Source organism: Phocoena phocoena, chromosome 21 (assembly GCF_963924675.1).
Source record: "Phocoena phocoena chromosome 21, mPhoPho1.1, whole genome shotgun sequence".
Classification (NCBI taxonomy): Eukaryota; Metazoa; Chordata; class Mammalia; order Artiodactyla; family Phocoenidae; genus Phocoena; species Phocoena phocoena.
The window spans coordinates 14,990,134-15,061,781 of NC_089239.1; the positions used below are offsets into that span (position 1 = coordinate 14,990,134).

The following is a 71,648-nucleotide window of genomic DNA, read 5'->3' on the forward strand; positions in this document are numbered from 1 at the left end:
CGGCCACAATTATTATATGTCAGCACCAGTCAGGAGTGTGCTGATCATCCCGACCCCACAAAGTGCCGCACTGGTGACACTGCACATGCGACACTACCTGGGAGTTTTATACAGAGGATCTGGAAGACCAAATTAATCCTGTGTTTTTCCCTCCAATCTTCTACACTTGATTATTAACTGGTCTGCCTAGGCAAGTCCTCCCCCTACTACTTGACAGAGATGCAAAACGAGACTGTTAACTCTGTGATATTATGACTTGGGAAGAGGTCATTTACTAAAAAGAGTCAGTGTTTGTAGAAGGTGCAGGGGTTGGCATAGATAGATACTCTGTGTCAATGATGTACTGTGGACCTGAAATTGAAGGAGGCTACAGGGTACCAGAGGTCCTACAGGGGAGGTTTATTTGCTCCCCCATGTCACCCCACCCCACCCCATGCAGAAACCAAGCAACATATGTCTCTGGACTGAGTGCATGCACTCAGAAACCTGAAAGAAGGAAGCAAGTTAAAGTCTTTTTTTTGGTTTCACCATGTGGTATACCGCAGAGAGAAATAAGACCTCTCTCCAGCGTCCCTTGTGCTGTATTAAAATGGGATTTTACTCCTGCAAAGGGCCAAGACTGTTTATTGGTAAAATGCTCTGTGTCCAAAAATTGTCTTGAGATCCTTTTGTGGTATATTTTCTATGAAAAGCTAAGAAGGGCTTCCCCTGGTGGCGCAGTGGTTGTGAGTCCGCCTGCCAATGCAGGGGACACGGGTTCGTGCCCTGGTCCAGGAAGATCCCACATGCCCCGGAGCGACAGGGCCTGTGAGCCATGGCCGCTGAGGCTGTGTGTCTGGAGCCTGTGCTCCGCAGCGGGAGAGGCCACAACAGTGAGAGACCTGCGTACCGCAAAAAAAAAAAATTGAAAAAAAAGAGAAGCTAAGGAAAAAAAAAAGAAGAAGGAAAAGAGAAAAGGCCACCTCACTTCAAGGGTGACTAACCAAAGGAAACAGTTTTTCAACAGGTTTAGACAACTTTACAACAGATGGCAAATGACATGTTCTTTTTAGATAAATAGAAACCTTTTATTCTACCACTGAAAAAATCCTCAGGAAAACTTGATTTAGAGCACCAGCTTACCTTTGTAAGTGAAAACCTCTAAGATATGGTCCATGGAATGACATCCTTATGGCTGGGTTTTGGCAACTGATAACTAGGTCTCAGAGGTAAGGTTACACAAAAGGCTTCCTGTCAAAGTCAACAACAACACAGAGGTCAGGACACTCGGGAAGCCTACTGACCTAGTAAAACCAAAACCAAAGCTGCCTTGGGAAAGACGAGGGGGAAGCAACTGTTGAACCACAGTAAAGCATGTGATGTTTTCTCAACCCTGACCTGATTTATCAGGTAGCAATCAGCCTGGAGTTTCTGTGATGTTAAAGAATTATGGATCCACCTATCTGCTACAGGAGTTTAAACCCGATGGCCTTCTGAATGACTAAGGCTCATTGACCTAAAGATACATGAGATTTCTCAGACCTGCTTCATCTTTCACACTCAGGCAGTTCTCTCACAGAGACATGGGTGATCTCTCTAATTGTGATAAAATATATGTAACATAAAATTTACCGTTATAACTTTTTTTAAGTGTGCGATGCCATGGCATTAAGGACATGCACATTGTTGTACAACCATCACCACCATCCATCTCCAGAACTTCATCTTCCCAAACTGAAATTGTATCCATTAAACAATAATTCCCCACTCCCCCTTCCCAAAAGCCCTGGCAACCACCATTCTCCTTTCTGTCCCTATGACTTTGACTACTCTAGGTACCTAGGTGAAATCAAAGAGCAATTGTCCTCTTGGCTTACTTCATTTGGCCTAATGCCCTCGAGGTTTATCTGTGTTGTAGCATGTGTCAAAATTGCCTTCCTTTTTAAGGCTGAATACTATTCCATCTTTCTCTCTTTATAAACAACTTTACTGAGGTATAATTTATATACGATAAAGTGCAACAATTTTTAGCGTGCTACTCAATAATTTTTAGTAAACTTGTCAAGTTGTTCAATCATCATCACAATCTGGTTTTAGAACATTTTCATCATCTCAGTAAGATCCCCCCCACGGCCATTTACAGTTCATCCTCACTCCCCAACCCCTTTCCCACCTCCAGCTCTAGGCAACAACTGATCTACTTTCTGTCTCTGAAAAGTTGCCTTTTTTGGATATTTCTTTTTTTTTTTCTTTTTTTTCTTTTAGGCTGCATTGGGTCTTTGTTGCTGCGCGCAGGCTTTCTCTAGTTGCGGCGAGCAGGGGCCACTCCTCGTTGCGGTGTGCAGGCTTCTCATTGCAGTGGCTTCTCTTGTTGCGGAGCATGGGCTCTAGGCACGCAGGCTTCAGTAGCTGTGACACGTGGGCTCAGTAGTTGTGTCTCGCAGGCTCTACAGCACAGGCTCAGTAGTTGCAGCGCACGGGCTTAGTTGCTCCGCGGCACGTGGGATCTTCCCAGACTAGGGCTCAAACCCGTGTCCCCTGCATTGGTAGGTGGATGCTTAACCACTGTGCCACCAAGGAAGCCCCTGGATATTTCACAGAACTGGAATCATACATTAAGTTGTCTTTTGAGTCTGGCTTCTTTCACTTGGTACTTAGCATGTTTCTGAGGTCCATCTGTGTTGCCACATGTATCACTATTTCATTCTTTTTTATTACTGAATAGTATTACATTACACAGATATATCACATATTGCTTATCCATTGACCAGTTGATGGACATCTGGGTTGTTACCCTCTTTAACTATTATGAATAATGTTGTATGAACATTGGTATGCAAGTTGTAGTGTGGACATATTTTCATTTCTCTTGGGTAGATATCTGAGGGTGGAATTACTGGGCCATACGACAAGTTTACAGTTAACTTTTTTTTTTTTATGCTTTTTTTTTTTTTTAAACATCTTTATTGGGGTATAATTGCTTTACAATGGTGTGTTAGTTTCTGCTTTATAACAAAGTGAATCAGCTATACATATACATATGTTCCCATATGTCTTCCCTCTTGTACAGTTAACTTTTTAAGAAACTGTCAGACTGTCTTCCAAAGTGGCTGTGCCATCAGGAGGTTTGCTGAGGGTAAGTAAACACATCTTTCAAATGGGTTTGTTTTTCCTTTGTGACCTTCCCAATGTAAAATGTTCTGCTGCTTTTCAACTCTGACCCCAGCTCAGTCAGAAAGCCAAGCAGTGGGCGTGATGAATTAATTCTTCAAATAGTTCTCATTTTCACATCCTTAACTCACAGCTGAGTTCACACTAAAATCAAACAACCTTGAAAGCTCAGAAGAAGTATCATGAAATGTTCTATGAGACCTTGGGCAAGTCACATTGGTCATCTAGGGCCTCAGGGCCCCCATTTGTCAGTGAAGGATTAGGCCAAGATGACTTCTAATGTCCATTAAGGGCATCTCTGGATGTGTCTGTGGACCCAGAAAAATCCCTTGATGGGCTTCGAGATACTTAATGCACACTGCCTGGGTATGGAGGTAAAGAGTTTCTCAACCATGCAAATACAAACTCAATTAAGGAACCGGGACTTTCCCCTAACCATGGACCTTAAAACTGGAGAAAGAGGGAGCTACAGATGAAAGAATGACCTTTTTCTTCCTCGGGCAGGTTGAATGAAGGGACACTCTGACTTTCTTATTCTAGTGAACTGTCTGGCATTACATTCATGGTGGGCATTAATTAACATGCCTCTGTAGGTCATGTTCTTGATTTTTGAAAAATATCCATCATCTGTCTAGAAGCTGTAGTGTATATCACTCATTGGAACATTTTTATTTTAGGAACTATATTAGTTTCCTAGGGCTGCTCTAACAAAGTACAGTCGTCCCTAGGTATCCGTGGGGGATTGGTTCCAGGAGTGCCCCGCATACCCAAATCCACAGATGCTCAAGTCCCTTATATAAAATGAGGTAGTTCAATGAATACAGTCAGCCTCCTGTATCCTTGGGTTTCACATCCTTGGAGTCAACCAGCTGTGGATCTGAAGCCTTAGAAACAGAGGGCTGGCTATACCAAAAACTGGGTGGCTCAAAACAACAGAAATTAATGTCTCACGGTGCTGGAGGCTAGAGGTCCCAAATCAAGGTGTCACAGGGGCCAAGCTCTCTTTGACAGGTTCAGGGAAGAATCCTTCCTTGTGTCTTTCAGCTCCTGGGGTGCACTGGCAATCCTCGGCCTTCCTTGGCTAGTAAATGCATCACTTTACCCACATGGCCTTTCTCTCGTTTCGTCTTTACACTGTCCTCCCTCTGTGTGTCTGTCTCTGGGTCAAAATTTCCCCCTTTTATAAGGACACCAGTCATACTGGGTTAGGACCCACCCTAATGACCTTATTTAGACTTGGTTACATCTGTAAAGACCCTACTTCCAAATAAGGTCACATCTGACCTTATTGGGGGTACTGGGGGTTAAGACTTCAATATATCTTTTGGGGGGGAGGGGTGGTAGGGGAACACAAGTCAATCCATAACAGTAACATTTTGGAAAAAAATGAGGTTTGCAATAAGGTATCTGTCACTGAATACACATCTCACTCTAATTACATTATAAAAGGGGAGAAAAGTGTTTTCCTTCTTCAGCACCTGACATCTGAGTTCTATGGCACTTGGGCACAAAGAAACATCGTAACAATCCTGAACCCTAAGCTTTCAGTCCCATGTGGGTTGAGATTCTGACATCTGCAGTTATTTAAAATAATAGCTTTCAGTTTGGAGGGGGGAATCTATTCAGTGCTTGGGATAAAATAATGTAAATTATTTAACATGGCTTATCCTGGGTAGCACTGCCTGGGACTAAAGACAGGGAAGAACGGGATGTTGGGAATGGTTTAAAAAAAAAAAGTTGGGACACAAGGATGTGATGCCATAACCACAGGACCAGGATTAACTGATCAGATTGAGTTTCCACACCTTCGAGAAGGAAGAGAGAATTGAGGGTTGGCAACTTAAAGAGCTGATTATCACTTGGAAGGAAAAAGAAAGAGGAGTGGGGCCGTGTATGCCTAGGAACCTTTACTGGCTGGCTGAGAATACCATCTTCTCGCAGGACAGAAGGAACCCAGAAGGGCTCCTTACAGCAAATTTTCAGAAGACCTTTTTCCTTCTCTCCTTACCCTGGCAATCCCCTCCATGATGGCTCTGGGACTCCAGATGCCACCAAGGCAGCCCGGCATACACCCATGGCTTCCAGGAGTTTCATCCTCTCTCACCTGCCGTCACCCTCCTCCCCTTGCTAAATCCGCCTTTTCCCGACTTGCACCCCTGTCAAGCCGGCCTTTCCCATCCCATCTGTGCTCCCATTTGATATACTTCCATGGGGTCTGCTGGAAACACCTGCTGATATAAGCAAAGTAACTAAGAATTTAAGCTGCTCTTGAACACACCCCACCTCATGCAATTAGCAGAAACCTGGAATTCCCTTGACAATGCTTCCTCCATCCTCTCCAAGAGACCTCTCTTCACACTGCTCTGGATTACACAAGGTCTGGAAGAGAACTCCTGTTTCATGCATGGCCTGCTAGATCACCATGTCTCTCTTCGCCTCATCTTTGCTCCTTCCTCACCCACCCCTCCAAGCTCTTTCATTTTTCCTCTGGCTCCAGACACCACTCTGGCAGGAGAACTTCATTCACCAGATGGCTCCATACACTTCAGACTCCAGAGACCACAAACGAAATCCTCTGACTTCCTTATTTGTACTAATGACATCATCTTTCTACCAGTCTCTTGAAGCGGAAGTTCTGTCGGTTATCTTTGATTCCCTCCTCTCCCTCAGCAACAGCACTGACCTCAGAGTTCCTCTGCAGTTTAAGTGAAAGTACGTAAACCATGTAGCACACAGGGCCTGACACAGAGGAAGCACCCCATTCTGTAAGCCATGAGTAGTTAAGATCTCACTGCTCACAGTGATCAGGAAGCATCCAGTTCCCACATCTCCCTCTTGATGTCTTTCAAAGCCCTCCCTCCAACATCCATCCTTTCCATTGCCCCTGCTTATGTCCCTTATCAAGCCCTGACCTCCCATCTGGACCAGGGTTAGAAACTCTAAGCCAGTCTCCTTGTCTCCAATTTCTTCTCCCACTTCCTAATCCACCTGAGATATAAGATCCAGATAGAGCAAATGAAAAACTAACTTGGAGAGCATCGTTCGGCTGATCAGAAATGTCAATCCTCTCCCGTTCGCTCACTTAGAAAGCAAGCCTTTCCTGTCCAGTGACCCACGCCATTTCCAGGCTTGTCTCCAATAATCATGCTCCAGCCAGACTGGATAAGAAATCTCTCAAAAAGTCTTCTGCCTCGCCCACGTCCATTCCTTTGCGGATACCACTCTCTCCGTCTGGAAAGTCCCCACTGTCCACAAATTATAATCCTTCTCATCCTACAAAGCCCCTTCCTCCCTGAAACCACTTCTTGCGGTTTTATCTTTTCCTCCTTTGAATCCTCACTGCTCCTAGCTTATCTTCCTCTCATAAAGCTTTTATTCTGTCTTTTTTTCATCTTTCTTTTTTCCCCTATATTCCCTCATCCTGTGCTTCATAAGGAGAAGGCACTCGATAAATGTTTGTTGACTAAAATTGAACACCTCTCTATCATTTGAGGTCTCTTCTCCAGCTAGGGAGACACAGGCTTGGATTATTTTGGTCCAATCTTCATGCTAACTCCTCAAGTACCCCAGCTAGCATTATTTTCTCTGTATAATTTAATCCTACCTTTTTGCCTTTCTAATTCCAAATTACTTTACCCTATTTATCTCAAAGCACCACCTGCCCCAGACTTTGTCTTAATTTCCCCAAATTTAACTGCTCTCTTGTACAGAATGGTGCTCCAGGACTAAAACCCTGAAGGGAATCACTCTTCTTCGAGGTCTGATCTGTATCTGGGAAGCCAAGCCCTGCAGTTAAAAATGTTGTGAAAATGAACTGATAAGTGGGTAGACGCAGAATGCTGTGTATACGCTAATTGCACTGCATTGCAGGGTGAATTTTGGAAGTTCAAGCAAGAATTGTTTATTAAAATGCATGAGCCTACTGTAGCTTCACTGAGGAGATAACATACTTAACAGTCACTGGTGGAGCACTGCATAAGATAACAGGTATTTTGTGTGGATCTAAGCAACTCTTTTGAAGTATTTTTTTATTCTTTTCATTAGGCAAGATGAAGCCAGTTTTAAGGCCATGTCGCTGGCATTAAAAGATGCACTTTGTATGTCAGCAACTACAGTATATGCACTTACTTCGTGTGAGCGCAGCAAAACGCTTGAAAACACAGTTTATTTTGCAAGACTGAATTAACCATTCAATTGCTGTACCATGCCACAGAACCGCCAATCTTATACTATAGCCTTTGCTTCTTATAATTACGTTCTTTAGCCTGTTAATATATTAAAGACAAATTAAGTAAAGAGAAGGAACAATGTGAGAACGCGAATGCCTCCTGTATGCTCCATTCCGCGGGGTGGGTGTCCCCACCAGGCTTTACAGAGGAAGGACGGAGATATCCCACCTGAATCGTGGGAACTAGGAACTTGTCAAACACCTGGGTTTGCCCTCTTCCATTGTAACTGAATTGCATGCACCTCCTGATGTCATTTTTGGATTTCTCCAGCGACAACCACTTTGTCCCTACCTGCTTATCAACACCTTCCCCTCCTGGTCTCTCTGTAAATGAGTGGGATTGACCCTTCAGTTTTGTTGGATGATGATGGAGCCTAAACGGAGTTTTCCTTCCATGTTTGTTCAAATGGTTTCCCTTCACTTCGAGAAGAAAGAAAAATAGAGCTGGACAACCAGTACTAGCAGAGGGCAGAGTGGCAGAGTGGAAGTGCCCATCAGAGGAGTCAGACAGCTCTTGGTTCCAACCCCAGAACCACGACTTTTCAGCTGATGGGCCATGGCAAATGATGTGGCCCCCCTGTGCCCTGGTCATCTTCTCTGTGAAATGGGGATGATGTCCCTCGCATGGGGTTGTTTAGTACAGGGTAGGTATTTAACCTACCTTCCTCTCTCTAAACCTTCTCCCCAGTTCTACTCATACTCAGGAGAAATCAGTGACATTGGAGCACAGGAAGTTTTTTTTTTTTAATATCCTTTCTAACTTTCTCTTTTTCTCACACAGAAACCAAACCTCAAACACATGTCTTCTACCCACCCTTATCCCACCCCCCATTCCTGCTCTGTCACCGCCGGATCACTAAGAGAACGCAGGAATCTCAAGGAGAACCAGCTTTCCTGCTCTGAGCTGGGCGGAGGCTCACAGGCGCATCGTGGTGGGCTGCCTGGCGGAGGACTCCCGCTGGAGTTACTATACACTGCCTCTCTGGAGAGGAGGAAGGAGCAGAGAGAAGGCCACAGGTGTTTTTCTGGGGTCTTCGCGAATTCCCCCCAACCAGGCCGGCGCCAGGTGGTGACCTTGGTGCGGGCTCCTTGAGGAAACACCCAGGTCAAGGTGCAAGCCTGTTGCAGGCAGCAGGAGAAAGGGAGGGCACTGACTGGGTCGTAGGCTGTCATACTCTCGGTTAAAAGATTTTTAGCCCGAGGACTATCTCGAACTCATTCTATCTCAGTGAATGAGTCACTGGAAACTGTGTAAACACAGGTGTAATACTGGCCTGCGGAAGCCCTCACTTTCCCAGCGTGGAGGAAGACCAGCTCTTTCCACTCTAATCGTTGTATGCCTCTTTCAGAAAACTGAAGTTCAAGGGGGTTAAGCTATTTGCCTGAGGCCTCAGTCGAGGGACTGAGCAGGACCCAGAACCCGCTGTCAGGACGCCCAGTCCGGCTGGGTCGTGCGTCAGCCTCCTACTACCTGCAAAAGTCATGACAATCTCGGTGCCCACGCAGCTTTCGGAACGCGTCTCGGTCCTGACCTCATCACTCCCCTCCGGACCCCTCGCTTTCCTTCCCCCCTCGCCCGCCCCTCCAGCTCTGGGGCTGTACCCTCCACGCCTCTCTGGTCCTCTCAGGGTCTCTCAGAGCAGGCAGGATGAAGGGACGCAAGACAACTACATACCTATGCGCACATCATGGGAAAAGGAAGGCTTTAGACACCGAAACTCGCCCCTGCAGAACCCCTCGGGCCCTCCTTGGAGAGGGGTGGAAAAGGGCGCTCGCTCGGGGGTCGGACGCCTCCAAGTCTCGGGCTGGGGGCGGAGCCTCCGTCCGGAGCGTGAGGGAGGGGCGGGGCGTGGATCTCCGGGAGGAATCGGGGCCTGGGAGCGCGCCCGCCGGCGGGGGGCGCGGGGCGGTGGCAGGGACTCCGGAGGTGCGGCTGAGGCTGGGCGGGCGGCGCCACCGCAGGCGGAGGGGGCGGAGCCGCGCTCGCAGCTGCCACCCGGCCGCCGGGCCCAGGCAGACGACACCGCCCGCGGCCGGGCACGGACCGCGCGCACACACTCTCCAAACAATGCTCCGAGGCGCTCGGCGGGGCGGCGGGCGGCTCGGAGACCAGCGGCGAGGCCGGGGGAGCGCGGCCCCGAGGTGAGCCCGCGGCGCCTTCTCCAAAGCCTGCCTCTTTTTGTTTGGCAAACGTGGGCGCAGAGGGAAGCTCCGGGGGAGCGCGGCGGTTACCGAGCGGGCGACCCCAGTCGGCGTCCCCCGGAGTGACAGGCGGCCGCTGGGGGAGGGTGGAGCGTCCGGACCGCGTGCGCCCCGGGTTGCGCCCGAGGTGGAGGCGCCGATCCCGGAGGACCGGGGAGCCGGAGAGGTGTTTTCGATTCATTCGAGAATCGCGCTGTTTCGAACGGGGAAACTTTCCTCCGAGTTCAGGCAAGGGAACCGCCTGTTCTGCTGGTCTCGCTGGTCTGGCTGCTGGGTTTGGGGCAGGAGACCGGAGCGCTTTGGGGATTGCTATTGTGGAGACTGCCTTTCCGCGGCCGCAGGATTGTCAAAGGAGCAGAGAGGGAGAGACCGCCCGCGCGCCTCAGACCAGGCCCCCGGGGGTGATGCTTTGGGGCCCCAAGTTAGTAGTTGCCTCTTAGGCAGCCCCGAGTTGGATGCCAGCCTGGGGGTCTCAAAGGGGAACGAGACAATGCCTTCCTCTTGAGCCGTGGCAGAGCCTTCTGAAAGGCTACTGTGGGCACGTTGTTAACCTTTGCTTGTGCTGCCGCTTCCCCAGACACACACACACACACACACACACACACACACACACACACACACACACACACACACAGAAAATAGAACCTCTCCACTGAGAATGGAGGCAGGGCCGGCTCTGTATATTTCTCTCAGGTGAAGCTCAGCCAGCAAGCACATGGCTTTGCAGAGCCGATAGCAAAGCCCAAAGGTCTAGGAGGGAGGAGTTTTGCAAGGCGTCCAACCCAGAGTCAGGTTGGGAAGGCCCTATGGATCATTGGCCTGAACTGTCCTTAACAACCCCTTACCTTTTTGAGCCGGAAATTTGACAGGAAGCACTGGGAAATTGTGCGGTTATTTCGCTATCATGGGGTCTTGTGGAACGCGGGAATCTTCCTTACTGGTTTAGACTAATGGGTCTAACCCACAGAAACCACATTCCTACTGCTAAGATTAGATTACATTGCACTGGAGAAGGAAAAAAGAAAATTAAAAGTTGAGTGAATATCATGACTTACCCTCTGTGTGCGCGGGGGGAGGGGGGAGGTAAGGCCGTCACTTTCTCCTTTCTGCCGGGGCAACCTCTGTCAATGGAGTGTTGAAATCCAGACAAACACTTTCATAAATAGTTCTCTTTTCCGGTGTTGCATTCATCTAATTGTAATGTAGATAATTTTTTTAGATGAAAATTTTGTGGAATTCTGTCACTTCAGGGTAAGGTGTGAGCAACTTTCGATGCAAGTATGAGGGGCATTTGGAGCCCAAAGATTTCATTTTATGGATCTGGTCACCATTCTTCGGATTCTTTTTCCAGTGGGGTGGGTGTGTGTCTGACAGCTTCGATCTTGCACATTTTAGCCACAAACCTGGTGCAGAAGTTTGCAGAGGCAAAGATATTTTATCATGACTTGGATCAGAAAGAATGCTGAGATCTTTTTCTAATCTTACACCGCTGCCTCCCACTGAAATGGAGGAATTTGCATAATTCTGGGGGCTACCTCCCCTCGGAGGCAAGGAATGTGGGCTGGAAAGGTGCCATTCCCAGGCTGTGGAGAGCTGGCACCGGCAGGCAGGCAGGGCTCCTGCTTTGTGAGTGCCACTTGAGTTTTCCACCATCTTTTACTTAAAACAAATTGGATATAATTCCAAGCACAGAACCTCTCTAGACAGAGAATCCTTTCTGGCTTGATGTAGTGATAGATTCTGTTTGCTGTGACTGAGAAACCAGTTTTAACAGGATGTGTAGTGAGTCAGCGATGGAGAGGAGCTCAGGGCTTTATTCTGTTCTTGTCTTCATTCTTTTTTCCTGAAAAACCTCTCCAGTCTGTGGTAGAAGTTGTACTCACCGTCAGAGAATTTCAGAGCTGAGGATGGGAGCAAGGAGAGTGCTCATGAACTGGTGAGGGGTTCTGGAAGCTTCCCGAACGTTGGTAATCCAGAGCCTACCAAAAGTCCCAGGGCTGGAGTGGGCCATCTGCGGCACAGGAGGGGAACCTCCGGCACCAAGCAACCATGACAAGCGTGGGTCAGTTGCCTGTTGAGCAGGAGATGAGGCGTGGCTACCCCAAGCGGCTGCTTTGCGAAACTGTAGGATGCCCCCCCCCCACCCCCGTCCTCAGATAGCCCAGCCCTGTGAGGAGCTGCAGGAAGGAGATGAGCCCACACAGAACCGATTCCCAAGCTCTCTCCTTCCATCCCACCTGGGGCGTGGGAGCCTCTGCCTGCAGTAGAAGAGGGGGGCCAGGAACCCCAGGAAAGGACTTTCTCCTCACCTCGGGGCAGGGGTACGGAGATTTGCCTTACTGAACACCAGAGCACCTCCTCTGCTTTTTCCTCTTTCCACAGTCTAGCAGGAGAGCCTAGAGCTCTCCGTGGCCTGGGACTGTAGGAGAAAGAAAAATCCTTGCTCTCCTCTGCCTGTTGAAGCTTAGTGACCTCTTCTGGGAACTTGGCAGGGAATGAACCTGCAACTTGGGTGTAGCAGGAGGAGGAGAACCCAACTTGCAATCATCTTGATGCATGAATCCTAACAACGGTCACAAACTAAAAGACAAATACTTGTCTTTTATTTCAGAGAGTTCATTTAGCTTAAAGATGATGCGGTGGGCTTCCTGGTTAACTTTGGAGGGAAAAGAGGCCAATATAGCTTCAGCTCTTGTTGAATAGGCACCCCTCTCTGTGAGTGTGGGAGACCAGAAAGAGAGCTCTTCCCACAGAGATTCTGGAATGATCTTTGGGGCTCCTGGCTCATTCCACCTGGTTAGTCCTGTTGACGGTATAGAGAGCATCAACCTCAGAGCCAGGTCTCATGGGAGGAAAGTGGAAAGCAGATCCCAGGGCCAAACCCTCCCTGTTTAATGAGAGTGTGTTCACTGTAGATTCTTCAGGACGATTTTCTCCTGAACGCTCTCCTTTTGAGGAAGTCAGTTCATTTAAATGAGGAAAGAAGAGCAAAAGCAGCTAAAAGATAATGGCAGCAACTCAGTATAAAGAATGAGGTGATGAGTGAGGTGATAATGAAGAGCTGCCAGCAAAGTTGGCTTCTTTTTCTGGAACCCCCGAACTCTCTGTGTCTGTGGCCAAGTCTTAGTTGATGTCGCTGCCGTTCTTTTCCCATCTGTAAAATGGGGATGACAGCTACCTGATGGATGTTATTCAGGTTAACTGGTTAAAATCTGCAACCCTTCGAGTTCCCCCTCAATGGTGAATTTACCGAGTGAATTCTATGGTGCAAACTCTCAGTTTTTACTGTCAGAGGCAACAAACTCTTTCAGCAAGCTCACTGCCTCCCCTTCAGGGGCCTCGTAGGGAAAATAGCTGTGATCATCTCTTCCTTCTGTTGTAGCCTAACCAGCCCTAGACCACAGGGCTGTCGTGACCATGGATCTCTCTTTCGGTTTCCCCCTGGCCCTGCAGCTCTGGCTGTATTGATCTCACTGAGCCCTGGATTGAATGAGGCATACTAAGAAAGGGGGGCCGGGGAGGGCGAATTCCCAAGATGCCAGACCTTCTGACAAAGGTCCCTGGGGGGCAGCCGGCACCCCACCTCCCCCCTTGCTCACCACTTCTGTCTCCATATCCTCACAAGTATGGGTTACAGTGCTGATTTCAGAGCCCAGGCCTGCCTCCCCACACACATCATTCTTGGTTAAAAATTGTGGCTTGTCTTCCAGAAGCCACGATTTTTATCTGCTGTCCTACTTGGTAGTTCTTGTTTCTCTGGGGCAGAGTCCCAGGCTCGAGACCCCTAGCAGCAGGGGAGGCATGGGTCAGCCACAAGCTTCTCATCGCCAGCCCTGTGCGGTTTCTTCCCGTTAACTGCCCCAAACCTCCAAGCACTCAGGAGTTTAGGGGACTGAAGTGTCTTTTACGCTCTCTACTCAAGCAACAGAGCCGTGTTTAGCTTTTACGGCTTTTCTAAGGCCACACCACTAGAAAGGGATTAAGAGCCTCATGACAAATGGGTGAGGGTCTCAGAATAAATAGAATATTCATCTTTACCTCTTTCTCCTCCTTTCCCCCTGCTCCCCGCTCTGCTCCCCAGTCACATCGTCAGGCTCGAATTGATCACGCCCCCGTCCTCTGGCAGGGGAGATCTCTGATGAGGAGTGTTCTGCCTTTCCAGGAAGCCGCCCTGTGCGCCCCATCCGCCTCCCCTGAGACCACGGCAGGGAGCCAGGCGCAAGATGAACCAGCACCCCGCCTGCTGCTCAAGATGCACCAGACCATCCCAGTGAACCCCGAGAGCCCGAAAATGTCTGCGTGCAGCGACTTTGTGGAGCACATCTGGAAGCCCGGGTCCTGCAAAAACTGCTTCTGCCTGCGCACCGACCACCAGCCAGCACCTGGCCGCCCCCAGCCCCGAGCCGGCAGCCTGCCCCCTCCGCCTCGCCTGCCCCCCAGGCCCGAGAGCGGCCGCCCGGAAGATGAAGGCCTGAGCAGCTCGCCCTACTCCAAGCCCACCATTGCCGTGAAGCCCACCATGATGAGCTCCGATGCCTCCGATGGGTGGACGGAGGCTGGCGTGAGTGCCGAAGTTGCGCAGGTGAGGCTGACTCAGCCCCGTGGTATTTTTGTGGTATTTTTACGAGGCTGCTCCTGTTGTAACACCGGTGACTGGCGGGCGGCCAAGGAGGGCTGTCCCAGCAGGACTCCTGCAGGGTGGCTTCCTGTCGGCTCACCTCAAAACTGCTCCTTCCCAACTACCGCCCTCTCTTTTCTCTCTGCCCTCCTTTCTCTCTGTCCCTTTAGGCTGAGAACCATCAATGCAGTCCCCCCAAGTTCATTTGAAGACTGTATCAGGGCACACCAGAATGAAGCTTTTTCTAAAAAGTTAAAAAAATTTTTTTAATTTAATGGATCATTTTAAATATATACAAAAGTAGCAAGAAGTGCTTAACGAATCCCATGCATCCACCACCCTGCCGCGTGAGCTTGAACAATCATCAACTCATGACCAATCTTGTTCCGTCTCTACCCCTGCCCCGACCCTCCCTTCCCCACCTGGGGTTTTAAAGCAAACCCCACATACTGCATCATGTCAGTACGTCTTTAAAACATAAAGTCTTTATACAAAAATATCATTATCACACTTAAAAATGTCAGCAGTAATTCCATAATGTCATCCAACTCCCAGACAGTGTTCATATTTTCAATTTCGAAGCTTGGGTTTTTCCAGCTCTGATCTAGGATTACTAAAGACAATTACATCCTTAGAGATTAGACCATTCCACTCATCCCCCAGGTGACCCTGACCAAGGTTTAATTTTTTAAAGGGCACATGGAGCCTGCTGCCTCTAGACATGTCTTCTGGGAATCTGCATTCGTAGGGCATATTCTAAGAACTTAACTAGTTTTCCTTAAAATATCATAGTCAGTGGGTCAGGAAGGGGGTGTGAGCGTATGTGAAATCAGAGGTCAGTTTTAAATCGAGGGAGGCTTGACTAAGGTGAGCCATCTCCTGGGGCTGCATTCAGCTTCCTGTCCCCTTCAAAGCCGCTCCATTTTGCAGAAGCTGGTTACACCCATTCCCCAGGCCTTTCTCGATACCTTTGACCTTCACAGATGTAAACCAGGGACTCTTTCTGTTCTGAATCATCTTGGAAAGGAGCCAGAGGCCGACCCTGCCTTGAGACTGCTTTAAAAGTGGGGATAGGGGAGACTAGAGGGGAAGGAGGAGGGGACAGTGATTTCAGTGATGGGAATGACCACCCCACATCGCTGTCTCTAGCTCGACTAGTCCAGCCACTTATGCAGCCTCGGCTGAGGTCACTGCCTGTAACTGGGAGAAAGAGCACAGCTCAGAGCGAAGCAAGGAAGCCGGGACCCAGCTCGGAGACTGGCCCTCACCCTGCTGCCCTCTGACCCCACCACCACCCACCCAAAGTGTTTTTTTGGTTTTTTTTGGTTTTTTTTTTTGCTGTACCCGGGCCTCTCACAGTTGTGGCCTCTCCCGTAGTGGAGCACAGGCTCCAGACGCACAGACTGTGTGGCCATGGCTCACGGGCCCAGCCGCTCCGCGGCACGTGGGATCTTCCCGGACTGGGGCACGAACCCGTGTCCCCTGCATCGGCAGGCAGACTCTCAACCACTGCGCCACTAGGGAAGCCCCCCAAAGTGTTTTTAAAAGCTTTATGGCTTTGTTTTCTTTGTGCTGTGACAATGTTATCAAAACACTAATGGACACAAAGCAAAAATTGAACAAAACCCCAAACTCTATTTCGAAGCCCTTGGGAGAACTTATCTCGTCCAGCAGTTTCGAGGGAGAAGGCAAAACGTTATTCTTTGGCGTTTTTCCCCCCCTACCTCACAGACCTAAGCCAAAAGAATTACAGACAGGGCTGAGGAGTGCAGTGTACGGGAAGCCCAGTGGCTCCACGGGCCCCCAGTGATGACAAGAAGGCTGTGGGGAGGTTAGAGGGTAGGCACGCTGCCCGCCTGCTTCATGGTGGCTCGGAAGACAGTTTACAGTGTCATGGCCCTGCCCTCTCACTTTCTCTCTCTTCCTTTTTTCTCTGACAAGGTCTAATGTAAGTCTTTTAACCTTGGGGCTGTGTAGGTCATCTGGAGACGAGCCCCCGGCAAGCTCCCCACCCCGAAGCAGGAAGATGTGCCAGTAGTTTACCTGGGCAGCTTCCGAGGCGTCCAGAAGCCTGCTGGGCCCTTGGCCCCGGCAGACGGGGGGCACCCTCGCTGCCCCCCTGCCTATGCCATGGTCGGCCTGCACAGCCTAGAGTCCCGGGGGGAACGGAGTGTCGCCTTCCACCCAGTGAGCTTCCCCGATGAGAAGCTTGGACGAGAAGATAAACCCATGATTCCCTACCAAGAGCTGACCTCCCCTCAGGAGAGCTTCCGCCAGAAACTGGCTGCCTTTGCTGAGATGACCTCTGGCTGCCACAAGGGCCCCAGGCCCTACCCCTCTGCACAGCCCCTGCGGGAATCCCTGCCCTCGGAGGATGACAGCGATCAAAGGTGCTCGCCCTCAGGGGACAGCGAAGGGGGAGAATACTGCTCCATCCTGGACTGCTGCCCTGGGAGCCCAGGTGGTCAGGACGCCTCACAGGCTGAGGACTCCGGGCGCAGACAGGGCTGCAGGGACTGCTCGCCGGCCTGCTGGGAGCAGGGGATGTGCTCGAAGCCAACCGAGGAGGAGAGGCGGGCTTTGAGCTTCCCCGGGGAGTGCCGCAGCCAGGGCCTGACAGAGAACCCACCCCGCCTGGGCCCCAAGAAGCACTCCCTCACCTCAGAGGCCGCCAGCTCCTCGGATGGCCTCTCCTGCGGGAGTGCCAGTAGCCGCGCCAGCAGCCCCCTGGTCCCCCAGCACGAGAGCGATTCCTGCTCCCTCATGAAGGCACCTGGGCCGGGGAAGCAGCAGGACTCTGGCTGCCACGGGGTGGCCTCCAGCAGGTGCCTGGGGCTGACTGGGGAGCCCCAGGCCCCATCCCACCCCGGGGAGACTGCACAGCCTGAACCCATCTATGCTGAGAGCACCAAGAGGAAGAAGGCTGTTCCAGTTCCTTCCAGGCCACAGACCAAGGCAGAACAGGCAGCAGCTGCCCAGGGCCAGGGCCAGGGCCAGGTGAGGATGGCTAACACCTGGGCTCAGAAAACAGCGTCTGGCTGGGGCCAGGACAGGGAAGGCCCAGAGGTGGCACCCCAGGTGGCGGCCACCATCACAGTCATGGCGGCCCACCCAGAAGAAGACCACCGGACAATCTACCTGAGCAGCCCCGACTCTTCGGTGGGGGTGCAGTGGCCTCGCGGGCCCCTGAGCCAGGCCCCTGAGGCAGGCGAAGGGGAGCCTTCGGCTGGGCAGGGGCTCAGCTCGAGGGAGAGCCGCCATCACGGTGCCAGTGAGAGCACGCCCAAGGGGAGGCCTGCCATCCCTCCCAAGCTGTCCAAGAGTAGCCCCGGAGGGTCCCCAGTGTCCCCATCGGCCTCCCCCCAGCCCAACCTCAGCGAAGGCAACTCGGGTGTCACTGGGCCCCAGCCTCCATCCAGGGGCCCCGCTGACCCTGCTTCCTCCTGCCGGGCCAACGGTGTCCCTGCCAGCGACTCTGCCAGGGGCCCCCCGCCCGCCACTGCCACGTCAGCCTCGGACCAGAGGCGGCCCCGGTACCAGACCGGCGCCTGGAGCCGCCAGTGCCGGATAGAGGAAGAGGAGGAGGTGGAGCAGGACTTGCTGAGCCAAAGCTGGGGGAGAGGGGTGGACGGTGGCCCCACAGGCCCATGCAGCTCCTCCACCTGGCTCCGCTCCCGCCCCACAGACGGCGCCTCTGGGCCAAAGAGCAAAGCCGGGACCGGGATGAGCAAATCGGCCTCGTTTGCCTTTGAGTTCCCCAAGGACAAAAGTGGGATCGAGGCATTCTCGCCTCCCCCGCCGCCTCCGAAGTCACGGTGAGTACAGTTGTGTGTGTGCGCGCGACTCCGGGGCTCATCTGGCAGGACCGAGGCCTCTTCCAGAAACCTTGGTCTTTGCCACCTGTACCGAAGCCATCAGGCCCAGGCTCAGAGCCCTACCTCCAGGCACCAGTGTCGGCCCAAAGGCCCTCGTGCCTTTGTGTAAATTTCTGTGACTTGGTGCTCAGCACACAAACCTACAAGCAGTGCCCTGCTTGGGATTGGCTGTTCGGAAGGCATCTTCCCAAGAAGCGATGCCAAGCTGTCCCTCTTTCCTGGTGCCCGTCCTCTTATAATCTGGTACTCTTTTTTCTCTCCATCCCTCTGAAGTGTCTTCAGCAGGCTTTTCCCCCCAAATCCTGAAATTCCCCATTTCTTTAAACATGGAAAAGAAGGCTCCAGGAGGCTATGCTACAGAATCTCAAGAGGCAAAGAGATGGGGAGGCCAAGGAGCAAGGGCTCCTAAATTGTGACCATGATGGCGATTAGGCTTTGGAGCCAAAAGCAGAATAGTAGGAGGTGCTGCACATGGTTTGGAACCCTCAGATGTGGGTTTTTAAAGAAAAAAATATATATATAGTTTCATGGTGGCATGCTGAAACTGAAAGCTTTCTCTACTGCTTCACTGCTCTCAAAGGCCCGAGTTTAAAGTCCAGTTTAAAGTCCCTCTCAAAGGCCCAAGAAAAATAAATGCCTTTTTTAAGGTATTGAGTTGTGCATGGAATTCAAATTCTGGGGGGTAAAAATGGCCCTCTATCAGAGCAGAACTGATTCCTATCAGGGAAAGGGGCAACCTGCTGTTTTTCAAAAGCTGACAGCCTTTCCGAACAGACTTTCCTTCAGTCGGGTCATCTCTGTTGGTTCTGTTTTAGCTCATGTGCCTCCAGGTTGATGTCAGAAGCGGGGAACTGACCGCAGGGGGAAGCGGCTGTGACACTTGACTTTGAACATCAAAGCATCACGGGCTGTGATGCGTTCTAACATGGGCTTTTTCTGGGACCGCTACTTTATTCTGGTATTGAGTTGGGCACCTGCTATGCAGAGTAGACAGCCATCCTCCAGATCGTAGGGTGACCGCAGACTCTTGGGCTACAGTTTTCACTCCCTAAATGAATGAGGCAGCTCAGAAGAGCTCCCATTTATATGGCACTTACTATGGGCCAGGCAGGGAGCTAAGAGACTTAGACATGTTAACTCATTTGATGCTCAGAACAGCTCTAGGAAGTAGGAATTACCATCTACAGATGACGAAACAGATAGGAAGAGCTGAGTAACCTGCCAAGGTCACACGGCCATCCGTGGCAGTCTGCTTCCAAAGTCTGTGCTTCCAAACACCTAGGGCACATCAGCCGGCTTAGGGAGCAGGCAGGGCATGCGAGTAAAACGTGGGCATTGTATCTGTCTGCCTCAGGCCTGGGAAGGTTGGTGGAAAGCACTGGCTTTGGAGTCAGAAAATCGAGTTCATGCTGTGCCTGTCTCACCTACAGGTTAAGTGATCTTACGCAAGCCACTCGCTGTGAACGGGCCTCCAAGTTATTGTCCAAAATGGGCTAATAATAGTAATACATTTGCAGCACCCTGTTCTTGAAAGACTCGAGTGAGATGAGCAGAATCCAATGCAGAGATTAGTTATGTAGGCAAAAGCCACCCCAAGCTGTTGACAGTGGCAGGGACACACACACCCTGTAGGAATGGGCCTGGCCCAATCCCAGGAACACCACCTGAGCCTTGGGAAGGAACTAAAACTTTCTTGGTGAGAATCATAATGTTTGGAGAAACCCCGGTCACCCAGTGTAACAATGTGACTCAGGTAGAATGTTCGTTAGCATCTGGCTTGATTGAGATCAAGTTTGGGGGCCAGTTTTTTATGACAAAACCACTGGATTATATAAAACATAAACCAGGTGGGAATCTCAGAAGTTCTAGGTGCCAGCTCTTAAAAAACCGTTTTTATTTTCAGAACTTTGGGGAGAAAAATCTAGGAAATAAAATTAGCATAAGGGAACACAGAAAAAAGAAAAGAGCATCTGGTACCACTTAAAATAAATCAAACTAGTATATATATATTCATTTGAGGAAGATTTTTCAAGCATTACCAACATTCTCTTTTGAATCATCACATCTCTCCCATGAGGAGATAAGAGGGCAGGCTCAGGACCATAAATTGACTTTTATTTCTGGAACTCGGTACTGTACGTACTGAATTCCTTTGAGGAGGGTGTCAGGAACCCACAGCCTTCAAACCTAGCCATGTGATGGCACATCAGAGTATTGATGAGAATGCAGCCCACAGTTGATCCAGTACCGATACCAGCACCACATTGGTGACTATCGCAGGCTGATGTCAGTTTTCCAAGACGGAAAAATGCTGGAAGGTCATTGAGCGACATCCCAGGTTAATTTCTTCACATGGGTCATCTGTTCAGTGGGTCCTGTTTCTAAGGATCAAGCTCACCTGTGAACAAAGATAACTGCTGTCACGATGTGTATTATGTACCCTCACAGCTCTAGAGAAGGGGGCTGCTGCATGCAAGGTGGTGTTACTCTTTACTAACACTTACTTAAGCAGATCCACCTACTTTCTTGGGCCATTATGGAAGAAGAAAGAATCGTGCTCCTACGGTCCTGTTTTACAAAACTGACTCACTTGGAGGGAAGAAAAAAAAGATGTTGAGAGTGGCTTGGCTTTCCTGTGGTCTTGTTTTGAATGGCTGGCAGTAGCTTATCTGTTTTGAGATATCATCCTCTGTAAACTCCCATTAGGGTTCCTGAGGAAACTCTTGCTGTAATGCCATGTAGGACGAAGGCTCTCAATACTCATTTAATGCCTGAAAGCCATTTAGAGGTGTTTAAGTATATGCCCACCCCTCCTCCCGGGCAGGTAAGGGCCCTGGGTCCTTCTTTACCTGCTGCTGCCAAGGCAACCTCCTACCTGTACAAGCTCACACCTACTCAGCCTAACTGACCCCACTGAGTCTGGGTCACCCCTGCTCCACTTTAGAGCAGAGTTGGAAGGTGAGGGTCAACAAATATTGCTGGTTAGAAAATGAAAACCTGCAGGAAGGAAGTGTGGACTTCTTAGTTTAAATGTCACGTTCAAGACTTAAGGCAGTTTAATGAGAGCAGCCAGTGCCTGGGGGAGTAATTAAGATGCGAAAAAATCAAATTTATTTCTGCCTTTTATTTCCTTGTGGATGCAAACTGCGTTTTAAATGACTTATGGCTTTTGAATGACAAGGTCAGTTGAGGGAAAATCATCTGATTAATGCAGAACAGGCATTTCACAAAGAAACCCCAAATTAGGCTGGTAGACCTGAACTCGGAGGTGGAATTGGAGGACAACAGCTGACTGAGAAATAAGACAGGTTTATAGGGTTTTAGTTTCCACATGGTCTGGCCCCAGGTGAGACTAATCAAAAGAAAGAAACGTTTCCCCAAGAAAGTGAGGGATGACTTTGTTTTCAAGTTATCACTCATGCTTATTGTAATTTTAACCCAAGAGTACTAAGTTCTCCTCCTCCTCTGCAGGGATTCTGGGGGCAGAGACTGAGTCTTTCCTGGACTTCCGTTCATTCCTAATTTCCCTCCCTCCCTCCCTTCCACATGGCTTCTCAGCAGACAGGTGGTGATGGTGTCAAAGATGGAGGTCTTTTCTGCACACAGAAGTGGCCACGTTGCTATCCAGAGGAACCAAAACGACTTCATGGTGTGGTCTCTCAATCACATGATCTCTTAGCATGACCTTGAGGATGGGAGTCAGATGAGTGAGATGGGTCATTGTCTCCAGACCCCATATCCAATCTGATGAAACCTCCAAATGCTTTATTCTTGAAGCCCTTTCTACTGTAGTGGATTACAATGGGATGGCAACAATTTACTAAGAAATCCCACACTCTTCATGTACAACAGGTTTTTCTGGGTGGCATTCTGAAGATCACAGTTTGTATTGGAAAGCACTGTATGTGCTTCAAGAATCTTCTCTATGTTTAGCCTTTTTGACAAAACTAAGTCAGCTGGAGGTCGAGTCGGTCCAGGGGAGACTGAATACTGGGCATACTTCAGGGGGAGAAATTGCCTTCCACACCCCGCCCCCCTCAACACACACACAAAGTTTGGCAAACAGAACAAAGCACAAGTATCAACAATACAAGTTTATATCCTGCTCTGTGCCAGAGGGAAATTACTAGCTGGCCTCTTCCCATGAGTTTGTGGGTAGAACCTGACATGGGATATCTAGTGATGCTGAAGCAGGGAGAAATCAAATTGATTCCTCTCTTCCTATTCTGTAATTTTTTTAAAAACCACTGATTTTCATATATATGAAATATTTACAATATTCTCTCCATTTTTGAGCAGGCATCCATGGTGAAGGTTAGGGATTAGAGATTCTTTATTTTATTCATCAGATATCTACTAATTGCCTACTTTCTGTTACACTTTGTGCAAGGTGCTAAAAAGCCAGTGACTGGGGTTCTGCCCCTTAAGGCCCCTGAGGGTTGAGTTGGTATGAATTAAATCGGCAGATGTGCAAAATGACCACGAAAGGTTCACTCCTGCTTTGATTGCTTTTGATGAGACTGTTTACCATAGCATCTGGACTCTCACCAGATTCCTTGTTCTATTCAGTAAGGCCAAGGTAAGCTCGGCTTGGTGTCCAGGAGTAATGAAAAAATAGTCCTTCCTTTAAGGTCCTTTGACCTGATACAAGATCACACATAGTACGGCATATACATAACCATTTATTAAAAAAAAAAAAAATCCAGATGCTCCTTGAAGGTGAAAAGCATGCTTAACCATCTGTCATCCCAAAATATCCTGTTCGATGCCGGGCACGTGTAGATGCTCAAGAAATTTTTATCCACTAGACAGTAGTAGGCAGAGACCATACCCTGTTTATTTCATCATGGCCCAAAGCACCTAACTTTATGTTTTGCGCATGAAGAAATATTGGAAAAGGAACAAGTAGCATCATTAAATACTTGTATCAAAGTATCTTTCTGACACCCAGGTTTCGGGTGGCCCCAGTGCTCTTTTCTTGCCTCTGTTTTGGCAGCTAATGTAGCGTCTTGAACTAAACTGGATTCATATTCATATCTCTCTGAAAGCTTGTAAACTCTTGGGAGTACAAGAACCATGTTTTATACATTTTCCTTTGACTTTCCCATAGGATACCTTGGGACATAGTAGGTATTCAATAAAAGATTATTGAATTGGGGGAAGAAAGGCCAGAGGGAACTACAGATCTTGGCCTTATTTTTTACTGGACACCCCATTATAATTCTGTGGCCAGCCTTGCTCAATAGAACATTGTCGCCTTGAGTTAAAGAAACTGAAGTTAATAATTATTAATGCTTCAAGGTGGGCAAACACCATGAGGGCACAATGCATCCTTTCATGGATTAATTACTCTCCAACGATTGTACATTTGCTCTTTTTTTTTAAAGCTGAGCAGGTGTGTGGAGCCCAGCCCTCTCTTGCCGCAAGAATGTTCCTTTCAGGCAGTAATCACCTAAGGACTTTTTCCCCCCACCCATGAATTGCAAGGAATTCTAGGGTGTGGTTTAATTTCTCTGAGAATAGATTTTCTGTGCTTTCCGAGGTGGGTTGGGAAACACAAGCATGGGCCATATGATCAAGCCCCCTCTGCCCATCAAGTGATCAAAGGGACTTTGTTCCTAGAATAGCCAGCCTACCTTTGAGGTGTGGAACTCACACCTCTATTCTCTATTTGTAGTGCAAGAAATTTGTTGTTTGGCGATCATGAAAAGGCTTGCGTTTCCCTCTATCAGGGTAGATAGACCAACTACAAAGAATCCTCAGCAGCCATTTCTGTAGCTAATACTTTTCAGAGTTTAAGATGAGAGTCTTCATCCTCTGTGCTAAAATCGCTCATTATTTCTTTCTATTGGCTTTTGAGCAGATCCCTAAAAATGCTGGGTATTAAGGGTGTTCGTGCAGTTCCCATACAGCTCTGTAAAATCCCCTGATTCCACTTTTGTCTGATGCCCTGGACAGTTTATTCTCTGTACTTTTTTAACAGGCAGACTTATATAAACAAGTGTTCTCCATTGGGGGCAAAGGGGAAGTTCCAGATTAAAGACTACTTTAAAAAAATCCTTCCCTTTTTACTCAGATATTTTACTCTCCAGTTAATTTTAGTATCTGTCACTGTCAAATGATCCCCCTGACTTCCTGTCAGTTTGGTTTTTAGCCGTTTCGTGCCCATTTATGCACGTGCTATAAAAATTTTCCCTAGAGTTTAAAACTTGTGTTTTAGGCCCATAATTGGCGGTGTGTGCACCGTATGTCCCTGAGTTGTAGAAACCCTCCAGAATGGCTCCTGACTTCAGGAGCTCTGTAGACAGTCAAAATGAATGAAAATCCAGCCACCTTGGATAAAACCATGAATGGTTGAGATAAATAGACACATTAATTAGTAATAAGACCTTGAAGATCAGGAAAAAGGGAAGAAGAGTCCTTGGAATTTTAAAATCAGTCGTAGTGAGGAGGTCACTTAAAATAATCCTTATGAATGTGTGCAGATCAAAAGGAGGGTTTTGTGACTGCATATTCTCGCACCACAAGTTAGGTTGCATCCTCCACACCAGCTGCAATCCGTTGGAGTACCAGTCTGGAGCTCTTCATGGAAAACAGTGAGGCCACGTGCCCACCCTGCAGGAGAGCTTGCCATCGTCCATCAGTACTGTCTGCACGTTATACGAGGGGGGAGTGCAGACATGTGTGCCACCTGCTTGCCAATCCAGCTTTGGAATCTAAAGTTCACCATCGGTGATGCAAAATCATTGGTAGTCAATAACTGTTTTGTATACTAATTTAAAAGTTCATACCTGGGAGGGGTGTGTGGTCTGTCCAGCCCACATGGCCCAAAGCAAAGAGTTTGCAAAAGATGGTCTTCCTCTCTGATTACAGCCTCAATCTCAGACTATTGTGCCAAAATGGTTGGTTTTCTCTTAATGAGTGAACTGTGAATATTCTGTGAAGTTTAATGAGTGATTATGAACATTCCATGCATTTTGGGAACTCTGTTTTAGTAAAAAACAGTTACCATTAAGTCTAGTATCCAATATTTAAAGTATTATTTTCCTTATAGACCTTAAATTTACATTTTCGGTCCTTAAATCTCATTAAACAATGAATTTTCACTTAGCCTCACCCTCTTTGACTTATAGCACTGACTTTCTGTGTCCCAGATTGGGGGGTAAGGGGGTCGGGTTAGGAGGTATGTCAGAATCTTTTGGAGGAATAGTTTTTTAATTGGAAATTAAATATTATAATATAAATTTAAATTTTGGAAATTGAAGACAAATTATTGTTTTCATAATTCATATTACATATAATTTTTCCAAGTCTTTTTGACTGGTAGCAAGTTAGACCATCTTTTTTTTTTTTAATAAATTTATTTCTTTTATTTATTTCTTTTTGGCTGCGTTCGGTCTTTGTTGCTGTGCATGGGCTTCTCCCTAGTTGCAGCGAGCGGGGGCTACTCTTCATTGCCGTGGCTTCTTTTCTTGCGGAGCACGGGCTCTAGGCACGTGGGCTTCAGTAGTTGTGGCATGCGGGCTTAGTAGCTGTGGCTCACGGGCTCTAGAGCACAGGCTCAGTAGTTGTGGTGCACGGGCTTAGTTGCTCTGTGGCATGTGGGGTCTTCCCAGACCAGGGCTTGAACCCGTGTCCCTGCATTAGCAGGCGGATTCTTAACCACTACGCCACCAAGGAAGCCCAAGGCCATCTTTTTAATAAAAATGTTCAACGTGAGGACAAAACGCATCTCCCTAGGTAAGAAAGTAGAAGAAAACCAGGACAGGAATATTCACTGATCTGTTACGTTTACTTGGTGACCTCCCTTCAAATCTCTCAAAATGCCTTCTCTATATTTGTGTTCTCTTGAAACAGGGAATTGTCTGCAGTAAATCCTAAATCCAGCCCCTTGATCCAGCTTCTTGGCCTACCTTAAATACTGGTCTGCGCTTCCTGTGAAAGCAGGGAAAGCTAATGAAAGACTCTTCCAACAGTACAGAGTCTGAGACTTTCTTGATGTTGATAGTCATTTAATCACCAAGTATTGAGGACTTGGTGTAAGTGGAGCTAAAACGAATTACTCCGGACAATTAAGTAGGAGACCACACTGTGTCCCCATGGTCTTCATTCCTGAGCCATGCCTTAGGGTAACACACACAGACCAATTAGGGGCATATACAGTGAAGATCTTTTTTTTTTTTTTAATTTTTAAATTTTTAAAAAAAATTTTATTTATTTATTTTTGGCTGTGTTGGGTCTTCGTTTCTGTGCGTGGGCTTTCTCTAGTTGCGGTGAGTGGGGGCCACTCTTCATCGCGGTGCACGGGCCTCTCACTATCGCGGCCTCTCTTGTTGTGGAGCACAAGCTCCAGACGCGCAGGCTCAGTAGTTGTGGCTCACGGGCCTAGTTGCTCCGCGGCATGTGGGATCTTCCCAGACCAGGGCTCGAGCCCGTGTCCCCTGCATTGGCAGGCAGATTCTCAGCCGCTGCGCCACCAGGGAAGCCCCAGTGAAGATCTTAACAACATTGCTTACAGTAGCGGGGAGTTGGAGCAAACCCAGGTATTCATCTCTACGGAAACAGAAAAGTAAAATGTGTGTGCGATGAAATACTTAACAGCAGTCTTGCTTTGGAGAATGGGAGGTCCAGTGAAAGGATGGCCAGGGAGCCGCAAGAGCTAGATGGTCAGGAAGCATGCGTTAATTGTGGTCCCAGTCTGCACGGTTTTGTGCTTTCCTAGAGAAGCACTGGGCTGCCTAGTGAAGAGTGAGGATGTTTGGAGTTACCTAGTGTGACATTTTGATTTATAATAAGAAATCTACATTTGGTCTTCCTCCCCATTGCTGGCACAGAGCTCCTAAAACCCTTGGAATTTCTTAAGTGCCGAAAGCCATAAAGGTGTCTTTTATTATGTTAATGAGCTGACTTTTGGACCTCACCTAAGGATGAAGCCGGTTGCCAGGGGAACCAATCATGTGATTAGGGTCGGTATTTCAGTCTTACCCCCCACTACCACCTCCAGGGAGGGGAGAGGGACTGGTGGTTGAATCTGTCTCCAGTGGCCAATGATTTAAATTATTTAATCAGTCATGCATACGTAATGTAATGAAGCCTCCATAAAAACCCAAAAGGACAGGCTTCAGAGAGCTTCCAGGTTGGTGAAGCAAGTGGCACATGTGGCCTGTGGGGCACTGGGAGAGGGCGTGGCAGCTCCCTGCCCTTTCCCTATACCTTGCCCGAGGCATCTCTTCCATCTGGCTCTTCCTGAGTCTTGTGCTTTTAATTTTAAGTAAAATGTTTCTCTGTGAGCTTCTGCAGCCAATTTGGAACCTCCAACCTGTCTAACCCTAGCCGGTCGTCTGCAACAGAGGGCGGTCTTGTGGGACTGAGCCCTTAACCTTGTGGAACCTGATGCTGTCTCTGGGTAGATAGTGTCAGAATTGAGTTGAATGGTAGAACACCCAGCTGGTGTCCGAGAATTGATGGCGTGAGGAGCACACCATCCCATGTTGGAATTGGGTGACCAGAACCCTTACCTGGGGTGGGGAGGGTTCAGCTAAGTCTGTGGACAGGAGATGAAGCTGTTGGGGAGCAGGTAAGAGGGTGCTGACAAACTGACCCAGGAGTAGGAGGGGAACCTTATCCTTATTAGGCAACAGGCTGGACCAAAGTGGAGAGTAGAGAAGTAGATCATCCTAGGAGCTTAGTTACAAATAGCCTGAATCTCCCAAGTCAGGAGGGTAGGAATGAAATCTAACATAAATACATACAGATTTCTTAAGCCCAATAGCTGGGCTCAGAAGCTGGGCCAACAAAGTGGACTTGAAGCATTTGCTGAGTCAAGAGAAGGAGGGAAAGATCATTCTGAAAGCAGGGCTGCCAAAATCAGTAGTCTAGAAACAAAAAGATTCTGGCCAGGCAGAGATCATTGTGGTGGATTGATTCCAACAGGAATAGGTCAGGACTAGAACAGCGGCGATTCCCAGGTTGGTGAGCAACAACTCAGTACAGTTTTAGTTCAGTCCATCACTGGAAGTCTTCTGTGTGCTAGAGGGTGGGGAGGTGGTGTGAAGGGGGAAGGAATCATGGGAGGTTCTTTTTTTTACAGTGGGGAGGCAGGCTAATATAATAAAAGAGGTTCTTCTGTTTCTAAATTTTTGTGTAATGGAGCTAAGCTACCTGGTCATCTGAAGACTACGTCAGCCCCTGAACCTGGAGCTACACTACAGTTTATCAAGCTCTTGAATATGTAGATTCAAACTGAGGTCTGGATGACAGACAAGTCAACTCTTCCTAGTTATTTTAGAATAATGCATGTCCTCAGAGAATCACCCTGATGAACTTTCTTTTTTGGGTCTCTTCAAAGTACCAAGAGAGTGAAATCTCTAGCCCATCCATTTTCTGCTTCTATCCAGGTCGCAGAAAGAATTACTGGGTTTGCTGGAGGCTGCTGAAGTCTTCTCTCTGTCTCTCTCCCCATCTATCCATTCATCCACCCATCCACCCATCTTTCTGTATAACCAGTACCTTCTATGTACCTGGTGCTGTTTTTAGTGCTTTTTAAATATTAACTCATTGAACCTTCCTAACCACTCTCCTTCCCCACAATGAGGTAAGTAGTATTGTTATCTCCATTTTATGGATGGGAAGCTATAGCACAGAGAGATTAAGCGTCTTTTCCAAGACACCTAGCCAGTAAGCAGTGGAGCAAGGACCCCAAACCCAGGCAGCGGAGCCCCAGTGTTCATGCTCTTAACTACATCAGTGGCCTTCCTGGGTGACTCTGAAATCTGTCTGGGAAGCTATTCAAATGCTTACATTGCTGTTGTTCCCAAAGGCTCCAGAGGGTCCTTCCACGCTATGCTGGCCTGTGGGCAGGAGCAGCTGGTGGGAGGGGCCCCTCTGTGGATTGCAGTTGTTCAGTGCAGTTACTTCCAGTGGTTATTCATCATCTTCTTTCCCATCTGCCCCTGTGTGAACAGATGTAAGAGCTTCCACCTTGGCTTAACAGGCCAGGAGTTGAAGACTTATTGTTCTCAGGTGATGGGATTGGAGGTGTAAACGTAGTGGACCAGGTGATGGGGTCCAGCCGCTGTGTTCTTCCGTACTCTCTTACTTGCTCTCAACAGCTGGTCTCCCCATCCTCAGCCTTAGCTGAAACCTCCCCACGCTTGGTAGTTGCAAATATCTGCCCTTCTCACTCCTGCACCAGAACCTCCTTGGGGAAGGACACAGCCACGCAGACTTGCGGCCACAAATAAGAGACTGATTTTCCAAGACAGGAAAGGTCATCTTTTAAAACCATTTGTGTCTCTCAACGCCAAAGTATATCTCTGTATAGTCAGGGCAAATGGCTCCAAATTTCCATTTGACCAATTTAAGCATTTTTATCCATTTTTATACTAGCTAACTAGTAACCTAAAGATGTGTGTGTAGGTGCAGGCGTGCGTGCGTGCGTGCGTGCACAGGCGCACTTACCACTGTCTTTAAAAATAAGCGTGGCTTGGGCTTCCCTGGTGGCGCAGTGGTTGAGAGTCCGCCTGCCGATGCAGTGGGACACGGGTTCGTACCCCGGTCCGAGAAGATCCCACATACCACGGAGCGGCTGGGCCCATAAGCCATGGCCGCTGAGCCTGCACGTCCAGAGCCTGTGCTCCTCAACGGGAGAGGCCACAACAGTGAGAGGCCCGTGTACCGCAAGAAAGAAAAAAAAAAAAAAAAGGCTTTATTTCTATTTTTAAATGGTTTCCACTGAATGCAGAGCACATTCATTTTTGGGTTGAACCAAAGGCTTTTTCAGCTTGAAGAGCCCCAGCAGTCACCAGTGCATTAACTGCAAATGCAAATTAACAAGTCTGCACCGTGGGGACCGTAAAGGTCATCTGACCCAAAATGAAACTGATTTCCTATCTTTATACATGCTAATAAATCAGCGGGGAAACCTGCCCCAGAGCAGACTGGATCCTTTAGTTCCTTCATTTGGCACTTAGACACTTGCAAAATAACTCCCATAGCATCTTCATCAAAGAGCACTAAAGGTAAAAACAATAAGAACCTTTCTGGTGTAGCTATCTGCCTTTCTCATCCCATCTCTTGAAAAGAAAATTTTTTAACTGCAAGATTGTGTAAATTCAGGATATTTTGGGACTGTTATATTTTGTAGATATGAGAAAGGTCCAGCTTTGCTGAGGGCTGTTGTTTACTCAGTGTCCCTGCCTCTTGCAAGTTTTGCCCCTTTTGCAAGTTTTGCTGGGCAAGTGTAGCTGGGCAAGTGTAATTCTTTTCTTAAAGGAAACATTTATCCTCCTAGATGCCTCCCAGTTATTGAAACAGAGGCAGATAAACTTAATCAAGAAGTATTTAATAATTACTCTGTGTTCCAGCATGTCCTGACTATGACACAGCTCCTCAAACAGTTTATAATTGTGGTGGCAACAAGCCTATTTCACATGAAACAGAGTAATCTAACCAGGATTATAACCAAATGCTTAGTGATGTGAATCAGACTGTTTGGTGTGAGTTCCAGAGGGGAGAGACCAGTCAGAGAAGATTGAGGTGGTTTAGGAAGGGTTTTTAGGTGAGTGATCCTGCTGCTAGGTCTTGGGGATGGAAAAGGTTTGAAGGGGAGAGAGAATGTTTTCCTCTGTGCCAAGGTGGGGAAAGGACAGGAATGCAGGGTGCTTTGCGGCCAGTGGGAGGCTAGCCCCATTAGAGCAAAGTATATATGAGCATAAGTAATAGGTATTGATTAACCAAAATGGTGATAATTTTTTTCCAAACTAAAAACTAGGCATATGTTCTAATGTACAGACCGTGTGGGGAAATATTTGAAATAGGGAGTGTCAAAGAAAATCCAGGGTGTGTGTTTCTGTCACCATAGAGGACCAGAGCTGATCTAGTATGGCTGCCAAGGTCCAGAATACTTACAAGAGCTCCATGTAGGGCTCTTCAGGGTTGGTCATCATTATGAGAGTAGAATTTTGGAAAGATTTTCAGTCAGGATGATCTACCCCAAGGCTGCAGGTCTTTTTGGAAGATGTGGCTTGAACACTGTATATACTTTTTGAAAGGAGATTGATCAATATTTATCTACCAGGTTGTAGATAAATATGTTTTTAAATTTATTTATTTATTTATTTTGGGCCGCATTGGGTGTTCGTTGCTGCGCGCGGGCTTTTCTCTGGTTGTAGTGAGCAGGGGCTACTCTTCGTTGTGGTACGTGGGCTTCTCGTTGTGGTGGCTTCTCTTGTTGCGGAGCACGGTCTCTAGGCGTGCGGGCTCAGTAGTTGTGGCGCACGGGCTTAGTTGCTCCGTGGCATGTGGGATCTTCCCGGACCAGGGCTCGAACCCGTGTCCCCTGCATTGGCAGGTGGATTCTTAACCACTGTGCCACCAGGGAAGGGTTGTTGAAGCAGGGACGGTGTCACCTCTACTCACTATTGTATGCACAAGACCTGATACAGTGCCCGGCACGCAGCAGGCAGTCAATATTTATTCGTTGGAAAATCTGAGAGTCAGAAGAGACAGGATGGGGGATGCACTGCAGGTCTTACAGGCATAAGATAAATAAAAACGGGGTGCTCTTATTCACCAAGCAAACCCCATGTTTTAGCTCAAATCATTGAATGATTTTGACTTCAGGATGTGGCCAAATAGTAGAGAGTGAATGGGGTGAAACCGAGTGTATTTGAGAGGGTATTTGAATTGCTTCTAATGATGCAGCCCAACAGGACAATTGGAGATTGAAAGCTGCAGGTCACAGAGGCAAAGCCGTCCCTATTTTCCTGTGCTTTTGCAGGAAGTGCATTTTATAGAAAAGTCAGAGAGGAACTGAGGGGAAACGGAGAGCTCTGAGCTGGTGAATTCACAGCAGTCTGACAGGGCACTCTCAGCCGCCTCTGAAGCTGGCCCTTCATCCTCAGGGCTGCTCCACAGGACCCCACGGTCACTGGCACGGCCCATCCCCAGGCTCTGGGGGGCCATGCGGATGATCACAGCACTGCAGGCTGGAGTCCGGGATGGTAAGAGGCTCTCATTCTTTGATTTAGGCATGACTTGATTTATTCGCATCTAAACCAGTCTGTTTTCACTTCTTGGTAATGTAAACAAGGTATATAGAGTTTTCTAACGTGTTTGTGCTTTCAGAGCTACCCGCAAGGGCTTCTCCAAAAGGCTAAACTTAGCAGTGAACTTGCCCAATCCAAAGACTGGGTGGTGTGATTGTGTACCAGGGTCTGGAGAGCTAGTCTAAAACTGCATGCTGGCATTATGTGACTTTTCCTATCTTCTGCTCCAGAAGCAAAAAGTTTTCAACCAAATGGATGTGAACTAAACCAAAGTCGGCTGTGAGAATGAAACCGTGCCTGTGTCACACTTTAAGTTGTGTTGCCGCATGAGGATTCTAGTAGCCATGTGAAGTTCGAGATACAATCTCTGACCCACACTGGGGTCCAGTATCCGTTAAAAATTTTGGACATTCTGAAAACTCAGGGGGTATTTTTAGACTCGGCTTTTTTCCTACAAATGAGGAAGTCTGGCAGATGGCTCTTCCGGCTGGATTATTATTATTTTTTGCAGCTTTCTACTAATACAGTATGGAGAAAACTCTGGCAAGGCTTCTTTCTCCAAGGACAATGGGGGGAAAAGCCATTCTGCAAACACCGGGCAGCAGCTGCAGGGCTCAGGTCTCTAAGGACGCTGTGCCACTGGCTGTGTATTTCACGCTGCTCTCCTTGACTGTGTCTAATCAACGTGGGGAGGCAGGGAAGGAAGTCTGAACAAGAGCAAGTCATTTATCACAGCGCGGAGCAAAGACATCTGTGCGCCCGGCTCTCGCTGCAGCTGATAAGAGTGTTATTTGCCACCCAGAGAGGAAAGACTAGAGTATGTGGTTTGGGCCCATGAAGCCACTTCCTTAAACCACATGACATCAGTTCATCTTATAGATGGTTTGCACTGGTTTTATGAAAGGCAAATCAAACTGTCGTTAGTGAGGGAAAAGTGCCTTTAGAATAAGTGTAGTCTTGTTATGTGTTGCTGAGTACATTCGGATTGACCTTGGCCTTGCATCTGACAGAACAATCCATTAGGGCTCAGAAAAGTCACCTTCGGAATGTTAAGGCTTTTGCAGGGATTCTTAAGAAATCTATTGCACACACAGACTGGAGATACAAAGACAATGTGATTGTCAGTCTGCTTTGATGGCCAGCTTCCCCTTTCATTTTCAAATCTGGTGTGTTTTTGTTCATTCAATAATTAAAGTGGCAATTCTCTAAGACAGCAGATCATACAGGTTTCCAAGGTGGAAGATATTTGATGCAGTTCATATGACAGATTTAAGAGAAGGGGTCACCCCTTTCCTCCTTAGATTTACATCTAAGCATCCCAACTGCCTATTGGGTTTTTGTTACTGGGCGGGAACCTGGGCTTCCTGAGCTTTTTTGGTAGAGAAACAGTAGTAATATCCCCAAAAGCCATGGAAACATGAAAATTCCACTGTGGCTTGTACTAAGATTGACCAAAGTCTGCATTTGGAGACTTCCCACTTACACACACACACACACACACACACACACACACACACACACACACACACACAATTTATCCTGCAGCCACAGGAATCTGATTTTGTCTACATTCACTCGGTGGGCTTCACAGCTATGACTTCTCATAGTGACTAGAGGCAGAAAAACTAACACCCACAGTCTCAGGCGAGTTGTTAGGACTGAGAAATAACTTTTTCCATCCATGAGGCTATTCTGTGGTGGAACCAATCCTCATAGAGCCTGTCTGTCCCATGGGGACTGATGGAAATCTCACTGGGTCATCTCTGTGTTCCTTGCCTTTCAGAGGCTCAGCAACAGGTCAACAGGAATGGCCATCCTGGACTCATTCAGGCCCTAGTGATTTTCTTTCCTTCTTTCTAGAAATGAACATTTCTATGTTCATTTTCAACTTATCAAGTATTTCAAGCATACGATGAAGTTCAAAGAATAATTTAACTCACTTTCATGTGTCCCCCTAAGATTTTTCAAATATTAACATTTTGTTACCTGTTTTGGATTTTTTAAAATAAAATATTGCAGGTACAGTGGAAGATCCCTGTCCATCCAATTTCCATTTCAATTTCCCCTTGCTACCCAGAGTCATCACTATCTTGAAGTTGATGACGTTATTTCCATTTTACCACATATATGTAATATATAAAGAATACATAGCATCATTATGTGTTTTTAAATTGTATATAAATGGTATCATACTTTACATGAGCCTTTTGCAATCTACTTTTAATATTCAGCATTTTAAGAATAATTTTCATACTGGTACCTTAAAATCAAGTTTATTTATTTTTGAATGCTATGTGGTATTCCATTACAAGACTATACCACAGGGTATCCACTCCTTTATTGATGGACATTGGACTGTTTATGATTTTGTTTTTGCTGTTAGTAGCACTGTGAACAGTCTTGTCCATACATGAGTTTCTCTAGATCTGCCCTGTACAGTGCAGTAGCCACTAGTTAAAATGTGGTGAGCCTAAACTGCAATGTGCTGTAAATATAAAATACATACCAGATTTTGAAGACTTAGAATGAAAAAAATATACAAAATATCTCCTTAATAATGTTATATTCATTGCATGTTGAAATGACAATATTTTTATGCATTTTGTGAAATAAAATACATTATTAAAATTTCATCTATAATTTGGCTACTAAAATTTTTTATATTATATATATATATACATGTATAGATATATGACTTGCATTATACTTCTGTTGAATAAGGCTGTTCTATCAATAGATCAGGAGTCAGTAATCCACCACCCACAGGCCAGCCATCTATGTCTGTGAATAAAGTATTACTAGAAAACGTACCCATTTGTTTACATATAATGGCTGCTTTCCTGCTACAACAGCGGAGTTGATACTTGCAACAGAGACTATATGATCTGTGAGCCTAAAATATTTACCATCTGGCCTTTAAGGAAAAGTTTGTCTATCCCTATTTAACCTTTTTTGAACCAGGTTTTTAAAATATATTTCAAAGAAATATATTTAATATTGTGATCCAACACACACGAAACAAAAATTCCACAAAACAAAGTTTCACAAATCCTCACTCTATATTTTCATATTTTTTTCTGGTCTGTTCTTATTAAAATAAACTGCTAGTTGGTAAACTGCCTTGGCTCATGAAATTGACCTGGCCATTCATTCACTACTAGTCATTCGAAAATCATTGTTCCCTTTTCATCCGGCACTGCGCATTTTTCTTTCTTTTAATACTTGACTGTTATACTAAATAATTATGTGTGTGTGCATGTGTGTATCTGTATATACTCATACATACACACATTTATGTATTTCTTAGTTTCATCTATTTATATACATTTCATCTAGTGTTTTTCTGCACCAGCTCAGCAGCTATGGTGCTGGAATTTCTCCCTTGGCAGCTTTCTGAGCCTGAAAACCAAGAGACTCCAGGGGCCACTTTGAAGAGGGCAGCGTAGTTGGATTGCCGTAGATCTGGCTTTTTTCCTAGACTGAGGACTTGTCGTTATTCACAGCTTCATATCTTGGCTTCATCTGCAAAAGCCATTATTGATGGATTTGATGAGGATAAAAATATTTTATGAAACTTTCTATGATTATATTTTGCCAGAGGGTAAAATAAAGATAATATACTGCCGTAGCACTTCCAAAAGATTTGATATCCCCACAGTCCCTACAGTGACATTGAAATATAAAGAAGAGTATTAGTTGTAACCTTGCCATCACTGTCACACTTAGGTGTAACAGCTTTAAAACGTTTTTTAATCTGGTTCTAAGGGTTGGAGGTGGGGAGACAGACATGTTTCTAGGGAGCACATTTCATGGGAACGAACTTTCTCTAAACTTTTCTGTTAATGAACAAGGGATTCCAGTGCCTGTGAGGACCAGTACAGGGCTGTGCAATATTGAACACAGAGAATGATCGATACATTCTTGGCTGTAAGGTCATGTGCATTAAATGAGGCAGTTCTGATGCCAAATCGATACTGTATTGTGTATTTCCTACAGCAGATATTGAGATATAGATCTGCCATAGTGGGAGCAGGCATGTAATCAGGAAATATCAGTTCAGACAAATCTGGGTTACCACCAACAGGGAAAGGGCTGGATTGATTGTGGTCTGTCCCGCTGCGTGGGGAAAATGTCAGGTCAGAGTGAATATTCATGTAGTCCTTGGAAAGAGGGAAAGAGAAATCAATAAGCTAAACCTTCTACTTAATAATGGAACTGTTTTCTCCAAGGCGAGTTCTTTTTTCTTGAACTTGGTATTCCTGTCCCTGATGTATCGGTCATGCTATCTTAGAGATTCAATCAAAGATTTCATAGAAAGCCTAAGGGCAGATTCATTCCATAGTTCTGGAATAAGGGTTATGTTAACATGGTTCCATCTAAACATTGCACTAGATGTCTGGTTAAAATTGACCTTAAGTCCAAGGAATAAGCTAGACCCTTTGAAGCTATGTCAAGAGAGTATCAGGCACAAAAGAAATCTCTTGTTTTTGGTCTGAATTTGCAATTCCCCTGTCCTCTGATCTTGCAAAACCTACCCAATCTCTGTGTATCTCTATACATTGGCTTGTATGATGATGTTTAATTTTTCTTTGTAGAGATGTTACATAGGATATAGTAGATGACGTAAATGTTTTGGCAGACAGGGCCAGAATATGAAGGCAGTTCCTCCCAAATCATGATTTTGGTGCTTTTCTAAATTTAATAGACTCACTTCTCCTTAACCATGCTTGAGAAATCTCCTGCCATTCATGTGCGTAAGGTTTCAGAAGAGTCCCTGTTCTCTCTTCCCCAAATTGTTTTTTTAAAACTTACTGGCACTGATCAGGCTTCAGGAGCATAGTAAGTTCATAATCCATCAGCTGGTTTTTGAATAGAAACCAAATTAATTACTTCTATCATTTGTCTCTACATTTTCCAGGCACCTTTTAAAAATGAACAAGAGCAGCTCTGATTTGGAGAAGGTGAGCCAGGGCTCTGCTGAGAGCCTTAGCCCATCCTTCAGGGGCGTCCACGTCAGCTTCACCACGGGCTCCACGGACAGCCTGGCCTCCGACTCCAGGACCTGCAGCGACGGAGGTAACAGACTTGACCTTGATGGAGAGGCTTAGATTCCCTGAGTCTGGAAGGCCAGCCTGGGTTAATTGCCTAGATTCGGAAGCGCCGAGCGAGACCTACTGTCTTGGTCCCACTTTCCCTGTGAAGTAGACTCTACCAAGGAGCAGTTGACATTTATTCCCTATTGAATTTATGACAAGGTGCCTCATCCCATATCTCCCTCTCCAGTTACACACAGCGCATCCGCATGGCAGCAAGGTGGGAGGAGGCTGAAGTTGGAAGCATATCGAAAGACTCCTGATTCCTTGGGTAATGAGACATCTGTGTATAGGTCTGCGTTCCACTTCTGTCCTCAGGATTAGTTTACAGGGGATTGGGTGCATGCCAACCACAAATTCCCCCTCCTCCACCCTCTGGCTCTCTCATTCTTTCATGGGCACACACACACACACACACACACACACACACATATGCACACACTTCCTTGGACACACAGCAGGTGTTTACATAAGTGTGTGTTGAATTAAAGCATGCAGGCTTCATTAGACCACCATCCATCCCACTTTCTGGATTAAGCTTTAAGGCATAATATGTGGCTAAGTCCTGACTGGGTGTACAGTCGGCCCTTGGTATTCTCAGGCTCCGAATTCGCAGATTCAAAGAACTTCCAACCTCTGTTGATTAAATCCGCGGATGCAGAGCCCGCGGATACAGAGGGCCGACGGTACTCCGCCCTTTTATATAAGGGACTTGAGCATCCACGAATTTTGGTAGCTGAGGTGATTCCTGGAACCAATTCCCCGCAGATAATGAAGGACAACTGTATTCCTAAAAAAAAGAACTCTTGCTTTCCTGTAGTTGTGATGGATAGTATTAAAACCTTCACCCTTTAACACTTGTGTATGTGTGTCCTCTCCTGCATTTCTCATTGACTTGCCCTAGCATGTTAGGTTTGGACGTGTGCTAGCATGACTGTCTTTCTCAGTCCTAAGGAAGTATTTCCTCTCAGTAGGCATTTTTGGAGTAGAGGGTTCCATTGTGAGTTTACTGTCACCAACATTTTTCTATCTAAAAGATTAGCACTGCTAAGACAAAAGCATATGTTGTACGTCAGCCTGTGGTGTGTTCTGATGGGAAACTTCTGACAGCTCTGACTTCAAAACAGGAAATATCTTAGCCTTGATTTGGGTGGGACGTGGCAAAAGAGGATTTTCTTTCTCTGCAGGTTTTCCTGGGTTTCTATCTTTTTCCTTTTCCCATTCCATTGTGCAGAAATTCTACAAGGCACCTTATGCCATCGAAAGCTGGGCTGTGCACGTGAACCGTTAGTCCCTGTGCTGGTCAGCCCTGGCCTGCTATCTTGGGATTGTGAGCAATTCTGAGGGAGGGGTCTTTCATCCTCCACTTGCCAGCTGGTGTTGGTGAGAACTGGACTTAATTGCCCCAGCACTTTGCTTCTCAGAACCAGCAGATCATGATGTTTGCTCTCAGGGCTCTTACACGGTCTAGCCAGGAAGGTAAGATTAAAATACGTGACATGTGGGTGGATGGGTTAAGCTAGGAAATTGGGCTGCTCAGAACAGGAGTGCTTATGAAAGCTTCCAGAGAGAGAGAAATCAATAAGTGCTGATGTAGGGTTCAGGGAAGGCTTTTTCCTTTTTTTTCTTTTGGACCGTGCCTAAGACATGCGGGATCTTAGTTCCCTGACCAGGGATTGAACCCGCGGCCCTGCAGTGGAAGCGTGGAGTCTTAACCACTCCACTGCCAAGAAAGTCCCAGAGAAGACTTTTTGAGGACATGGGACTTCAGCTCTTGTCTCCAGAGTGGTTAAAATTGAGAAGGTAGAGGGAGGAGGAGGGGTCTTTGCAGGTTAAGGAAACGATTCAAGAGGAGAGAAGGCACAGGGTTAGCGGTGCACATGGGGAAAGGGTCAGACCAGCCCAACGCACTTCAGTGGAAGCAAATGAGGGGCAGTGGGACATGAGGTGGTGGGAGGCTGGGGGCTGGATTGTACAAAGCTCTCAAAACCAGTTTGTGGAGTTTGGAAATAGGGAGCCACTTGAGGGTTTATGAGTACGATGGTGACACCTAACTCAGTCATTTTCGAATTAAAATGAACATATTTTCTCGTACGCCTGACACTGAAATCACATTGTAACTCAACTGTACTTCAATTTTTAAAAAAGAATATATTTTCATGGTTAGTCCTTTATCATGAACGAGTTATTCAGTGGAAATGCACCTCGAAATTTAGATTCCTAGAAGATCAACAAAAAGGTATATATACCTTCTTACCGGACTCTGGCTTCTCAGAGCAAAGCAGTTTCTATCTGCTGCTCCTACTTCTGGCTCTGTACCCAGAACCATGCTTTGAAACTGGCAAGAGACCACATTCTCTCTCTCTCTTTTTTTCCTTTTCTGTGTCTCTTAAACATTAAGCTGGAGAATGTCCAGAACCGCAGGTCCTAAAATGTAAGAAACCCTTCATTCAACCGCTCATCAGTAGCCAAGACAGCTGGCTTTAATCTATTACTGAACAATTAGCTTTCCCTCCTGTGAATCCTTACTCACTTTTACCTCGTAGCTGAAATATTGACCCATCGTGCCTTTTGTTACTATTCGGCATCTAGCGCCAAAGCTGAGCGAGGGAATCCAAATAGGAGAGGTAGAGTTAGGTCAAGAATGTAGCGTCCACCTCTTTAATATTATATATTAAGTCAAAAGAGACCATTCAACTATACATTGATTTTTGTCAGTAAGAATTCAGTAACGAAAACAATGCATTTCGTGGACTTTGTGCGTCTGTGGTATGGGCGGGCCTGGGGGAGTTAAGGACAAAGTCATTCCGGGGTATAGCATAGTAGTAGTTTGTGTAAACTTCTTGGAAGCTCATCAGGGTTAATGGTGAAAATTAGTTTTCTACCATTCAGGTTTTGTGGTCCCCCCAAATATAGTTTTAAATTTTCTAAGTAAAATAAACATAATCGAAAGCTATAACTTGGTTGCATTTTAAAAACGAGTGTGTCTAAACTTTTCGTTGACAAAATATTTTATATCAGTGTTAATGTCAGCTCTTTGTGCTTGTATCACATTCCATACTTCTCCAAGCACATCTGTTATCCCATTTGTCCATGTGGGCAGTTCCATTGAACAGTGGGTCAACTCGGTGAAAGGAAAAATCCATCTAAGCAGTTGTCGGGTTTATGCTTGGTTGGGGAGGGACAAACTGCATGCATTAGGACAGATCCATGAACGCTGCCAAGGGTAAGGTCCTCTGTAGTGGATGGATGGATGGGCGTGGGGGTAATGATCAGCAGAAATGGTCACCAGAAGACTCTTGTGCTTTTAAATGGTTACTTTTAAATATGCAGACCTCATAATTGCATTAAGATCATTTTCCCTTTTGATTTAGGATAACATTACAACTGAGTTCCACAGTTAAACGAACATCATAGATGCCAGGTTCCCCTCTTCCCGAAGGAGATGAGTGCTGTGTTGAACTGAAAATATGGGCAGAAGTGATAGATGAGAGGTCTAAATAACTATACAGTAGTGAATATACTTACAAACTCCCATGAAGCTATGCACCAAGGCAGTGTTTGTGTTCTGATTTTTTTTGTAACTGGCAAACCAGAAACACAGAAAGTTAATTAAATATCTTGACAGTAGTCAGCTTGTGTTTCTCAACAATAATGCCAAGAAGATTTTTGAAATATAGACATTAATTCAGTCATTGGTTTGATAGATATTTGTTGAATACAAACTATGGGCTGGATACAGTTTTAGATGCTGAAGATACAGCAGTGACCAAAAAATGCCCTGTCCCTTCCTTTCGTGGAGCTCACATTCTAGTGGGGAGAGATGGGCAATGAGGAAGATAAGGGACTAAAGTAGCCAGTGTGTCAGATGGCAGTAAGTGCTATGGGGAAAAGTCAGCCAGGAAGGGGCCAGGGAAGGGTGGGGAGATAGTACACAAAGACGTCAGTCAGAATGAGTGACAGCCTGACCCTCACTGAGCCCTTGCTCACCCACTCAGGCTGTTACCTGAGACTCTAAGAAGAAATAGTATTTTTAAAAGAGTCATGTACCACAGTGTTCACTGCAGCTCTATTTACAATAGCCAGGACATGGAAGCAACCTAAGTGTCCATCGACAGATGAATGGATAAAGAAGATGTGGCACATATATACAATGGAATATTACTCAGCCATGAAAAGAAACGAAATTGAGTTATTTGTAGTGAGGTGGATGGACCTAGAGTCTGTCATACAGAGTAAAGTAAGTCAGAAAGAGAAAAACAAATACCGTATGCTAACACGTATATATATGGAATCTAAAAAAAAAAAAAAGGTTCTGAAGAACTTAAGGGCAGGACAGGAATGCAGACGTAGTGAATGAACTTGAGGACATGGGGAAGGGGGAGGATAAGCTGGGACGAAGTGAGAGAGTGGCGTGGACTTATATACACTACCAAATGTAAAATAGTTAGCTAATGGGAAGCAGCCGCATAACACAGGGAGATCAGCTCCCTGCTTTGTGACCACCTAGAGGGGTGGGATACGGAGGGTGGGAGGGAGAACACAAGAGGGAGGAGATATGGAGATATAGGTATATGTATAGCTGATTCTCTTTGTTATAAAGCAGAAACTAACACACCATTGTACAGCAATTATGCTCCAATAAAGATGTTAAAAAAAAAAAGAAGAAGAAATAGTATTTTTAAAAAGGTGGTCCTGGGAGTTCCCTGGTGGCCTAGTGGTTAGGATTCCAGGCTTTCATTGCCGTGGCCCAGGTTCAATCCCTGGTCAGGGGACTGAGATCCCACAAGCCGCACATCGCAGCCAAAAAAAAAAAGAAAAAAGAAAGGTGGTCCTGAAAAAGGCATCTAAAACTCTCTAGCCAAAAATAGCGTGCTTTCTGACAATTAAGCAGGCTTATTAGAGCACTTGATCCTAAATTGATGGGTTCAGTCTAATATATTACACTGATGTTTTGCTCTAACACAGTATACCCTCCCATCCCCGACGGAGACAGACTGAGTCACCGGTTCTATTCTGGGAGATGTGTTACTGAAGGATGGAGAAGTTATCCTAAAGGAAAAAATACGCATTTTTAAGATTGTCTGTGGCCTGAGCCCTCACAATATCTCTAAAGTGAAGCTTCATTTTAGTTTGAGCTAAATTTTAAAAAATATATTATTACTTCAATGAAGTCAATACATGTCTATGATAAAAATCCAAACAATGGAGAAAGATATAAAGTGAAAAGTCAGAGTCTTCAGACTCCCAGCTCCACCCCTCATTTGGAACATTTTTTTCTATATCATCCCAGAAATTCGTATCCATATTTTAAATATAAACTTCAGTTCTACACATTTTTGTACTTAATGTATCTTGAAGTCCTTCAAATCAGAACCTCTAGGTCTACCTCATTTTTTTCATGCTGTATATTTTTTTCATTGTATAAATTGGTTAAACCCTTCTCTTGTCAATGCATGTTTAGGTTACTTTCATTACAAGTCTGCAGGAAGATCCTATGACGTACACCAAGATAATTTGGTGAGCATATCTGTAAGATAAATTACTAGAAGTAGAATCGATATGTCAAAATGTATATGCATTTTTAAACAGATGTTACCAAATTAACCTCTAAAAATGTCAGTTTATGCTTCTGTCAACAGCATGTGAAAGTGCCTTGAACTAACTTAATTTTACTGTTCATTTGGAAGAAAACCCATAATGATTTTGTTACAACAGGGGAAAGATCATGATTCTGGAACCACACATGGGCTGTAGACACGCAGTATTTTCCACGAGCCTGTTTTCCAAACTGAGACAGTGCTTCTCCTGTTTTGCATGTCAATTGCCTACCCATCTGGATCACTGTTTCTTGGGATGATTAACTGGTCTGGAGAGACTTCTCACAAATGCCACATTTTCCATCCAATTGTAAAATGCTAATACTATGCTTCCATTTTCAGACCACGTTTACCTTCTTGGAAAAGCAAGGGTTCCTCTTGAAGGAATACTATGTGCCTTCCTTTAAAAAAAAAATTAGAGTTTATTCTGACCAAGTTTTCCTTTGGAGGAAAAAATTCCTCTCTGTGAGGCTAGAACATCCCCTCTGCCACCACTCTTCACGTCTTCTGGGGGTGGGAAGAGGGTTTTGGCCAAAACCTGTAAGACTGCCACTTCCTGTGTGACCCTGGCCTACACAGATGGCTTTAATTTTCTCACCTTGAACATGAAGGGATTGAACCAGGCCACAGGGTGTGGGCGAGGTTTTCTCCATCTGCTTTGTTCCCTCTGCCTTGCATTTTGTAGGTGCTCAAGAAATACTGAGTGAATGAATGGATTAATCTATACAGCCGTTTCCAGCCAAATCTCTTATCCTCATTTTTAAAAACGATCCACAGAACACTCAGTGTTTCGAACAAAAGAAAATTCAATTTGCTTTCCTTTCCTTTAAGTTGGAGAATCGTCAGACACCAAAGCTGAAGTTTGGAGCTGGGGGACTCTTAGCTGGGACCCTGCCCTTTGTCCCCACATTTGTTCTGGCCCAGCTGCCGTCAGGAGGCAGAGCCGGGCGCCAAGCAAGCCACACGGGCTCATTTATACGGTTCAAAACTGGACTGACCACTTCCTCCTGAAGCCCAGCTCTCATTTTGGCTATAGAGAACAGTGAAAGTACCTATTAAAACCCAGCCAGAAGAGAGGGCTCTATAATCAGAAAACCTCACAATGCTGGGTTTGAATTTTTGGCCTGCATTTCTGCATAGGAGTTGAGCCTTTTTTTTCCCCACCGTTGAAATCCTGCTTTCTCTTCCCTGCTTTATAAATATAATGGCACCAAACTGGTATACTTTCCTCTCCATCGTTTTAAGATCCCACCCAGTGCACCAAATGTGATGTGTAGTTTTTTCCTAGAAAACTTCTCTAGGAAGTTCTCTAGAAAACCTTTTTCTCTTCTCTGAAGCACAGGCACTAAGGAGATGCAGAGGTGTTCTGCTCTATAGCCGGCTGCAGGCTTGATATGCAGAATTGGAAATTGGAAGGAAAACTTAGGAAATGGGATTTGTAGCTCTCTGGCCCAATTAGGACTCAAAAGTCATTAAAAAAAAAAAAAAACACTAATTATGTAACTATGATGTAGGCAGACTTCCCAGCAAAGTATTTTTCCATTCATATCCTTTTTACACCCTTAATTGTAAGCCAGAATTTGGAAACAGGGTGATCTAACAACGGCATAGAACCGGGATAAGCTGTGTCTGTGAGGAGGTGCCCCATGCGAGAGCCAACAACACGACAGAACCAGAGTGGGTCTTCTGGGGGGCTCTCTGGTCCCGCAGAAGACAGCTAACTGCTTGTCTCATGCTGGAGAAATCGGTTTCATCGAGAAGGGCTACACGTAGACATCTCCCTCCAAATATTAACAGCCAAGAATATTAACGGCTGAGATGTTATATGGTCCTGGGGTGCCTGGGGGCGATCAGAGTGAATTATGGTCTTTTTGCCTGGTGCGGGTCCACATCTGGAGAATGGTCAGAAGATGGTGTACCTGTTACCTAAGTAGGAGATTTTTTTTTAAATGCAAAAATCACAATATGTGTATGTAATGCCCAGTTATACAGAGGAAGTGCACATTTCAGATGAGGCTCACTTCACCAGATGAGGTCTGTGTAATGCAGTCCTTTACAACCTCTGGGGAAGTGCATGGCTGGGAGCCTTCCTGTGCAGTGCCGTCCTCTGATTACTGTGTGCTTTAGGCAGTGATTGTTAGGTGAGAAACACCTAACATCTAAGAAATAAAGAAAAATGAACCAGTCCACATGCTAATCCCTGAACCCGCACCTCCTTCTAATACCCAGTACTCCTGCCCCTACTTAGCTAAATGGTTATGGGATATAGACCTGATCAAAGCCACGCACTCACAGTTCCCACAAGAAAGCAAGAGAACACACACAGGGCAAAGGAGAAAATCACTTCCTTCCAACTGCCTGAACACACGCGTTATTTTCTGTGCTAAAGCACAACCTCTTGGTTTTCTTGGGTAATCTAGGGAATGAGAAGTGTTACCGATATATATATATATATATCTATATTTTTTTTTTTTTTTTTTTTTTTTTTTAAGATTCCTGCTATCCTTAAAGATTGAAAAGTTTTCCAGCAGCAGCTTGTGGGAACTAGAGATAGAGGAACAGTGGAAGCAAGATAACCATCTGCCTAGAGGTATTTTATTTCAGGGGCAGCTTTGAGACAAAATGCACATGAGGAGTTGTTGAAAATGGAGAGAATGGCTGAAATTATAGACTATTAGTGCTGGAAGGAGCCTTCGCAGGGATGCAATCCGGTCAGTTTTTGTTTTTGTTTTTTTGCGGTACGTGGGCCTCTCCCTGCTGTGGCCTCTCCTGTCGCGGAGCACAGGCTCTGGACGCGCAGGTTCAGCGACCATGGCTCACGGGCCCAGCCACTCCGCGGCATGTGGGATCCTCCCAGACCAGGGCACGAACCTGTGTCCCCTGCATCGGCAGACGGACCCTCAACCACTGCGCCACCAGGGAAGCTTCCCGGTCCGTTTTTAAATGAGGAAATTCAGCCGAGTAAGATTGACAGCTTACATCAGGGTTCATCCCGCTGTGCGCCCTCAGATCAGACCAGAGGCAGAAAGGGATGTGTTAAAAGCGTCAAGGAGAGCTGTAGGGGGAAGCCCAGGAAGACAAACCAAAGAAAGGGGTGGGAATAAGCATAAGGCTTAAGGAGGGGACTAGCCATGAAACTGATTTGTCAAAAACCTCCCCGGCCGGTTGGACGGGGGACCCAGGAGTCCTGACCATAGGCAGGCTGTCCCTGTCTGGACAGGGAGACTGGAGGCGCTGAGTAAAGCGTTGACCGGGATTCCGATCACGCTCTGCCTGCCCCCTCCCCAACCCTTATCTTCTGCGTGTTGATAATGCATCTCTTTGCACAAACCTGGTTCCCAGCTCCTGTGTTCAACTAGCTGCGTTTACCAACTCTGTCCTCCTGGGGACTTTGCGCTGGAGCTTGTACTGTGCAGGAGGCCCCTGCTGTCACTTACTGATGCTGGTCAATGGGGCTGAGGCACGGACATCGGCGCCTGAGGACATGGTCATCCACCCGGCTCCCTCCTGCCGGTGGAGCACTCCCATGTAAGGAGGCCCCCGTGTTGATGGGAGAGGCTTGGTGCCAGCCCATTCTGTCCCTCTTTGGCTGGAGAAAGCAGAGAGGGACTCAAGCAGAGACAGCTGTTACCTGTTCAGAAGCAGCCCTGCGAAGGCCATGTGCCTCTGAGTGAAGTGACACAAAACTAACAGACAGTTTGCTTCCTTTGGGGCCTTCCTCCACTTGCCTCCGGCCTCTGTATTTGTTGTACGTCTTGCATCTTGGTCGTCCTGCTGAGGTGGGAGGGGGTCCAGAGAGGCACTGTGTGCCCCGCCCTTGGGCTACATGCACAGTCAACTAAATGAGGGGCGCACATCATAACTGCCTATTTCCTTGAATCTGAGACCCGTGTTTCTTTCACATTTTAACCTTCAGGATAATAGGATGTATTTTATAATGTATGGATACAGTTAATGTTTTGGGTTTTTTTTAATCCCCTTAAAAACTGTTATTAAAATATTGGATACATCTTTGAGTCAGTTCTTAGAATGAAAGAAATGAGTATTATTTTCAATTGGCCCTTTCTTGTCTCTGATGTCAGTACCTTTTCTTATATATTTTTTACCTGAACTCTTGTTTCATTGTGAACTCTCCATTTCATACATTGATATAAAGAGTAAGTCCAGTCTTCGCCCTTATCTGACAGTCTGTGACATTTCTGAAGGTCCCCATGCTCTGCGGAGGCCTGAGGCAGTGATGGAACTTTCCCCAAATCACATCAATATCCACGTGCACCTCTGGGAACTGTGGGGCCTGGGAACCACTCGCTTTCCCTTGAAATCTGTTTCTTCTCATGAAATCACATTCTCTGTCTTCTGAAATGTCTGTGGGCCTGCACTGTCCCCCAGGCCATCAGGACATTAGTCAAAACTCAGAGAATTATACCCTAAAAAGGAGGAATTATACTGTAGCTAAATTGTACCCTCTATAAACTGACATTTTGAAAAAATCCAGCCAAGCCACACATGTTGAAGCTTGTTGGTGCTGTTGCAACATTGTTTGCAAAATATTAGAAGCAACCTAAGTGTCCATCCACGGGGGAGCAGTTAAATAAATTATGGTACTTGCATGTGATGATACAGTATGGGATAGCTTTTAAAAAGAATTAGATAGACCTGAACATCATCTGATGTGGAATATCTCCAAGCCATAGTGGCAAGTGAAGAAAAGGAATACTGCAATCAGTGGGCACCGTTTGCTCTCCTTTGTGTAAATGTGTGTGTGTGCATGTGTGTGTGTGTGTGTGTGTGTGTGTGTTTGGGTTGTTTGGCAGATCTCCAGGAGGATGTGTGGGAAATTGCCCGCCATGTTTCCTCCTAAGAGAGGGACTGGGCGCTAAGGAACAGGGTAGGAGGAAGACTTCATTGGCATTGTACACCTTTTTTGCATTTTGAGTTGTGTTCATTGTGCATATGTTGTCTCTTCAAGAAATAGATAAAAACAAAATAAAATACATTGCTTTGATGGAAAGAAAAAAAAAGGCCCACGGGACCCTGGAACTGAGTGGCCTGGGCCCCCGGTCTGATGGTTTCTGTTTCTCTTTTTCAGGTCCATCATCTGAGCTGACTCACTCGCCCACCAGCAGCAGGAAGGAGCTCTTCAGCCCTGTTCCCTTCCCTTCGGGCTCCACTGAGGATGTGTCCCCCGGTGGCCCCCTGCAACCCCCACCTCTCCCCCAGAAGAAGCTAGTGAGCCGGGCGGCCTCTTCTCCGGATGGCTTCTTCTGGACCCAAGGCTCCCCCAAGCCAAGAACAGCAGGTCCCAAGCTGAACCTCAGCCACTCAGAAACCAACGTCTGTGTCCATGACAAGTCCCACTTCAGCTACTCCTCAGGCCCCGGCAGCCGCCACCAGCACATCTTCTCTGCTTCCGAGCCTCTGGAGAAAACGTTCAAAGACAATGGCCCCTGGGGCCCAGCGCCAGGGCTGGCGGGCAGCCAGAGCCTGCAGGGCAAAGGGGTCTCCTCGGCCGCGGCCTCCCAGCTGAGCGTGTCCAGCCAGACCTCGGTGGGCAGCGCCCAGCTGCAGCTCCACAGCCTCCTGAGCAGCATCAGCAGCAAGGAGGGCACCTACACCAAGCTGGGAGGGCTCTACGCCCAGTCCTTGGTCCGCCTCGTGGCCAGGTGTGAGGACCTCTTCATGGGCGGCCAGAAAAAGGGGCTGCACTTCAGCGAGAATAACTGGTCCCTGTTCAAGCTGGCCTGTAACAAGCCCTGCTGCGACTCGGGGGATGCCATTTATTACTGTGCCACCTGCTCCGAGGACCCCGGCAGCACCTACGCTGTGAAAGTAGGTACCAACCCCTCCTCCCATTCCACAGTGCCGCCAGCCGGTCCTGGCTCGAGGGGGCAGCGCTATGGCTGGGGAAGTCATTTCCCCTCAGCCAGCTCCCGAAGGAGGGTAGTTTCCAAAAAATGCTCGGTGATCTCACTCTCTGCCTGGTCCAGGACGTGGTGCAATGTGATTTGTACAATGAATAGAAGGTTCATTCTGTGCTTTCAGGAGCGAGCCTACATGATCGAGTTGGATTAAGACAGTTGCCTGTTCATGTGATGGAGAATTCATTCATTTACTCAGCAGGTTTCTGTTGAACGCCTACTATAAGCCAGGTATTTTGTAAAGATCTGAGTATATAGAGGTGAACATACGGTTCCTGTGGAGCTTATAATCCAATACGGGAGATAGGCAATTAAGATATAGTTCTTAAAATAGAGCCGGAAGGAGAGTTAGACCCAAACATCATCTTGAACCACAACAGTAATATTACTGATAGAGCAGTCAGTATACAACTAGACTCTTGGATGGGTGTGTTAACTACACGACCTCAAATCCTCACAGGGTAGGTAGGTGTTACAGGTGGGAAATCTGAGGCTCAAAATGATTAAGTAATCTGCCCACAGCTGGCAGGTGGCTAAGATGGATTTGAAGTCTTCTTTGTCTTGTCTCAAAGCCTATGCTACCACCCTTTCAGTTAAGAAAAATGAAGTTCAGAGAAGTTAAGTGACTAGCCCAAAGTAACACAGCTGTTTAATCGTTGGCCCTGGATCAGGGCTGTTGCTAGCACGCCCCATTGCTCTTTTGGGGCACAGCTCTGAGTAAGCTGGTGGAGCTGTCTGTATCCATCTGGCCCCTCTGGTGGCCCCTTTTCTCATCTTCTTTTGGTGTCCCTTGAGTACCTGGTGGTCTGTGGTCTTTCTATAAATGCAGGCTTTTGTGAGGAGTGAGAAGGGAACCCTGAACTCTTTTCTGCCATCACCTGCCCCAAGACATTCTTTTATTTCTAATTAGAAAAAATGCAAACAGTGAACTAACGTGGAACGGTCTTGGCGGGGTGGCTTCCTTCTTACCAGTAAGAGTTTTTTTAATACTATGCTTATTACCCAAGGAAAATTGCAGTGAATTTTACTGTGAGATTTTTCTTTTAAAAAATTGATGACACCACCATAAAATATAGATTGGGAACCCCTGATTTATTTGTTCAAGGGGCTCTGTATAATTACTCGCTGCCTTCTTGCAAAAAAACTAGGCAGGAAGGTAGCTATTAGGAGGATCCAGTTCATTGTCAGAAATCAAGGCCCCAAAAGACTAGATAGAGTTTTGAACTTCATTGCCTCTTTATATCTGAACTCGGCAGCTACTCTCTTGTTGAGCTACCCTACCTGGTCACCCCCCCAATCACAACTAAAAGAAAAAGAAACAACCCCAGCGTTTCCCTTCCTATTAGCCTGGTGCTGTATCCAGTAAAGGAAGAGTGAGTAGACCCTCCAGAGAGCTGGACATGGTCAGCCTGGTCATCGCTGGTGGCCCAGAGCCAGGGGCCTGTATCCATGCAATGAAAGGGATGTAGGTTTGAGCTCCTTGAAAGTCAAGGGGATGGAGGTGCCTTTAGGAAGTTCTTTGCTTCTGCCAACCTAGTGGACCTGAGAAAGGGATTTGTGAATAATGTCTCTGCTTCCACCCTGAACATTTCCTGTGTTCATGTGTTACTCTCCCCCGCCTCCTTGGGCTGGACCTGGGCAGCTCCTTCACTGCCAAGAGACAGCTGACTTCTCCATTCGGAGGAGGAAAGAGCCTGGTGGGACAGGCTCAATCCCTCTTGCCCATGGGGTAGAAAGTGATATGGCCCAGGGGGCCACGTGGTGCAAGATCTGCCGCTGGATCAGAACCTCCGGGCAAAGGGGTTTGTTTTTCTTATCCACGATGGCGATGTGCAGCTTGGATTCTAGGATCTCCTGTAACAATGTAGAATTAGCCAGTTCTCCGAAGAACAGTGCAGAAATTTCAGCATTTCCAGAGGATGTTAAAAGGCAGCGTCGTTCATTGCATTCGAAATCTAAACCATAAGGAAGCCGGCGATAGACCTTGGTCCTCTTAAGGAAGAGAGTCCCCGGGGTCTCCTCTTTGATTTTGCTGGAGCCTTGGCAGCTCAGGGACTATCTCTGTAATGTGTGAAAAGAAAATCTGGAGAAGAGCTTCCAGTATTCAGAGTCTGGGGAACAACAATATCAATTTGCAAATGGGCCTGGCCTGGGGGGGGAGGGGAGGGGGGCGGGGCACGGAGCATCCTTCCGCACTGCTGTTGCACTTCATTAGTGCTGATCCTAGATGGAATACAGTCATCTGAATCGGCTGAATCCCCAGGAGTGGGGAGCGGGGCTCCTTCCCGCACCGCCTGGCTGTGGCTGAGCTCATTTCATCCGTGCCTGGGAAGCAGGAGCTTCCGTTGCAGGCTCGCACCTGCTCGGGCTGACGCTGGTCCCTCCGTTTGTGGGCTTGGCACCCTGTAGCCGCGAGGAGGTGAAGCCAGCTCATGTAGCCCAGCTCCACGAGTATGAGGAGGGAAAAAAATGCCTTAGTTGTGTGTGCTTTTGAAGCTGTTTCATGCCTCAGTCAGCCAGAACTCCGGTAATTAGGGACCCGCGCTAAGTGGGCTGGGCCTTTTTTATTTAACAGACGTGACTTAGCCCAGATTTTCAACCACGAATCAGGCCGTGGCACCAAAGTTTAAAGTGAGACTTGGCTCAGTGAAACGTTTGAAATTTGAGCTGAACCAAAGGTCTGTGTGAAGGTCTTGAGCCAGAACCCAAGCACAGACTCCCTGAAAATGAACTTGGGGGGCGGTGAGGGGAGATGGGGTGGAAAAGAAGCCGTCCCCTCCCTCCGCCCCCTCCTCTCCCCTCACCTCTAATTTGACACTGTAGAATGATCTTGGCGGCGGCCCAGGGCTGCGCCTCTTGTGCTCTGTCTTTTGTTCGAGGCAGTGAGGAAGCTGCAGGTCTTGCCAGAGGGACCAGCTCACTGATTCTGAAATGCATCCAGGCCACTTGTCATTTACTCTCCTCTTTCATCTACACCTCTGTGCGAGGTGCCTGGAGCTCCCAAGGAGAGTGTTTGCAGGGCCCAGGCCTTTGATACCCTGGAGAGAGGGGATCCTTGGAAACACAGCCCAGGCCCCGGCAGCTGAACCCTCTGGGTTTGTACAGCCAGCCAGCTCTGGAATTGCCCAGCACCACCACATGGCTACAGCCGGACCCGCAAGGGCAGTCACCATAGCAACCTCTCCTGGTGGGTGCTCGCCTGGGCATTGTGTTGAAAGCCACACCTGTGTTGTGTCCTTTAATGCTCCCAGTGGCCCTGTGAAGAGGGACACTGCCCCTGAGATACAGAGGAGAAACACACTTGGAGATAAATACCTTTGATCTTCAGTATTCGTGGATCCTGCGTTTGTGAATTCGATGCTGAAACTTACTTGTAACCCCACATCAATACTTGGAGGGCTTTGGGGTTCATTACTGAACTGGCACACAGTGGGCGGGGGCGGAAATCCGGGTCATCTGACTTGCAAATCTTCAGCTGAGGTGGTGCAAAGGGACCCTCCGCCTTCTTGTTTCAGCTCTCATACTGTACACAGGTGTACTTTTTGTGTCTATTTAATGCCTCATCGTCACACTTTTGTGCTTTTCGTTGGCGATTTCGCTCTTTAAAATGGCCACGCTGAGCGCTGAAGTCCTGTCTCGTGTTCCTAAGGTCAGGAAGGCTGTGATGCACCTTTGAGAGGGTGTTAGATCAGCTTAGCTCAGGCATGAGTTACACTGCTGTTGGCCGTGAGTCAGTGTTAGTGCATCAGCAGTATCCATGAATAAGGCATCTTTAAACAGAAACACACACAGTATACAACAAGGTTACATATTGATAAGTTGGTGAACACCTTGTGACCAGAGGCTTGCAAGAACTTCACATTGTATTTCCCAAGGAGCAGTGGTTCAGCATTCACGCATTCAGTGTTTGTGGCTACTTAATAGAACATAACGACCACAAATAACAAGAATCAAGGGAAAGTTGCCAATGTTTGCAGAGTTTATATTTAAACTAAGGTCCTTTTCACTCCAAAGCCCGTACTTTTCACCTCCAGAACACTTCTTAGCTGTATAATCTAGGGCAAATAATTTAACCTCTTGAAGTCTCAGTTTCCTCCTCTGTAGTAGCATCTACCTCATTGAGTTGTTCAATGAGATTTAACGAGACACTACATGACAAAATGCTTGGTAGGCATGGTGCAAGGGTTCGGTAGGTATATGTTGTAGTTGAGAAGCCCTCACTGGAGGGGATGACATTAGTATCCGTGGATGGCACAGCAGACAGGTCCATACACAGGGGTTGGTATTTATATGCAAGACTGTTTTTTGAGGACCCCTCCCAAATTTCCTTTAGTGTAATAGTGTTCCAGAAGACTGCCATTTAAAAACTGAACACAGGGCTTCCCCGGTGGTGCAGTGGTTAAGAATCCGCCTGCCAGGGCAGGGGACACGGGTTCGATCCCTGGCCTGGGAAGATCCCACATGCCGCGGAGCAGCTAAGCCCGCGCACCACAACTTCCGAGCCTGCGCTCTGGAGCCTGTGCTCTGCAACAAGAGAGGCCACAACGATGAGAGGCCCGCGCACCGCGACGAAGAGTAACCCCTGCTTGCCTCAACTAGAGAGAGCCCATGTGCAGCAATGGGGACCCAACACAGCCAAAAATAAAAACTGAATATAGCTGGGTGTGCTTGGATAAGAAAGAGCCTGCAGCAGTGCCTTTTAGGCATGCATTCTGAAATCACTTTTGTTAGTAATAGGAAGCACTGTCTGGGATAAAATGTAATTCCCTTTTATTTCTATTCTACTTCTCTATTAGAGGGATCAATAAATTAATGTGTTCTCTCCCCCAAGCCCTCCAATTATCTTTTAAAAAGTTTTCTCAGAAGCGGAGCTCTTTTATGCCAGGTTTTATGCTGAGCTTTGTAGAACTGCAATATAAATATATCTCTTTGAAAAGGTACTTGCAGCAGAACTTCTAAAAACGTCACCTGTAAGCATTGTGGTGCTCCATAAACACTGCTGTACTCATCTGAGTGCAGCCATGCAGCACCCCAAAGGGTTATTTTTGGATTGTTTGCAGGATGATATTTTATAGATGGAGGCGAAATGCCTTTCTTCTAAGGATTACGCACTGATCCCTACCTTTCTACAAAGTATGGCTGGGGTTGCATCATCTCCTTTTGAGAGGGGCACCCACAGACCATATACTGTCCCTTTCAGTGTAATTAGAGGGAAATTGAGGCCTGACAGGGGGCCGTTGTGTCTGGCTCAAGACTCTTCAGTTGTGTGGCCACCAGATGAGGGTTCCTGTTGCTCAGGATCCTTAGTTGGCAGTCGCTGTCGTTAGTACAAGAAGATGTAGAAGAGGTGGGAAAGACACTGGGAATTCCCCAAAGGAGCTTGAGATCATCTGTCTGTTTATTCCCACCTCTGGTTCAGAGGGTGCCTTTGGGCCCTCTGGGTTCCCTATTCTCTGGAGAGCTTTCTGTTTTCTTTCAGCTGCTCTGACTCACCCTTGGAGGAAAAGCTCGTGGCTTCCACTTAGCGGCTCCACTGAAATCAGCCCCACAGGTTGTGCCAGCTGGTAGGCATGGCATATGTACCTGGATCTAGAAACTAGGGCAGCCTAAGAGAATTTGACCAAGTCCTAGAGGTTTAGGGCCTGCATCTGCCCCTGAGATTCCCCAAGAAGGGAACACCCCAGGGGTCGAACACATCTATTACAAGGTAGCTGCCAATTCAGGTGCGAGGGCTGAGGAGTGAGGCTGACTGCCTGTGTGAGCTCTTATCTGGCTTCCTGAGAATTTGTCCAGCCTACGCTCTGGGCATGGGGACGTCTTCCTACCAAGGGAACTCACTCTTGCTGGGTCATGTGATAATTTTAGGTTTAGCTTGTTAAGAAATTGCGAAACTGTATTCCAAAGTGGTGGTACCATTTGACATTCCACCAGCTATAAATGAGAGTTCCCATTTCTCCACATCCTCATAGACACTTGCTGTTATCATTTTATTATAGCCGTTCTGGTGGGCCTCACCTGGTCTCTCATTGTGGTTTTGACTTGCATTTCCCTTATGATTCATGATGTTGAACATCTTTTCATGTGTTTATGGCCAATTATATATTTCTTTGGTGAAATGCATCTTTTGCCCACTTTTTGATTGGGTAATTTATCTTATTACTGCGTTGCAAGAATTTTTGGTAAATTCTGGATAGAAATCATTTTACTGGATATGTGTTTTGCAAATATTTCCTCCCACTCTATTACTTGTCTTTGCATTTTCTTAGTATCTTTTGAAGCATACAAGTTTTGAGTTTCAGTAAGGTCAAGTTTGTCCATTTTTTTCTCCTATGGACCATGCTTTTGGTGTGGTATCTGAGCAACCCTTGCTCAACCTGAGGTCTCAAAGATCCTGTCCTGTGTTTTCTTCAAAAGTGCATATGTTTTGGCTCTCACATCTAAGTCTCTCCATTGCGACCTGGGTCTCTGGGATCCATTTTGAGTTAATTGTGTGTACGGTGTGAGATACGGGTGTAAATTCACCGTTTTGCGTGTGGATATCCAAACGTCCCAACCCCAGTTGCTGAACCGAATGATGGCTCTGGCCCTTTGACCTCACTGCCCCTTTCCCCCACAGATCTGCAAAACCCCTGAGCCCAAAGCAGCCTCGTACTGCAGCCCTTCCGTGCCCGTGCACTTCAACATCCAGCAGGACTGCGGCCACTTTGTCGCCTCGGTGCCCTCCAGCATGCTCACCTCTCCCGATGCGCCCAAGGACCCCCTGTCTGCCCTGCCTTCACATCCCCCCGCCCAGGAGCAGGACTGCGTGGTGGTCATCACCCGAGAGGTACCCCACCAGACCGCCTCGGACTTTGTGCAAGACTCAGCCACCAGCCACCAGTCTGAGCCCGAGGTTTACGAGCGGCGCGTGTGCTTCCTGCTTCTGCAGCTCTGCAACGGGCTGGAGCACCTGAAGGAGCACGGCATCATCCACCGGGACCTATGCCTGGAGAACCTGCTGCTGGTGCACTGCGCCCCGCAGGCCTCCCCGGACCCCTCCTCCGCCACCTCCTGGGCCCCTCCCACCACCTTACCCCCTGCCCCTGCCGCTACCCCTTCCTCTTGCCCCTCTGCCGCCCTCCCGGCCGGCGTCACGCCCACCCCTCCGGCTGGCCTTGCCTGTCAGGGAGGGCCCGGCGAGAAGCACTTGCCCCGACTCATCATCAGCAACTTCCTGAAGGCCAAGCAGAAGCCGGGCGGTTCCACCAACCTGCAGCAGAAAAAGAGCCAGGCCCGCCTGGCACCAGAGATTGTGTCTGCCTCCCAGTACCGCAAGTTCGACGAGTTCCAAACGGGCATCCTCATTTACGAGCTGCTCCACCAGCCCAACCCGTTCGAGGTGCGGGCGCAGCTGCGGGAGCAGGACTACCGGCAGGAGGACCTGCCCCCACTGCCGGTGCTGTCCCTCTACTCGCCGGGCCTGCAGCGGCTCGCGCACCTGCTGCTGCAGGCCGACCCCATCAAGCGCATCCGCATCGGCGAGGCCAAGCGCGTGCTGCAGTGCCTTCTGTGGGGACCCCGGCGGGAGCTGGTGGAGCAGCCGGGCACCTCCGAGGAGGCGCTGTGCGCCACGCTCAGCAACTGGATCGACATGAAGCGGGCCCTGATGATGATGAAGTTCGCCGAGAAGGCGGTGGACCGCCGGCGCGGGGTGGAGCTGGAGGACTGGCTCTGCTGCCAGTATCTGGCGTCGGCGGAGCCCGGAGCTCTCTTACAATCGCTGAAGCTCCTGCAGCTTCTGTGAGGCAGCCCCCGTCCCGCGTGCTGCCCCCAACCCCGCCTTGCCTTGCCTTGGAAACATCTGTGTCTCCTGGGAAATGGTACAAATGACTGTTGTACTTGGATGTTATATATATATGTGTGTGTGTAAGATATAAATACAAAAGACTGAGGATGTCACTGCCCACCCTGGTCTGGCCTCCTCTCCTCCCCTAGCCTTGAAGTTTTCGCCTACAATTGTGTACATTTCTAGCTTATTGCAAGGTCCTGAGAACAGTGTGGCCAGCAGAGTGAAGCCTGGACTCTGGTCTCACTACCCCATTATGGGCTCTCTTTACCCTCTTGTCAAGTGGCTATTTAAAAAAAAAAACCAAAAAACTCTCCATTTTTAATTAAAATTTTCGGTTGACTCTTGAGTAAAGAAAGCTCTTTTATCCTCAAGTGCCCAAGAGCGTTAATACCTTTGGCGGGTAAAATTGTTTTTAAGCCCCTGAAGCAGTGGCTTCAAGACCACCTGAACTGTCCTCTATCTTACACTTCTCGTAAGATAGAGCAAAAGGCCGCAAGGGCCCCAGGCATGCGGAGACCAGTTAATCTTCCCTGCTTCTCTCCCCACCTAACAAGTCTCTTAGGAAGAATTCAGACACAGCTGGTGTGATCCCAGAATTTCAGAATTTAATCCCACTGCTTGAAATCCATTTCCAGTTTGCTAAACCTGGTTGTCATTTGTATCAGAAGCCTGGCTCAAAGCAGAAGCCACCCCAGATGGTTCAAATGACAAGACCCTGACGGGACCACTTAGAGAGTTGTGGGCAGGGTTAAGAGAAAAGCAAAGGGTGATGAGGCAAAAGCAAGGGCAGGAATGGGGAGGATTCACTCAACCTGTTTCCCACCTGTCATCCCTAGGCCAAGACCAGTGAGATGCCAGACAGCAAGGGCCCCTGGGTGATACAGTCTGCAGGATTGGCCTCCCTGGGCAGGGTTGAGAAGGATGGATGGAGGGCTAGGTGGAAAACAGCCCACTGTTACTGCTGTCCTAGATAAGGGCAGGGCAAGAATCGAACTCCAGTGTTCCCACTTTCAGACCGCTAGTCCCCCTGCTGTTCTAAGCTCCTTTGGGTTTCCATTTTCAAAAACTCATTCAAAATACTTTAAAAATACTCAAAGAAAATTAGGAAGCAGCAGATCTTTCCTCCTCAAAACTAGACTCACAAGAAGTCACTAAATACTCATTTGAAGAGAAACAGCCCAAGGCCCTTGTATTTCTACCTAAAGAGTAATCTTCCAACTTGTGAACTAATTTCTCAAACCTTGTTAATAACTATGGACAACTTTAAAACAAATGCAAAGATCTTAATGAATGTCCTAGAAATCTAGGAATGTGGCTAGCAACCAGGATGGGGAAATCTCCCAGGTCACCTTCTGCATATTAGTTTCACTCCTTTTACAAGCCTTCCATCCTGGGACTCCAGGTAAACACACCTATACTTCCAAGCATCTGAGGTGAAACCTGGGGCTTCGGGGCACATTTGTCATTTCACCTCTTGCTTGAGCATTGAGAAAAGAAGTGGCTAAAACCAGCTTCCAGCTATGTTTGTACAAGAGAAAGAGTTTTGAACATGGAAATCATAATTCTCCATAGGACCTTCCTGTTTCAGGGCGTATTAGTTTGTCCGTTGTTTCTTCCTGGGAATTTTCCAGGCAAACCCTCTGCCTTGCTTTCTTGTTCTTTCTTACTTCAAATAAATAAACAATGGAGAGGGAGGAAACAAATATTCTGCCGAGGAATAAGGCGCTATTTGGAAATAAACGTCTCAAGAGGCACATTTTAAACCTCTGAATTAATTGCACCTTTTTTATATGCCACCCACTTCAGGGAAAAAAAAAAAAAAAACTGAGATGGTAGAAAAGGTTTTAGGAACCAAAATGAACCCAAAACTAAGGTGGAAAGAAAAGGAACTATAGCAATACATTCTAATTGAGAGGAATGATAGCGATCAAACATAAAACTTACTTCTGAGCTGTCCACCAACCTAGAAAAGTAGAAAACAACCGGTTGCAGAATTCGTGTAATTTTAGGAAACTGTTCATCGGGAGGAGCAAAGCTTTTCCCGGCGCTTGGTTTTGAAGGGACTTTGCCAAGGATTTCCTTGTTTGAAGGCATCGAATAATGTTCCCAATAGCACATAAACAAAGTAACATTTTTCTAGATAGGGCAATTTCTTCTATCCACTGTTGGTGAAATCCAAGTGTGGAGTGTTCAGGCCTCGTTTCATCAAGGTGGTTCTGCAGGGCACTGGCCACCCACTCATCCCCATTGGTCCACCTCTTCCGTGAACGGTAAGTCACGTGGCTACAAATATTAGCTTTGGCAAACAGCTTCATTCACACAAAATTCAGGGGCTCAATATAACTGTTTTTTTGTTACCCCAAAATACACCTGGGATGCATGGCTTTACCTCACAGAAGGTTCAAGCACCGAATGGATTAAGTCCAGTAACAAAAGCTTCTTCCACGGACTGGGGTTCAGAAATAAGCAGGGACCTTTATATGATGACAGTCCTGTAACATCCGGCTATTTCATAGTTCTGTTATCTGTGAGTTCATCTCCTTTTTTTCTTGGCTTTAGACCCAACTACTGGTATTTAAATCTCCAGGTTTTTTTCCCTCCAACTCTGAGTCAAGTCGCCCCCATATCCTTTCCACATTGTAATTTGGGTTGTTAACGGGCCTTTCCCTTTCTCATGCCAAGATGTGGAATCGTTCTCTTTCCTGTAGGCGTTACGAAGCAGGCATCTAAATTATTGTATCCTTGCCAGAAGCAAGATAAGCACTTCAGAGATGATTTATTTATCAAAACACATGGCTCAGATCTAAAAAGACAGGGCTCTGGGGAGCTGTAGTTATCACCGTGTGACACGTCCTGGTTTTCAAAGGCTTGGGGCTGGAAAAAGCTCTTTTGTGATGCACACATGTACACAAAGCAGTTATGAAGATTTTGAAGAGGGAAGACACACGTTACTTTAATGACTTCTCTGAAATGTGTCCTTTAAATATACAGCCAATAAAGGAAGCAGCCCTTTCCCACTCTGATGAATGTCTATAAATCTTTGAAGATCTAAGGATAAGCTCATTAAATCTCATTAAAATAGTAGCTTTATAACGTAAAATCTGCTTGGCATATTTAATAGAGGGTGAGGTAAATGGAATTGATTTATTAGGAACCGAAACTTAAACCAACTGCTGTCATTGCTAAAAATAAAAGGCAAGAATAAAACATCTAGGGTAAGTTCTATGGGACAAAAGTCTTGACAAATTACTCTTTCCTTCTCTTTTCCAATGCTAAGTATGTGGTTAATGACAGTCAAGGAAACCTACTCCAGGCAAGAGATGTCTTTGGAGGACCTGTGCCCTGGAAAGGAGGTCGTCTTAAGGAAAGGAGTCCGAATTAACCCGAACACAATATCATTGATTGAGGGGGAACCGGGGATGGGCCAGAACTTCCATGGTCAGTTTGGAAACTTCCTGGATCCTGGGTATTCAGTCTTCTCCGATCTGCACGTTTCCTCCTGGGACTTGACTACATCCATCCCAACTTTCTGGAGTGGCGGAAGCAAAGTCAGGTTTACTTGGGGTTTTTCTGCACGCCAGCAAGCCAACTTGGTATTGGGCTATCCCAGTAGGACTTGAACATGTACACTTATCACATATTCTGAATGCTGGATTCAAATCTTGCCAGATATTTTACCAGAAGCGATTACAGCTATTTCCTACAAAAACACTGTCCTGAACACCAGATGTGGTTAGACTACCAAAACATTTATGTATGGTATTAAGACCTAAAGGTCATTCTTCCGGCTCCTGACTTGATGCCCTATCAGAGCTAATCAGGCATGGAGACAGGTTAAGGAACTGAGCATGGCAACTGAACTCTTCATCTAAGGGTAGAAGAGAAGGCAGGAAATGAGAAGACAAGATTCAGAGACAAACCACCTGTTTTATCACTTGCCTGGATCCAGCCCTGAGGACTTCCCACAACTCCCAAAAAGGTATTCTTTTGTCTTAGTCCAGTAGGGCTGCTATAACAAAATGCCATAAAGGGTGGCTTATGACAACAGAAATTTATTTCTCATAGTTCTAGAAGCTGGTAAGTCCAAGATCAAGGTGCCAGCAGATTCAGTTCTGGTAATACCACAATCCCTAGTCCATAGATGGCCATATTTTCACTGTATCATCACGTGGCAGAAAGGGCAAGGGAATTCTCTGGGGTCTCTTTTGTAAGACCGCTAATGCCATTCATGAAGGCCCCAACCTCATGACCTTATCACCACCCAAAGGCCTCACCACCTAATACCATCACATTGGGAATTGAGTTTCAATGTATGAATTTTGAGGGGAGAGGGGGGTACACAAACATTCAGTCCACAGCATCACTCTTGTCAAGACCTTCATTGGGATCATATGGACACTATTCTGTTCTCAAAGAGCTCCAGCCATGTGGAAACTATAGAACTCTAGATTGTGTAGATTTCAATTTCCAAGTTTATAGCAGTTTCCTTTAAAAGTTAGAAAGACTTGGGACTTCCCTGGTGGCGCAGTGGTTAAGAATCCGCCTGCCAATGCATGGGACACGGGTTCCATCCCTGCTCTGGGAAGATCCCGCATGCCGCGCAGCAACTAAGTCCGTGTACCACAACTACTGAGCCTGCGCTCTAGAGCCTGTGAGCCACAACTACTGAGCCCATGTGCTGCATCTACTGAAGCCCGCGCGCTCTAGAGCCTGTGCTCCACAACAAGAGAAGCCCGCTCACCGCAATGAAGAATAGCCCCTGCTCGCCGCAACTAGAGAAAGCCTGCACACAGCAATGAAGACCCAACACAGCCAAAAATAATAAATAAATAAATTTATTTTTAAAAACTGTGCCCTTTATTTATGTCCTTTCTTTACTGACGATTCCCATCACCATGATGATGGAAACAATTTTTGGTTTTCCTAAAGGAGTGACAGAGATCGCCTCTCCCCTACCCCTCAGTCTTATTGGCTTTATTTATTTTGAGAATGTAAAACATAACATGGCAATAAAAGCCCAAACTATTAAAAAAATATATACTCAGAGAAGTATCACCCCCCCCATCTCCTGTCGCCATCCCTCCATCGTTTCCACCCTGCTCCCACCCATCCTCACTGATTTCTTCTTTATCCTTCCTGTGTGCCATGAACCAAATGAGCAGTGGCAAAGATATTTCTTTTGTCTCACACAAAAGTTAGTAGACTGGAGATACAAGAGCACTTTGATTTTCTCTCTTAGCAGTGTGTCAACAGAAGCTTTCTTAAAGCGAGGAGGCAACTTGACCTCTCACTTGATTCAGAGAATTGACAGGGTTTTATCGCCTTCAACCCAGGTATTAAAAACATCATTTGCACAGCTTGAAGAGTATTCATCCACCAAAGTTTTAAAGATCCCTTAGTTCTTAGGACAACCCATTTCATTGCCATGGAGAGGTATGGACTGTTTTTCCTCCCAGATAGAAATCCCGAGGTTTGCCCCAAACCGCAGTCAGCATTGACAGCAGACCCCTGAGTTTAAAGATGAATTTTATCCTTGACCCTCACTCCTCTCTGGAGTGGCACTGCTGGTTCTTGCACTTGAAACCCAGCACTTCTCTGATAAACTCTGGATTGAGCCCACACCACCAACTTGACCTGCTGACCATGGCCAGGTCGCAGAGGAAAATATTTCCACAATGGTCTTCCAGAAAGAGCGTTCAGGGAGGGAAAAGACTGTGCTACTCTGCGGCTTGGCTTTTCTGTGGCTTTTCCCTGACTGTAGACAGTGCCATGTAAGCAACAAGAACTCCACTAATGGAAATTGTTTATGGAACTTAGAGTTAACTCTTCATCAAAAGGAGCCTGATGCTGTTGGTCTTGGCCGAGTTCAGCATGAGTCATGCGCTGTTTCAAGTACCTGATTGACTATGGACAGAATGAAGGGGCTCGCTGGCTGTTCTGTCCAGTGGAACAGCTCCACATGGAAACAGGGACTGGGGGAGAGAAGTGGGGAGTGAGTGTGCGGGCCATGCTTCCAGCGCAGAAGGCACACAAGGGCACAGAGCAGACAGAGCCTTCTCGGCCAGTGCCGACTGACTATACCCCTGCAGCTGGAGCTGGCAGCCTCCTCCCAGCTATGAATCACACATTTGATTGCAGCCCTCAGCCTGCTGACAGCCCCGAGCCAGCTGCTGGGCCCTGCCTGATCGTTGGGCAGCCCCCTTTGTTTCAACTCTGGAAAGACAGCAGCCCATCGGAGAAAGCATTGGAATGAAGTAAACCAAGGGCATTGTGACATGGGGATTGATGTCCTTTGGGTAGGATAACCGTTGCTGAGCAATGCCCAGCTCACAAGTGCTCCTACAAAGGCGCTTTCTCTGGGAGCTCCTCTCTGGGAGCAGTTTGCTGAAGAGTCAGAATTATCACCTTCCAGGGCACAAACCCTGGAAGGTCTGGAACTTCTCCTCTGTAGTACCTCTAACGTTACCGTGAAGGGAAAGAAAGGCTGTCGGAGAGAGACACTTAATATCCCTGGAATGATTCTGTTAAGAGCATGTCACAAGCCCTGGGAATGCTACTGCGGGACTCTGTTTGCTGTCAGTGTGTCTGTCTGTAAGTGGACACCCCGATGTTTAGTGAACAGAAACCGGCCATGTAATCCAGGTTCTTTGTCCAGCTTTCACTCACACACCCCTGTGGTCTGAGCACCGAGAAAGGAATGCCTTCATCTGGGCAACGTTTCATTCGTGAACTCCCCGGGTTGTATAAACAGAAGTTTCTGGTTTGGTGTCTAATGAAAATATTGGAAAACTATGAATGACATAATAATAGTCTCCTTGTTTACCTGATTTCTCTGTTCCAAAAGACTTCAAGTCCTGGTGTTTGAGATATCATTTTACCTCCGTAGAACATTTCTCTGTTGTATGTAGGAATCAAGACAGGAAATCTACATTTTAGGAGGATTGGCTGCGTTGGGTCTTTGTTGCTGCGCACGGGCTTGCTCTAGTTGCGGCGAGCAGGGGCTACTCTTTGTTGCAGTGCGTGGGCTTCTCATTGTGGTGGCTTCTCTTACTGCGGAGCACAGGCTCTAGGTTCCCAGGCTTCAGTAGTTGTGGCATGCAGGCTCAGTAGTTGTGGCGCACGGGCTTAGTTGCTCCGTGGCATGTGAGATCTTCCCGGACCAGGGCTTGAAACCCGTGTCCCCTGCATTGGCAGGCGGATTCTTAACCACTGCGCCACCAGGGAAGTCCCTCCTGGGTCACTCTTGACCAGGTACTCTTGACTCACTCCTGACACGCTCATGGAGAGGCAGGGCCTGTTTTTTTATCTCATTGTAATAAGAGTGGCGATGGAGTATATTCTTTCTCACTAAGTAGACCATGAGCTCCTTTAGGGCAGTGACCATGTCTGAAACGACCCCAGCCCCTTATACTGTATATAGTGGGTGCTTAATAAATGTGTTGATGGAATTGATTATGATGCACAGTTTACGGTGGATGATTGGGACCACTGCTTAGGAAAAATGGTGCTCCACTCATCATCCAGGGCCGTACAGTTGCAAAGCACTTTCACATGTCTTATCTCACATCAGCCCTCCAAGGAGGTACAGCTTCCCCAAGGACAGTCCACACAGTGCACCTCAGAGAGAGGAACTGACCTGCCGGAGAGTCCTTATGGCTGGTGAGTGACAGGACCCAGACTGGAACCACGTCTTCTGTGGTCAAACCCATCGGTCTTGCCTCCACATTTCTGAAGAACGACTCACTCCTGTTCACACAGGGAACATCCCCACCGAAAAGCCTCTGTCTTTTACACCTAAGCTGCTTTCTGTTTTTCCATTCCAATAGTGACTACATTGAGCTCCATGACTAATATCAAAAGTTAAATTCGGGGCTTCCCTGGTGGCGCGGTGGTTGACAGTCTACCTGCCGATGCAGGGGACGCGGGTTCGTGCCCCGGGCGGGAAGATCCCATATGCTGCGGAGCGGCTGGGCCCGTGAGCCATGGCCGCTGAGCCTGCGCGTCCGGAGCCTGTGCTCCGCAACGGGAGAGGCCATAGCAGTGAGAGGCCCGCGTACTGCAAAAAAAAAAAAAAAGAATCTGCCTGCCAATGCAGGGGACACGGGTTCAAGCCCTGGTCCAGGAAGATCCCACATGCCACGGAGCAACTAAGCCCGTGCACCACAACTACTGAGCCTGTGCTCTAGAGCCCACGTGCCACAACTACTGAAGCCCACATGCTTAGAGCCCGTGCTCCGCAGCCAGAGAAGCCACCGCAATGAGAAGCCCGCGCAGAAACCCCCACTCACCGCAACTAGAGAAAGCCTGCGTGCAGCAACGAAGACCCAACGCAACCAAAAATAAATAAATAAATTTAAAAGTTAAATTCAAAGGAACATTTTACAATTTCTCTGGCACGTCATGCCAACACTATCTGTCCCTCTAAAATGTGTAGGAATGAGGTGGGTAGTAACAGATGCACACAAGTTTTATTAGCACCATTTTCAATTGAATTACCTTATATGCACTCCCAGAGTGATGATGCCCCCCTCCGTGGTACCCAGAGAAAGACATTCTCTTTCCTCAGACCCTCTGCTCGGCCCTGACCGGTTGCCAAGCTGCCGCCCCGCTGTGCTGAGGCCTCGGGGGATGAGGGGCCTGTGACGGGCACGTAGGGGATGTCCCAGGCAGGTACTCACATTGAAACTGCTATGACTCCACAGTCACTCTCCTGAGCTGTCTCCCTACCTCGGGCTTGCCACCCTGGCGCCCAGCTCCAGGAAGGACAGCTGGACAGAGAGAGCAGTGTGGTTTCTTTGCCAGATGGCTCCAAACGCCAAATTCCATTTTCTGCCCCGAACTGAGGCTCCCTGGGCAGAAAGGAAGCAAGAGTTTTCACACTTCGCAAGCTGCTTATTTTCCACTCTGCATTGGGAGATTTTTCTCCTTAAGGCTGAGTCTGAGTGTCATTGAGACGCCAGCTTGGTGGCACGTAGGGCTTCTAATGAGGCTGTCCCAATATCCCCAGCACTGAACCTCTGAAATGGGGCTCAGGGCTGAAAGGCTAGATATGCATCATCTTAGTTACTTGCAATAGAGAATTTCACGCGACTTCCTCTATATGAGGTGCATTTTTCTTCAACGCTTAGGTAAAAGGTAGGATGAAATTTAATGAGAATCACCTGAATTCATAAGTTTACAAATCATTTAAATGTTTATCAGTGATTTTTAAGGAATACTGTTGAGAAACATTTCCATTATGTAATGAATGCTCTGTTTGGGTTTCCCGAAATTCCGACCAGTTTTAAGACGCAGTTCTATTTCTTGGCAATGGCCCAACGGTGCCTTCCCTTTGAGCTGCTTCTCAGTGTGATGTTCTTACAGCAGGAATTCAGTTTTCCAAAATAATTTCTCAGTCTTTCTGGCATAAAGGCTCTATGAACCTAGCCCAGTGTCCCTGACAGCCACACTTGGTGGAGTTCAGACCTATGCCTGGTTTCTGTCCATTTCTGGTCAGAAAGGTCTGTGAGCTCAGTCCTTAGCAGATTATTTCATCAGCCTTAATAAAGGCATGTCAGGGCTCTGGCAGGAAGAATCTGGTTTCAGAAGCAACTTTCCTTTGAAAGTGCCAGGGTAACCGCTTCTACCCAAACCCATGAGGATCGCATTGCAGGAAGCAAAAATATGATAGCACGGCATCTTGGCAGACAAGCTTCTTTCCTCTCCCCCCCACCAAAGCCTCCAGACAAATAGCTCTCTGGGGGAGTGATGTCTACATCAAAAGCTGCTTGTCGCTCAGTGGGCCTCCCAGATGGGAAAGTGTTTGCTTTAGCTGAGGATGACTATATTCTCTCCATCCGGAGTCAGGGGTGACTGCAACGGACTCTTTCTGGCTGTAGCCGGGTGGATTTGTGGGTGCCATGCCTTTCCCCCAGCTCGCATCATCCAGAAAGGGTGGAGGAAGTTAAGACAGTACAAGGGCCCTGACAAGAACTGAAAGTCTCCAAAGTGGGCATAGGTTGCCGCGTGTGCCATAAAGATCATAAAACCTTTTTTAAGCTTCTATCTGAGTTGATAATATCCAGCTCTTGGTAAAATCTGGGATCTTGCAGAATGCTGAAATTAGATTTTTTTTTTTAAGAACACCTGAGAGGTACAAACATTTCCAACTCCTATTTAACTCACTCTTGCATCCATAGATCTCCTCAGGAAATTTGTCTGCATTAAAAAAAGTCAATGAGGGAATTCCCTGGAGGTCCAGTGATTAGGACTCCATGCTTCCTCTGCAGGGGGCATGGGTTCGATCCCTGGTTGGGGAACTAAGATCCCCTGGCTGGAGAACTAAGATCCTGCAGGGTTTTTTGGCTCGGCCAAAAAAAAAAGTCAATGTGACATGCCACAATCCTAGGGTGAGAAGTCATGTTTTCTCTCTGTCAATCACTGAGCTATAATGCCACTGTTGGATGCCCCGAGCCCTAAGTAATGTCCTCAAGTCATTGCTTTTTTGATTGATAGAAATGTGTAGCACTGTTCAGCAACTAAGAGCTATGCTAATCTCAGAAAGTTTCCCTAAGTCGCTTTTACACCCAGGTTAGAACCCCCCACTCACTTGTCCAGCATCCTTGTAAGGAACAGGGTAGCCATATGGGAAAAAAACAGAGATCAATGACATGACCATGTCCTGTGACTTTTATCCATGAGACTCATAGACACGAAGAAAGGATTATAAAAAACAGAGATCAATGACATGACCATGTCCTGTGACTTTTATCCATGAGACTCATAGACACGAAGAAAGGATTATGGGCTTAGGATGGGGATAGTCAGGGCTTGAAAAAAGTTATGTTCATTTTCTTAGAGCATTCTAAGGGCTGGAATTTGGATAATTTTCACAAAATTGTATAGCACTTAAAGTTTACACACACACACACCTCTTTCAAACACATCTCTTTTAATCAGTAATTTCTGGGCACCTTGTCTCACCAATTCTTGTTCAAATTCTTCAGGGAAAATGACTATCCTTTACATCTTTGACATCCTTCAAAACGTGACCCATGAGCCAGCAGCATCTGTATCCCTGGGAATTTGCTAGAAACGTAGAATCTCAGGGTCTACCCAGGACCTACTGAATCTGAAGCTGCATTTTAACAAGATCCCCATGTGATTTGTTTGCACATTAAAGTTTGGGAAGTGCTGCTGTACACCCTTTAGTTCTCTAGATCCCCAGGCTATAAGCAAAATACTCAATTATCATACAAATGCTTTACTTCTTAAAAACTTTATTGAGATATAATTCACATACTATACAATTCACCCATTTATAGTGTACAGTTGAATAGCTTTTAGTAAATTCAGAATTTTGCATCCATCACCACAATCGATTTTAGAACATTTTTATTATTCCATAAAGACACTGCCACCTTAGCCACCCCTTCTCAAGCGCCCATTCCTCCCAGGCCCGGACAACTCCAAAGCTACTTTCTGTCTTTATACTTGCAGTTTCTTAAAGCCTGGTTAAAACTACAGCTTTCCTTTTTCCGTCTCTCAAACACGACCTCACTATTAGTAATCACTTATAAATATGTTTATTTTTTATAATCAGTCCATTTAAAATCTTTTGGGGAAAAATTTAGCCCAGGGGTTACCTTAGAAGATAATCTGTGATGTCTTTTCCAGTTTTGTGGTTCTCCAGAGGCTATTTCCCCTTAAACAAACAAATCGTGACTGCATCTGTTTTGTAAGCAGTGAAGGTTTCCGCCCTTTCACAGATGTCAGGAACTTTATTATTAATGCAGACCCAGCATGGTACCTGGACATTTAGCCTAGGAATTCAGGGATTTATTTTTCCTGTCAAGTTTTAACTGTGATTCTTCATTTAGACAGTCTGGCAGTAGGTTGGGGTTTGTCTCCTTGGACAATTGGCTCACTCCAACCGAAAAGGAGACTGAACATGACTATTGTCTTTAAACACCAGCCAGATGCAGCTGAGGACCGTGTACAAAGGACAAGCCATCCTGGCTCACTGGGCGACTCTAATCCGAGGGACACAGATGAGAATTAGAATTAGAATCTGGCTGTTTTGACTGGAGCCCTCTCTGTGGTCCGTGGTCCTGGGGTGGCACCTGAGTCGTTCTTTTCTGTGCTTTGTAAGTGCTCTGAGGGCCTTGTTTTGGGTCAAAATGAGGAGGTACGTGATAAGCTGTTAATAGATACAACTATTCTTTTAACTTATGATTAAAGCTATTAAAATATATGAATGGTTAAGATCTTCTACTGCCCCTATTAGCAATTATGGTCACTAAAGCAGAGCCTCTATCCTGCTCTCTTTCTTACCATCATTCCTTTGGAGTATTTATCCTCAGTCTTTGTGTTTAGCTGAAGTACTTCTCCAAGAGGTTAAGGCTTTCTCAAGGTGGCTGAATGGCTTACTGTAGCAGAGACTCTTTGGAATGTTAACATTCATTTTCTCCTGACACTGAGTCCCTCTACACTACCCATTGGTTCTTTCTTCTTTCCTCGTCTCACATGATCTTTCTCTCTCACCCTCTTTGGCTTTTTCTTGATTTCCACCTTCCATTAGTGGGGAGACATTGCCACTTGTTAAAATACTGTCCCGAGAGTTCCCCCATCCATAAGAATTTCTCAGCTGACCCACCCACCCTGTCTAGGTGGTCAGCCCTCAGGGGACACCATTCATTTCCCTTCTGAGTCTGCCCACCTTCCCAGGCAGAGCTCAGACCCGAAACCCTAACCCAGTAGTTAAAACTCAGAGAGGAATTTCTCCACCTGGTCTCCGCACCTGGTCTCTCCCAGGCGCTCCAAATCCTGCTTTGCGATGACTGAACACTAGTGATTTTTTTACTATAATGTCACCACCGTCTAAGTGCTTATGCTCCTGCTGTGTCTTTTGGGGGATGGCAAGACATACAATTAACTCCATTTCAAAAAAGAAGGGAGCTGGAGGGCATCAAAGTCACCACATCATCTGGTTACACAGGACTCAGTGAAGGCCTAAACCTTTAGCTTTCTTTGGAAGTTGCATCTGAATCAGATCTCATTATGTCCTTTGGTCCAATCTACATTTTTCCATGGCCCCTCCGAGGGCTCCGTTTTCATGTCTGAACTGGAATTTTCCACACCGACTCCTGAAGATGGAGAAGAAACAGCCCCAGGCGGCCCCCACCCCCATTTCCGCACGGCCAGCTTTGCCTCCCGGTGTCCTTCCCAGCCTGGCTGAAGGGAAGGGTCCCTTGGCAGCCTCTCTGCACCACACGGGTGCCTGCGACCGAGAAGATGTCCTCTTGTTCCACAAATGATCCCTGTGGAGCAGAAGCCCTGAGGCCCAGCTCGGGATTTCTCCCCTTCCTGGTCCAGGGACGCTCAGAGAAAGCTCGGTCTCGCGGCTTTGCACAAAAATCTCCCTCTGTGTGGATGGGCCAAGGCCTCTGGGAAGGCGTGACCTGCCCGGTTCCCAGGAAAGTGGGCTCCTCGCAGAAAGAGGGGGTGAAGGGGTGACAGGCCTCTCAGGAAGCAGCGCCCTGGGCGCCCCGGCAGTGGGAGAGGCCGGGGCTGCCGCTGAGGTCAGGCCGATGGAATGCTCTGGAAACACCCTCCCAGTCAGAGCAAGAGGTGAGTCAGAGGGATCCAGACGCCGAGACTTAGAGCCGAGCAAGACTGCACACCGAGCGCCAGGGAAGGGAGGAAGCTGGGCGGCCCTCCTATCCCGCCAGGTCCCTTGCTCTGCTCTGGGCCCCGGGGTGCGGGCAGGGGACTCAGCACAGGTTTCTTCCACCGAGTCCCACACATCCTCCTCTTGGAACAAACTGAACGTTTGGTCGCTCCTTGGATGGGTTTGCTCTTCTGGGCTCCTTGGGAAGGAGTGGGAGGAAGCCACTTGCTTCTACCAGCCACCTCCACGGGGAAGGAAGATGCCATTCTGTTGAGGACAAGGCGAGGCTGTGCCTTGTCCCCCGCACATAGCAGGCCATCAATGACGTTCACTCCCTGGGCTGAGAAGTGGGAGGTGTGCTCTTGCACCACTTTTCAGAAGTGTCTCCCATCAAACACTTGCAGGGGCCCATTTTCTCAACAGAATGGACTGGAACTCAAGACAATTAACTCACAGATTCAGAAATAGTACCCATGTGCTCAGCACTTCCAAAGACGGGATCTAGCAGCTTAGAGAGGACGGCAGAGGCCTAATTGTGGCCTGTGACTTTAAAAGAAGTAGTTTTCACAGAGGTGCCACAAGGCCTGACTGAGACAGGACCCCACCTTGAACTTGAGACCTCGGACCAGGGTGAGGCTGGGGGGCCCCGAAGCCTGAAGCTGAAGCGAGTAGGTTGCGTACAGCACTGAGCTGGAGGCCCCCAGTTCTGAAGGGCTCTAAAGTCACCGCTGTGAAGGACGTGAAGGACAGCGCCCAGAGACAGGGAAAGAAGCAGCACATGGCTGGCGAGGTCAGCTGGTTCCCTAGCTCTCCATGCTCACAGCACTTTACATGCTCCATTCTCAGGATCCCTCACCCTCCTGGGAGTGACCAATTGCATAGTCAGGAAGGGGTGAATGGGGAGCCATGAACTTGACCTCAATCATGTCCAGCCCTGGGGATGAGGTGTAGCAGCTCCAGCTGAACTAGCCAGGTAGACAAAGGTTCGCAGGGTACAGCTGGGTCAAGTGACTCATTCACAGAAGGAAGGATATTGAATACTTCCTAACAATTTCTTGTTCCCACTGTTCTCCCTTACTTATTACCATCTGGCCATAGTTTACTATCCTGTACTTACAGGGAGTTTTTGGACAATCTCACCTCTTAGCAACTTTTCTCTTCTCTCCTCGCTCTGCTGTCATTCAGTCTGTCATGTAATCACCATTGGTTGGTTTGGTTACCGGGTGCCAGGCCGTTTAGCGGGCCTGTAGATTAAAAAGTCCCAGCCTTCCAAGGGCTCACTTTCAAATTGGAGAAATAAGCCCGGTTCATCATGAAGACCCCAGTAAGTTCTGTGCTGGTGGCAACAGGAGGAAGAGTTGGGACAAACAGTCAGGGGCCCTGTCAGGGAGATGCAGGGAGGGGAAGGCTTCTCAGAGGCTAGTTAGGAACACGCTGTGA

General features: G+C 47.1%; 1 protein-coding gene across 1 annotated transcript; it reads left to right on the plus strand.

Annotated features, from left to right (window-relative positions):
* Positions 1-13,832: 13,832 nt before the first annotated feature.
* On the plus strand, positions 13,833-56,515 carry PRAG1 (PEAK1 related, kinase-activating pseudokinase 1). Its single transcript, XM_065900044.1, has 5 exons — positions 13,833-14,162; positions 16,176-18,013; positions 37,040-37,197; positions 47,904-48,643; positions 55,349-56,515. The coding sequence occupies exons 1-5, from the start codon at positions 13,833-13,835 to the stop codon at positions 56,513-56,515; spliced, it is 4,233 nt and encodes a 1,410-aa protein (XP_065756116.1).
* Positions 56,516-71,648: the final 15,133 nt, after the last annotated feature.

Excerpts from the sequence above, each read along its gene's own strand:
- PRAG1 (XM_065900044.1), top strand. The coding sequence starts at position 13,833 with ATGCACCAGACCATCCCAGTGAACCCCGAGAGCCCGAAAATGTCTGCG. Across the intron at positions 14,163-16,175 it reads TGAGTGCCGAAGTTGCGCAG|GTCATCTGGAGACGAGCCCC; the intron begins GTGAGGCTGACT and ends GGGGCTGTGTAG. Across the intron at positions 48,644-55,348 it reads GCAGCACCTACGCTGTGAAA|ATCTGCAAAACCCCTGAGCC; the intron begins GTAGGTACCAAC and ends TTTCCCCCACAG.